Source organism: Capsicum annuum, chromosome 3 (assembly GCF_002878395.1).
Source record: "Capsicum annuum cultivar UCD-10X-F1 chromosome 3, UCD10Xv1.1, whole genome shotgun sequence".
NCBI lineage: Eukaryota > Viridiplantae > Streptophyta > Magnoliopsida > Solanales > Solanaceae > Capsicum > Capsicum annuum.
Window position 1 is genome coordinate 238,180,170 of NC_061113.1, and position 71,713 is coordinate 238,251,882.

At 33.7% G+C, this 71,713-nt stretch overlaps 1 protein-coding gene and 1 pseudogene across 3 annotated transcripts; one reads left to right on the top strand and one right to left on the bottom strand.

Moving 5' to 3' along the window:
- Nucleotides 1–21,694: 21,694 nt before the first annotated feature.
- Nucleotides 21,695–24,669, bottom strand: LOC107866053 (transcription factor bHLH137-like). Of its 3 annotated transcripts, none has more exons than XM_047407920.1 (8): nucleotides 24,064–24,669; nucleotides 23,807–23,962; nucleotides 23,471–23,536; nucleotides 23,243–23,311; nucleotides 23,057–23,146; nucleotides 22,767–22,931; nucleotides 22,294–22,426; nucleotides 21,695–22,152 (listed from the first exon to the last, which is right to left on the bottom strand). In XM_047407920.1, the coding sequence occupies exons 1-7, from the start codon at nucleotides 24,445–24,447 to the stop codon at nucleotides 22,334–22,336; spliced, it is 1,023 nt and encodes a 340-aa protein (XP_047263876.1). In that variant the 5' UTR covers nucleotides 24,448–24,669; the 3' UTR covers nucleotides 21,695–22,152; nucleotides 22,294–22,333.
- Nucleotides 24,670–55,401: 30,732 nt separating this feature from the next.
- LOC107864971 lies at nucleotides 55,402–60,560 on the top strand (annotated as a pseudogene).
- The last annotated feature ends 11,153 nt before the right edge of the window (nucleotides 60,561–71,713 follow it).

Genomic DNA, 71,713 nt, shown 5'->3' on the forward strand with positions numbered 1-71,713 from the left:
GGTAAGAACCACAAGGGTGCTTGCAGAGTTGGTAGCAATGTCTGTTTCAGATTTGGCAAGCCAGGACACAGAGTCAGAGATTGTCCCCAGTCAGGTTATCAAGGTCAGCAGAACCATTCCTCAGCTCAGCAGGGTGCAAATTCTAGTGCTACTAGTGGGCAACGCCCAAACAGACTCTATGCTCTCCAGTCCTGACAAGATCAGAAAAATTCTCCTGATGTGGTTACTGGTACGTTACAGATCTTTTATGTGCTTGTTTACGCTTTGCTAAATCCAAGAGATTCTTTGTCTTTTGTTATTCCCTATATATCAGCTAATTTCAAAATCAGTCTTGAAGTTCTAATACATCCATTTTCAATCTCTAACCCAGTGGGTAAAACCATCATAGCCCGCGGGTATACAAAAACTGCCCGATTATGATATTTAAGAAAATCACTTCAGCAAACTTATTTAAATTAGAGATGATTGATTTTGATGTCATTCTCGACATGGATTGGCTTTATTCCTGCTATGCCACAGTCGATAACAAAAATAAAATAGTCCAGTTTCAGCATCTGAATAAACTCGTCCTAGAGTGGAAGGGTAGTGTATTCGTTTTCAGAGGTCAGATTATTTTCTACCTTTAAGCACAGAAAATGATATCTAAAGAATATGTCTATCATCTTGTTCGAGTTAAGGCACTAGTTGTGAAACTCCCAGTCTTGATTCAGTTCTAGTCGTAAATGAATATTCAGATATCTTTTCAGAAGATCTTTCAGGGATTTATCCCAAAAGGGAAATAGACTTCGACATCGATATTCTTCCAGATACTCAGCCTATATCTATTCCGCCATACAGAATGGCACCAGCAGAACTCAGAGAACTGAAAGAACAGTTGAAGAATCTCTTAGATAAGGGATTCATCAGACCCAATGTGTCCCCGTGGGGTGCACCAGTCTTATTTGTGCGAAAGAAAGACGGTTCTCTCAGAATGTGCATAGACTACCGTCAACTCAATAAAGTCATGATAAAAAACAAGTATCCACTTCTCAGAATCGATGACTTATTTTACCAACTTCAGGGTGCCAGTTATTTCTCTAAGATAGACCTCAGATCTGGCTATCATCAGCTTAGAGTTAGAGAATGTGACATTCCAAAAACAGTTTTTCATACTCGGTATGATCACTTCGAATTTCTAGTCATGTCCTTTAATCTTACCAACACCCCAGTAGCTTTCATGGACTTGATGAACCGTGTATTCAAGCAGTACTTTGACATGTTTGTCATAGTCTTTATAGATGATATTCTAGTTTATTCTTGTAGTGAGCGTGATCATGCAGACCATATTAGAATTGTACTTCAAACTATCAGAAATCATCAGTTGTTCACCAAATTTAGTAAGTGCGAATTTTGGCTAAGGTTAGTAACATTCCTTGGACATATCGTTTTAGGTGATGGCATTAGAGTAGATCCTCAAAAGATCGAAGAGGTAAGAAACTGGCCCAAACCTGTCTCTCCATTAGATATCAGGAGTTTCTTGAGTTTGGCTGGCTATTACAGGTGGTTTGTTGAGGGATTTTCTTCTATTGCATCCCCTATGTCTAGATTAACTCAAAAGAAAGTTGAGTTTTAGTGGTCAGATCCTTGCGGGAAGAGTTTTCAGGAGTTAAAGACTCGACTCACCTCAACTTCAGTCCTAGTTCTTCTCGATGGTTCAAATGGTTTCATAGTGTATTATGATGCATCCAGAGTAGGTTGGGTTGTGTCCTCATGCAGCATAGAAAAGTCATAGCCTACGCCTCCATACAACTTAAACCCCATGAGAAGAATTAACCTACTCATGATCCTAAGTTAGCAGCCGTAGTATTTGCCTTAAAGATTTAGAGGCATTATCTATACGGAGTACATATACATGTGTTCACAGATCATAAGAGCCTTCAGTATGTATTTTATCAGAAAGATCTCAATCTTCATTAGAGAAAGTGATTAGAGCTCTTGAAGGATTATGACATGAGTGCCCTTTATCATTTGGACAAAGTCAATGTAGTGGCCGATACTCTCAGTAGACTGTCTATGGGTAGTGTTACTTATATTGAGTACAGTAAGAAGAAGTTAGCTCAAGAAGTCCATCATATTGACAGACTAGGCGTTCTCTTAGTCGATACACAAGAGGGTGATATATGGGTTCAGAGTAGTTCAGAATCATCTCTAGTTTTTGAGGTGAAATAAAAACAAGATAGAGATCCTAGTTTAGTCAAGTTGAAAGAGTCAGTTAAAGATCAGAAAGTGGAGGTTTTCTCCCAAGGGGGAGATGGTGTCTTACGTTGTCAGGTCATCTGTGTGTTCCAGCTGTAGATGACTTAAGGTAACAAATTCTTGCAGAAGCGCATGGTGCACGCTACTCTATTCATCCAGGGGCCATAAATATGTACCACAACTTGCGGAAGATCTATTGGTGGAGTGAGATGAAGAGGGATGTTGTAGAGTTTATGGCTAAGTACTGTGCATATCAGCAGGTTAAGATAGAGCATCAAAAGCCTAGCAAGTCCATGCAGGAGTTCAGTATTCCTTATTGAAAGTGGGAAAAAGTGAACATGGACTTCGTGATGGGTTTTTCTCATACTCGTCATTAGCATGATTCAGTTTGGGTTATTGTAGACTGAATGACCAAATCAACTCATTTTTTTTACAGTTCATACCTCTTATTTAGCCGAGGATTATGCAAACTCTACATCAAAGAGTTGGTCATATTGCATGGTGTTTCATTACCTATTATCTCAGACAAAGGTACCCAGTTCACCTTTCATTTCTAGAAAGCATTCCAAAAGGGTCCTGGTACCCAAAATTCATCTCAGTACAACCTTTTATCCTCAAACAGATGGTCAAGCAGAAAGGACTATTCAAACCCAGAAGATATGCTAAGGGCGTATGAAATTGATTTCAAGAGTAGTTGGGATGACCACTTGCCTTTGATTGAGTCTGTATATAACAATAACTATCATTAAGGTATTCGGATGACTCTATTCGAAGCTCTCTATGGTAGGAGGTGAAGATCTCCAATTGGTTGGTTTGAAGTTAGTGAGGCCTCAGTTATAGGTACTGACTTAGTATTTGATGCCTTAGAGAAAATCAGTTGATCAGAGAAAGACTCCGGGCTGCTCAGAGCCAATAGAAGTCTTATGCAGATGTGCGTAGAAAGGATCTTAAGTTCGAGATTAGTGACTATGTCTATCTAAAGATATCTTTCATGAAGGAAGTGAAGAGGTTCGGCAAGAAGGGAAATCTCAGTCCCCGATATGTCGGTCCCTTCAAAATTCTCAGTCACTTTGGCAAGGTAGCTTATGACCGAATTGCCTTCAGATCTAGCCTCAGTTCATCCAGTCTTCCATATCTCTTTGCTCAAGAAGTGCATAGGCAAACCAACAGTTATAGTCCCTATTCAGAGCATTGATGTTCAGAACAACCTCTTTTATGAAGAGATTCCAGTCAAAATCCTAGACTATCAGACTCATAGACTGAGAAACAAGGAAGTCCCTCTAGTCAAAGTTCTTTGGCAAAATCAGTCCGTTGAGGGAGCTTCTTGGGAAGCAGAAGCAGACATGCATACCAAGTATCCTCACCTCTTCCCCGCTAACTTAGATCTAGCTCAAGGTAACAGTTCTCCTTAAGCTTTTCAGTTTTCATGTCCAGATTTTATTTACAACTTGATATCAGGCTCATGCTCAGGATTCCATTTTTAAACTGGGTACTAAGTACCATTGTATATTCAATTATATGTTCATGCATCAGATTAGTCATGTATTCATGCATCAGACATGCATTCTCCTTATGAGAAGACTCAATTATTAAAAATTCCAGTCATGTAATCAGTTTCATCATGTATTCATGCATCAGATATGTGTGATCAGCTTATCAGTACTCTCAGTCATGCATGCATGTATCAGCTCAATCATGAAATCATGCATCAGATATGCATGCTCAGTATGAATCTCTGAAATATCAGTTATGTAATCATGTTTCAGTATTCATGTTCCGTATGTACTTTGACTTGTCATTTCTCCTCTCTCAGTTAGTCTCATTTGAGGACAAATGTTCCCAAGGGGGAAATATTATAATACCCCAAAGTTTTCTAACTATATTTTTTATCCCAAGAATGTCAAGTGTGAGCTTCTAAATTGAATGATGTTTATTTCATGGTTTTTTTTTTAAAATTTTAACTTTTTGTCATGTGGGAAATTCAATAAGCTTTCCATCGATATAAAATTCACCTAAATCCGATAATCGGGTAAGAAGTTATGACTATTTCAACTTCCTATCGTAAAACAGCGCCATATTAGTCAGTGGCGCGCCACACCACAGGAGAAAATGACAATTGTCAAATTGCAGTAGGGGTCCACGATAGTGGCGCATCGCGCCAAAATTCCAGGTTACAAATAAAGTGGCAATGCGATGACTCCGCGTCACGCCATCCCTCAATTTTCTAGTTGTCCAATTTCAGTGACATGGCGCGATAGCGCTGCGTCGCAACAGGAGTCCAATTTGGAAAAATTTAACTGAAATTAAAAGATGCGTCCAGGGTTAAAAGGTTTAATTCCACCCCTATTTGAACCCTTTAACACGAGATTCAGCTATTTGGAACCCAAAATATACTGGCTTCTCTCAATTTTCTCTCAAGAACAAGCTAGGGTTTCAATTGGGGATTCAATTTCAAGAAAGTCTCTCCGTTAATCTTCGCTAAATCAAGAACTAAGGTATGTCATGTGTTGATTCACGGGTCTCTCTCACTCATGAAGCTCAAGAATCTCTTTTTAAAATCAAAGATTTGTATATTTACGAATGATCATAATTTGATTGAATTAAAAAGTGATTTTCATGTTGTTTTTTTGGTTTCATTCTATGTTATAGACTATCAATTACAAGAATCGATTCTAGTATGTGAGGAATTACGCGGCATTCATGATAAACCCTTCAATTCACTAGTTAATTGATGTATCCTTGATTATTAGATGTGTTGATGATTGTATAACCATAGCATGCTCCCCCATGTTTGATTAAATGCCTATGTGAAGGAAAAGTGTCATACTAGTATGATAATATGAAATCTCCATGTACAAGTTATGTATGTCAAGTGTTTGATGAAATGTCTTAGCCAATGGATTATGTATTGTTGATGTTGGTCCTGTACTCAAGAAAGTCATGCTTTGTCAGTTTTCTTCTATCGAGTCCTGGGGGTACTTGTACCCAAAAATATAGTCGTGTGCCTAGCTTTAGTATCATGTTTCCAAAATATCCTCAATCAAGCCATGATCCATAGAACTCAGTCAATCATGTGACTCAGGAAAACTCAGTAATACAGTAATCTCAGTACTATTCCGTCAGTCAATGAAACTCAATAATTCAGACCAGTTCAGTAATCCATGTTTAGTGTCTATTCAGATGTGAGTAGAAATTAGCACCGAGTGAACCCAAGGATGGAAATACACACTGTCAGATGAGGGTGTGATTCTTAGAAGTCATTCTTGCGTTCCTGAACTATGTAGCCAGCATAGGTTGATACATCAACACGGTCAGATAAAGGTAGATGAGGTGGATAAGCACTGTTAGATGAGGGCCCCACCGTTCTATTTTGGGGACACTGTCAGGTGAGGGTCACTCACAACTTGTCCTTACCAGTGGCGCGATATTGACACCCTTCTAATTGGGGTTACAGATTGGACCCCAACTTATCCATAAGGGCGTATTAGGGGCATGTCGGTTAGATAACTACTTCCCACAGTTTCAGTTATAGAATCAAGACTATCAGATACAGTCATTCAGTCTCAGTAATAGAACTCAGATAGTTCTACAGAATTCATGACTGTCAGATACAGTCAACTCAGATACAGTATGGAACTCAGCTAGTTTCATCAGATTCAAGACTGTCAGATATAATCACTCATGTTATCAGTTACATCAGTCATCAGAATTCAGTTATCAATCATGTTAGTTATCAGTAAATTCATGTTATCACGATCTCAGATATAGTTACTAAGCGTTCATGCATGTATTCTCATATTCTTATTAGTTAGTTAGCCAGTATTGTTCATGCATATGAACCCTATGCATTCAGCCTACCTCACATGCATACCAGTATATTCAAAGTACTGACGCATTTGCGCTATGGTGTCTTATACCATAGGTTCCGAAGCACGAGCTCTAGAGCATCAGTAGATTCCAGATATCAGCAGTCAGTTAGCAGTGAGTCCTCATCCTTCGAGGATATGATTATTTCTTTATTATCTCATTAAGTAATTTATTAGTTGGAGTTTGTTGGGGACATGTCCCACCAACTCCTTATTCAGACATTTCTGTCAGTTAGAGGCTTTGCAGACTATCATGTTCAGATTATCATGTTTAGATAGTTTTGTTTTGGCTATTTACACCCCATCCTAGATGTTATGTTATATTTTTGAACCTTATGGCCTTTCAGTTCATGTTTCCGCATTTATACAGTATATCATGCAGTATACAGGTATAAATATCAGTCATGAGTTAGCTTGTGGTCCTTTGGGGTCATGTCCGAGTACTAGATTCGGGGCGTTACATGGCATTGTCGCAGTCTCATTTCATCAAAAAGGTACTTGATAAATTCAAGTATCTAGAATTCAGTATTGTCAAGACTCTATTGGACGTGAGCTTCGCACTTAAAGAATGAGTGTGAAAGTGACCCAAAGTTGGAATACACAAGAGTGTTGGGATGTTTAATGTATATCATGAATTGTACCCGACCAGACATAGCATGTCCTATTATAAAGTTGAGTTGGTATACTAGTAATCCCAACAAAACTCATTGGATGGCAATGAAAAGAGTTTTGGGGTATCTTAAATACATTCAAGGCTATGCTTTGCATTATAATAAATATCCCGCGGTAATTGAAGGATATAGTGATGCAAATTGGATCACCGAATCGAATGAAGTAAAATCCACAAGTGGATATGTATTTATTATCGGTGGAGGAGCGGTTTCTTAAAAATCATTCAAACAGACATGTATTGCTCGCTTCACAATGGAATCTGAATTTACCGCATTGGATAAAGCCAGCGAAGAAGAAGAATGACTCTGAAATTTCTTGGAAGATATTCCTTATTGGCCCAAACCAGTGGCACATGTATATATACATAGTGATAGCCAAGTGACAATAGGTAGGGCAGGGAGCATGATGTACAACGATAAATCTTGTCACATAAGATGGAGACATAATACCATTAGAGAACTTCTCTCTAGTGGAATTATCATAGTTGACTATATAAAGTCAAAGGATAAATGTGTTGGATCCACTTACAAAAGGCTGTCTAGAGAAAGAGTTGAAAGGACATTCAAGGAAATGGGTTTACGGCCTAGGACAAGTTAGTATGACGATAACTCTACCTAGCAGACTGGAGATACCAAGAGCCAGATTCAAAGAGATCAAACAAAGTTGTGTCTGGCAGGTTCAACATTGTCAATATCCAATCCATTCTCATGATGTAGACAATATTTAGTAAACAAGGATAAGACTTATGGAGTGAAGTCTTTTAATAATTATCTAAATTTTGCAGATTTGACCAAATAGTTTAATCTATAGGATTGAACGTTTAGAAATCACCTATGTGAGGACAAATTCAAAGTTGTTTCAAGGAGAATGTTAGTAAAAGCCTATTCTCTAAGCTCTTATGAGATCGGGACGTGTTCATGGCTGAAACGAACAAAACTGTGAGAACCATAAAGGTAAAAGGCTGGTTGTGTGACATATGTTGTCTAGGTGTACATTAAAGCTCGACGGTTCAAGGATATCTAATCTACCGATTGACTGAGTGCATCCGATGTATGTTCACTACGAAAATTTCAAAGGAAAATCCACTTATCTAAATGCAATTAGTCTTTGCTTGATGATCACATATTTGTCTGTAAAGTTTTACGAAAAAAGTAGTCATTCCCCATTCATGTGGGGGATTGTTGGGTTCTAGATCAAAAGTGTGGGGAAAGAATTGAGATAACACTCAAAAATGAAAAGTGTACTCAAAAGTGAAAAGTCTACTAACTCCCCCACATTGGTGGGAGAAGAAAACTTTCAAGTGTTTATATTATGAAACACTCACTCCACATGGTAAGTGAGGCAAGAACCAAAAGGTGCCTCGCACCGTCGTCCTCGTCGTTCGCTCGGCTTCGGATACGGCAAATGATCGATCAATGAGATCTATCTTTTTGGACAAAATTTATTTGAAGCATATGATTTTGCGGAAAATGCTGCAGAGATGCGAAAGAGATGCAACTCTTCGACGAAGTGACACACTGATTCCTGAAAAGAGGTGCTGATTTAATGAACAATCATGACTGTTTTAATGAACAGACATGACTTTTTCAGATGATACATCTTTCCGAATGAACCATTGCCTCTTTTCGGAAGAGGCACCTAATGGCTATATAAACCTGCATTTATCCACAGGTTTAGGCACAAAATTTTTTTGCAATAAAAACACTTCTTCTTTTCTGAAATACTCCGTGTGATCATCTAATCATTGAGTGAGTTCGACGAATCGAAGAATTTGAGGTACCACTATTGTTGGATTGAAAGTCATTTTATCCTAGGAGGAAAATTTCATAACCTTGGGTACTTGAGGGGAATTATTTCCTTAAGGACACTCCATGAATTCGGAGGACTTGACTTTAACATTTTGTTTCATCTTATTTTTGAAATTATAACACATTTCTTGGATAGATCATTTTTTATCTTGTGTTGAAGGTGTTGTATAACTTCATAGGTGCTCTTGTTTTTAGACTTGAACTTGTGTTGAAGTTATTGTGCCTAAATACAGATTCTTATACCAGAAAATATTGAATTTAACACAATCAAATTAAAACGATGAAAGTACAAAATTTCCAAATTGCTGAATGTATAACCAAGAAAGACGACATCCATATAAAAGCTATATGTATGTCCCAGTTAGATTAGATGGATCAAATGTGTATACATTCTGAATAATTATATCAAATCATTAGAGAACAAGATAATGATATGAATTAAAGCACAAGAAAAAGAAACCATCGAACACTGCTGCAATGAAGATCAAGAAGCCTCGAGTGCATGAAAAAGTTGACTACGTGGACAATAATTATGGGTGACCTGGTCATTCTAGAAATCCCATGGGATCGTTTGGTACACTGAATGGAATAAATGAGATTTTGTATCACGCCCTCCATCATCATATGAGATAATAATTTCATTATTTTAGTACAAATAGTGAGATAAGATAGCTCAAAAATTAGAAAACACCTAATACAAAATAAAGAAAAAAATTAATTTCAAACTTTATCTAGAAATTATTATTTTTACCGGATGTACCAAACTACCCTTATAATTGTTACGAACGCCACGTATACATCAACATGTGACTTTTGAATGCTGACATGTCATACTAAATATCCAAGAGTTTATATATCATTTGCCTTTTTTTAGTAAAAGAAGAAGAAGGCTGTGGTTGAAATTAAACAATATATTTTTTTTATAAAGTTTTAGTGCTTTTACTTATGACGAATTAAATGAAGCTATTGTGAACAGAAGACCTACTTGAGTTGAAAGGTTCCAACATTTTGATTGACTTTAGATAATAACAGCCATTACTTTTTCCTTCTAATAACCTAATCAATTAAGAAAATAATTTCCAGATCTGGAAAGTTACTAATTATTGAATTTCGTAGTAACTTTTGTTTTTATTCAATATTACTAGCTAACAACTCCCTAAAGTTTTGAACTAAAAAAAACTGAAAATTTTGAACTTAAAGTACACATTATATCAAATAGAGATTTTTTTCTACCACATTCAAGGGAAATTTATGCTATGTAAATTTATGCTATGTAAAAAGACTAGTCAGTTAGGTTGTTATAGTTTGTTAGAAAAGAGAGTGGTGTACAGCTGGTGCACAACTGTCAAGTTAGTGGAGTTGAATGTTAGTGGAGTCGGTTATTTTTCTCTATAAGTAGCAATTGCATCACTAACATTATAAAAAAAATCAGATCATTTTCAATCAATAAAGCTTGTTCATTCCTCTAAGAACCATATCAACGAACTTGGTCCAACAGCTCTAGGAATTTTATCATGGTATCAGAGCAGTGATCCACGAGCTGCTGCAGCTACACACCGGAGTATCGTCAACAATAGTGGACAATACCACCTCTTCACTCAATTCGCAGAACCCAGCAGGAATGGCAGTGCAAATTGATTTTCATCATCCTCTATATCTGCAAAATTCCGATACACCTGGATTGGTGTTAATTGGCATCAAGTTAACAGGACCTGAGAATTACACATTGTGGAGCAAATCGATGCGATTGGCCTTGCTAGGAAAAAACAAGCTAGGTTTCGTGGATGACAGTTGTACAAAAACTCAGTACAGTGGAGATTTGGGGAAACTCTGAGAACGATGTAATGCGATTGTTCTGAGTTGGATTGGAGTTACTGTTTCGCCGGATTTGGTTTCTAGCATAGTGTATGTATCTGATTCAAAAAAGGTTTGGGACGAATTCAAGGAAAGGTTTGATAAATTAAGTCTCACTAGAATATATCAGCTCTGGAATAATATAACTACTCTAACTCAAGGTACGGACTCAGTAACTGCTACTATTCCAAAATGCGAGATTATTGGGATGAGACAGATGCATTAGTACCAGGGGTAGGTTATAGTTGTGAAGGATCTAAGGCTTCCACTGAAATGCTGAGAAATCAAAGGTTGTTGCAATTTTTGATGGGGCTAAATGAGAGTTTTAGTCATGTTCGAAGTGATATTTTATCACGCACCCCTGTCTTGACGGTCAATCAGGCATATGCACTAGTAGTGCAAGAAGAAAGCCAAAGAGGCATGGGTACTGGTAGCAAACAAATGGATTCCATCACCTTAATGGCTGGAGGTGGCCACAGACACAAGGGATCAGCATTTAACCCGTCTAAACCTACTTCTACTTCAAATCAGACCACCTATAAAAAGCCATTTTTTCCTACAAGTTGTGCTCACTGTAGTTACAAAAATCATTTAACAGAGGATTGCTATAGAGTGGTAGGATATCCACCTGATTTCAAAAGCAAAAAGAAGGGCCAGTATAGTTCTACTAAAGCTTATGCCCGAGGTAATGCTGTGGATGCAGAAATTGGACCTGTTTCTTTAGGAGAAGGGAGGTACATATCTGAGGAACAATATCAACAATTCATCACAACAAGTTCCAGTAACACCCCAGGCAGCAACAACACTAACAATAACTCAGGTGATTTTCAGGCTAATATGACAGGTATACGTGTACATTTATCCAGTATTTTTTCACATGAGTGGATAATAGATTCTGGTGCATCTCACCATATCACACCATATAAAGAGTGCTTGTTTAATCCCTTAAAACTTGAGGGTTGTGAGAGAAACAAGGTCCAAGTACCTAAAGGTGGTAGATGTGAAGTTACACACAAAGGAACCACTGTCATACTGAGAGATCATAGGCTTAAGAATGTTCTATATGTTCCTGATTTCAAGTACAACTTGTTGTTAGTGTCAAAGATGACAAAAGATCTTTCCTACTCAGTATGATTTTACCCAGATTTTTGTGTTTTCCAGGACCTTACTCTGACAAGGTCTTGGGGATTGGTAGAGAAAATAATGGTTTATACTTGCTGAAGGATGATGCATCAAAACATCCTGTAGTAGGCTCAACAATTCATAAAGAAGTTGATGGTGCAATGTGGCATATGAAACTAGGCCATCCATCCATCAGTATTCCAAGTTGCATTCCTATTGTTCAGAATGAAAGAGAAACACATAAACTATGTGAGATATGCCCATTATCCAAGAAGACAAGGTTACAGTTTTCTGTTAGTAACTCACATTCTAATAGCATTTTTCAGTTGATACATGTTGATGTATGGGTCCTTTTAAGGTTACTACTTATGATAGAAAACATTACTTTGTTACCATTTTTGATGACTATAGTAGATGTACGTGGACATGTTTGGTTCAGTATAAGTCTAAAGTGATTGTTGTTTTGAAAGATTTTTTGTTGAAAGTAAAGAATCAGTTTGGTACTACTGTGAAGACATTAAGATCAGACAATGGTAGAGATTTTTTTAATTCTCAGTGTTCTGATTTACTTTCATCCTTGGGCATTATTCATCAAAGCTCTTGTCCATACACACCCCAACAAAATGGGGTGGTGGAGAGAAAACATAGACACATTCTTGAAGTAGCTAGAGCTCTTAAATTTTAGAGTTTCATCCCCAACAAGCTCTGGGGAGATTGTGTTATGACTGCAATATATCTTATAAATAAACTGCCTACACCAATTTTGCAAAGAAAGTCTCCTTATACAATTTTATATAAGAAACCTGTAGTATATGATCACTTAAGGGTCTTTGGTTGCTTATGTTTTGCATCTACTTTACCTAAAGGAGATAAGTTTGAACCAAGAGCCAAAAGAGCAGTTTTTATTGGTTCTTCTGAGACTCAAAAGGGATATAAGTTATTTGATCTTCAGCAGAACACATGTTGGGTTAGTAAAGATGTGGTATTCAGAAAAGACATCTTTCCTTTCAAGGGAATCACATATGAAGAAACCACTATTTTTTATATTCCACACTCTGTCAATGATCATCATCATCCTGACCCTACTCCAATACCCATGCTTGCATCACATGCCCCTGCATATGATGATTTTGATAGCTCTTCTGGTGTGCCAGAAGTTGTAGATAATATGCAACGTTTCACAGTTGAATCTGATGAAGTGCCACCAGTGGAACATTTATTTCCACCTGTTCCATAACCAGCAGAGTTGAGAAGGACAACAAGGAGTGCCAATCCACCAATATGGTTAAAGGATTATGTAACCACTAAATCTGGTGGTAAGTCTAGAAGTGTGACCCTTTATTCTATCTCAGATGTGTTGTTTTATGATAATGTCTCACCAGTATATCAAGCCTATCTGCAAGCCTTTTCAGCTCAAATTGAACCACGAAATTTTAAAGAAGCCGCAACAGATGAACACTGGATTAAGGCTATGCAGCTTGAAATTCAAGCCTTGGAGAAAAATCAGACTTGGGACCTGGTCCTTCTACCACCAGGGAAATATGCTATAAGTTCTAAATGGGTATACAAGATTAAATATAAGGCTGATGGGAGCATTGAAAGCTATAAGGCCAGATTAGTTACAAAGAGATACAATCAGCAGGAAGATTTGGATTATCATAATACCTTCTCACCATTTGCTAAAATGGTGACAGTTAGAGCTCTGATAAGCCTGGCAGCCTCCAAGAAGTGGGACATCTTCCAAATGGATGTAAATAATGCTTTCCTACCAGGAGATCTTTAAGCAGATTTATACATGGAATTGCCTCAAGGCTTTCAGAGACAAAGAAGTTAACTGGTATGCAAACTGAAAAAAAAATCATTATATGGACTCAAACAGGGTTCAAGACAGTGGAATATTAAGCTCACAAATGCATTAATTACTGGTGGCTATACACAAAGCAGCTATAATCACTCACTGTTTATTCAGAGATCAGGATATGATATTGTAGTGGTCTTGGTTTATGTTGATGATCTGCTTATCAGAGGGAGTAACTCTACTCTAATTCAGCATGCAAAAGACACACTGAACAAGGCATTCAAGGTGAAATACTTGTACCAGTTAAGATTCTTCTTGGGAATTGAAGTACTCAGGTCTGACAAAGGTGTCTTGCTTAACCAAAGGAAGTATGTGTTGGAACTGATCTCACAAATTGTCCTGAGTGGGTGCAAACCATCTCCAACACCATTAGAGGTCAATAAGAAATTAACTTCTGTAGAGTATGACCTCTAAGTTGGTCCATCTGATGATCCAAAAATAGATGACATACTTGGTTATCAAAAGCTGGTTGGCAAATTATTTTATCTCACTATTACAAGGCCTGACATTTGCTTTGTAGTACAAGCATTAAGCCAATTTATGCAAAGACCTAAACAGTCTCATATGGATGGTGCACTAAGGGTGGTGAGGTATCTGAAGGGTAATCTTGGACTTGGAATTCTACTTAAAGCAGATGAGATCACATCTATGACTACCTTTTATGATTCTGATTGGGCATCTTGTCCCAACACTAGAAGGTCAGTTTCAGGGTATATAGTCATAATGGGTGATTCTTTGGTTTCTTGGAAATCTAAGAAACAACATACAGTGAGCAGAAGCTGAGTATAGGAGATGGCAGGTGCAACTGCTGAAGTGATATGGCCGGCTGGTTTATTGGCAGAGCTTGGAGTGACCTTAAACATGCCTGTGAAGTTGTTTTGTGATAATAAAGCTGGACTACAAATTGCTGCTAATCCTATTTTTCATGAGAGAACTAAGCACATAGAAATCGATTGTTATTTTGTCAGAGAAAGAATCAAATCAGGTTTGCTGCAACCAGTTCATGTCCCCTCCAACATGCAACTAGCTGATCTAATGACTAAAGGACTTCCAGCAGCTCAAATCAGTTTCTTCTTTCCAAGCTGAGCGTCCTTGATGTTTTCCAGTCACCAGCTTGAGGGGGAGTAAAGAGACTAGTCAGTTAGGTTGTTATAGTTTTTTAGAAAAGAGAGTGGTGTACAGCTGGTGCACAGCTGTCAAGTTAGTGGAGTTGGAAGTTAGTGGAGTCGGTTATTTTTCTCTATAAGTAGCAATTGCATCACTAACATTGTAATAAGAATCATATCATTTTCAATCAATAAAGCTAGTTCATTCCTCTAAGAATCATATCAACGAACTTGGTCCAACAGCTCTAGGGATTTTATCACTATGAAACACCATTTTTCTATCCTATTTCCTACGCCTGTCATTTTTTTTAATTTTCAATTGATTCAATCAAAATAGCTGTAGGAATGGCCACCGAAAAATATTATTTTCAGTGGAAAAATAATTTTTTTTCCTTAGTGTATATATCCCAAATTTGAAGAAGCAGACATCTGACTGCTTTTTAAATTGTGATTAAATATTGAATGATGTAAAAATAATGGCTAAAACTTATACAGGGTCCTAAAATGGCTATATGGTGCCATTTGTACCCTCATGAGTATTTTGGCGGAGGGCCCATATATAGATTTGACTTACCTTTAGTTTGTCGTTTAATCAGTTTTTTTCTGTTTTATAATGTAGATTATTTAATCCAAAGTAGGTTACAAATGGTTTGGACATCAAACTTGTTTTTTTAAATTTTTGGAAGAAGTGATTATTTTATCATTGATTTAAAAAGTAGTTCTTTTGCACTAACAATGTGCTTTTATCAACTAATATTGATATTTTAGTACAAGAACAATGCCCTTATTCTGATTAATCAATTAATTAATTTTCACAACGTGCAGGATAGTGATAGTAGTAGTAATGAAACTAATACATAATGAAAAAATTGAATAGATTTTGTGAATAATTAAATCCAAGTATGTGATTAAACAATCATAAACACTTTCCTGGCTCAGAAATTCTTGAATGTACAGCATGATTTTGTACTAAATATTCATAGTTAAATTGGAGACTCAAGTTATTGTTTAAAAATATAGAAGCAGTTTCCATAGTATTTTGCTTCTAAGTATTTGTTCCAGTTACAGTGCAAAATGATTAGTCATGTTTTCAATAATATTTTGCGATAACTTTTTTACTTTTATTATTTGCTTTCTAAAATTTTATGTTCTTTCGTGAACAATGAAAAATTTACATTATAAAATATGATTTTCCCATCGAACTAACTCTCGGGGAAAACACATGGTGAGAAACAAAGTATATATTGTTGAAATACTGAAAAGTTTCCTAATTTTTCTATGTGAAAATACTATATTTTTTTTGCTGATTCAATCAAAATATATATTTACGAAATAATCACTGAATATTTTCAATGGGAAAATAGTGATTTTTAGTAGTATGTTCTACTTTGAACTATTTTTTTTTAAGTTGATAATCTATTATCTCTATATATATAGAAATAAGACACATATATTTTATTCTCCACAAATCGCAGTTTGTAAGAGTACGTCGATTATATATATATATATATATATATATATATATATATATATTGTTGTATAGAAGCAGTTACCTATCTCTCCAAAAAAAAAAAGGAAATATTTCCCAAAATGAAGTGACTGATTTTTCTTAGTTAGAAGGAAGAAAATGGAAAAAAAAAAAAAAAACTTGTGGTAATAAGATTGACAAAGCACCAACTATTTAAAGCATAATTTATTAAAGCCAAAAAAGTTAATTGCCGACATTGTAAATACAATCATTAAGATGACCACTAATTATATGCTCTAAAAGAACATGAGATATTGACCAAGGAATTAAAGATGTAAATTTTCAAAAAATTTCAATAAAGTAATTAGGACAAAATTATTTGGCAGGAAATGACTATGTGGAAAGTTTACTAATTATTATTGATGACCAACTAGAACCTGTCTCATTGGAACAAATTTTAGGATCACATAACCTCAAAGCTGCCAACTTATATTCCTTATCCTTATTATCTTTTCCTTAATTTTGCTTTTGCTTCCCTTTTTTTTTTCATTTGGATTTATCTCCTTTTGGTTTGTTCGCGAGCAGTGATGAAAAAAAAAATACTATATAAATGCTACGTGTCAATGCAGCGTAAGTTCAAGAAAACACGTTCTAAAAATTCATTATTAAAATTAGTTATGATAATCTAATGAATAGCTTATGTATGCCTTAAACTAACAAGAGTGTAAATAGAATTTACTTGGGACAGTATGCACCAAGAATATTATGTGAGGTAACATATTTTAATTATTTTTTGAAAAGTAATATTTTTTCATGTGTCTTTTGAAATAAGTACAAAATAATATATAGGTTGAAATGAACTGTGATTCAGAAAAAAAAATTTAGGAAAAAATAATTTAACCTATGAATTGAAATACATATAAGACCAAATCTCTTCATTCAATGGCTTTCGTTTAATAAAAATATCAAAATTTTGATATTGATTTTAGAGTGATACATATTGTACGACATTTAGGTTTGATATATCAAAATTTTGGTATTGACTTTAGAGTGATACATATTGTACGACATTTAGGTTTGATATATCAAAATTTTCGTATTGATTTTAGAGTGATACATATTGTATGACATTTAGGTTTGATATGTCTTAATAGAAGTTAATGAAATTGCAATTATATATGAAGATAAATCCCTACAACTAAACCAACCTTAATTAATTTGTCGACATAACTTCACATGATTTTTTTTGGTAAACAGTATTAAATGGAAATTGCATTAAATTAATTTGCTTAGTAAGAGGAACAACATTCATTCCAGCAGGTTCTATATGTCCACTTTTTAGCCAATTGGGACATATAAATGTAATATATAAAAAATTATTCTGAAGTCTACACTAAATTTGGTTGGGAGGGTAGGGATAACCTCTTTTTTGATTAGTCATGTCTTGTTCTTTTGGCAAAATTGATGGAATTTTTAATGGAAATTTGCCATGAGATTGAGGGACAGGATAGGCAAAGAAGCCAAGCAAGGTGTCAAATCTTAAATAAAAACTTCTTTGCTAACAGGCCAGTATTTAGTGAACAGACCATCAAAGAGATGCACTGAGAATGAGACGGATGCGATCTCTTCAATTTTAATAAGGAATCTCAAATTCGAGTTTTCAGAATCAAGAAATTCCTAGTAAGGGGACATTTCTTTTCTCACGAGGTTAATACGATGCGAATCTAAATTAATCGAGCCAACGAGTTCTAACTATCAAATAATTAAGTGAAACACTATTAGTAAATAGTGTGTGTGGGCTCTTTGCAAACCATAATTAATTAATAGCAAAATGTACAATGTTTAGATGTAATTGGAGTCCTCCCTTTGTATAGGACACTTGTTTTAGTTGTTTAAGATGATTAAAATTGACAAATCAAGGAAAGAAAGAGCTTAAAGTTAAATGAGGCTTATCATTGGATGAATATTGTAGCAAACTAAAGATTTGCAAATCTCTGATTGGCATAGGTAGTAATTAGTAAAGATAAAATCAATTGTGACTGTTCCAACATGTGGGTCTAAACTCCTGTATGTCTGCTTGAAACAAAATCATCACATGGAAATGTCTTTATAATTCATATATATATATATTTGAACCAGAAATACAATAACAATAATTACATATTCAGTGTAAATCCAATGAGTAGAGTCTGAAAAGGTTGAGGTATACATTAACTGTTTTCCTATCTTTATGAGGTAAACTGTTTGTTTGTGGTAGTCTCTAAGTGTAATTCGACAAGTGGAGTTTGAAAAGAATGAGGTGCACACAAATTTATTTTTATCTTTATGATATAAAAAGACCGTAATCCCTTAAGAAATAGTAACTTTTTAAAAGTGTTTTAAGATGGTTCCCTCTTTTACCTCCTCTCTTTTCATGGCTGCTTTAATTCCCTTAATTATTGCATATGGATCTGACCCTAATGATTGTTTAAGTGAATACTTTAACCACTATCATTTCATAATAATGAACTAAGTGAGCAACCTAAAAAGTTGCTCTACCTAGGTGCTTCTGGAATAATAATAACTGCCATACATGGAGATGCACTAATTAGTAGGGTTAAAGTCAGAGCATATGCTTTTATCCTCCAGATCAAGGTGGGATGCAGTCTTATCAATGTATTATTTAACTGCTTTCCCAAAATAAATAAGAAAAAAGTTATGAAATCTATCCAGTGGTGCCTCTCAATTTGTGTGACGATGTTTGATTACGCATAAAATGTAGAAAAAAAAACTTTAAAATTAGCCGCTTAACACAAATCATATATGTATATGAACTTTAAACTTATAGTCGTTAGTTATGCTTTGTTATAAATACAGTAACTTATTTGTACATGAATTTAACTTTTTTGTGTTGTACGTACTGTACAAATTTTTTTTACACCATCCCTCTCTAATGTTGTTACAATTTGAGTTTTTCATGATTTAATTTTTATCAAGATCATTAATGAAGTGTAGAGGACGTGTATTAGAGTAGAAGATTAATTAGTAGGTAGGAGTGCATATGGCTTATGATCCTTACTAGTTGTTGTGGTACTATCCTTGTAGCTTCCTGTTATTCGATTTCTGCTACTATCTATTGTTTTAGTGTAGTTCGTTTGTAGTGGTATGTTGTTGTAGTACTATTCTGATACTAGCTATTGTTTTTAGTGGCGGAGCCAAGAAGTTCATTAAGGGAGTTCAAAAGTGCACAGACGAACTAACCGAAGGAGGTTCAATATATACATAAAAAATAATTTTAACCGTATAATAGTATAATTTTAGGGGTTCGGATGAACCCCTGGATGTATGCCAGATCCACCACTGATTGCATGTTTTTGTTACTATCTATTCTCTCTTGTACTTTCATTACGTCCTTTTCTAGATTATTTCTTTCTTTAGTCGGGCCGTCGGGGTCAATCGGAGAAAACCTTTACCTCACCTCTGAGGTATTAATAGTAAGATTTTCGTACACTCTAACCTCTCCAGACACCACTGTGTGGGACTATATTGGGTAATGTTGTTGGAGTAGCTAGTATCATTAGTGAAGTGCTTCTTAACTCTTCAAACATTGTGAATCGTGTAAGTTGTAACAATATATATCGTGAACATTAGGGGAGATAATTAATTTCTTTTTGTAAAACATCAAAATTCTCCAAGCCATTGGTACCAGGAACTTCCAACATGACACAGGCAACTTCAATGCTATTTTGCATTAAATGGTTTGTCAATAATGGGCACAGATCGAATGATCAGGGAAATTGACTCTCTCCTCATCGCCAAATATAAAAGAAGGGAATGAAAAGTTGTCTTGGAAAATTCTTAATATCATCAATGAAAAATCCAAAAGCTAGTTTAAAAGTTTATAAGACAAATTCTTTCTGCCTGTAATCATGCTAACAGAAAAAATTACATGTTAAACATCTTAGAATTATTTATTTTATGTGGACTTAACATTAATTTTTTATTATGTTAAAGTAAAACGGGCTGATGTTATTAGTTGGTGGACAAGACACAGGCCGTGTATTCATGCGGATTTCATATGAGACTGTATCCATTTCATGTTATTGATGTGGGCTGGCAATAGTGTAGGCCTGTAGTAGACCAGTGAGCCCATAATGGGGGGTGAACGAGGTTAAGGCTTTTAAGCTATAAGGTTAGGTCCCCTCTCTTGTCTTTAATATAAGACACATTCCCATATGTTGTCAGCCGTCATAAGCAAAGGAGAGGACGACTCAGCCTAGTTCGTGTTCGATTACGTGTTGCAATGACGGACAAAGGTACGCACCTTTCTTCTCTCATATTCCATTACTTATAGGTGTTCTTGGTTTATGTGAATCTGTTGGTATGTTTCTATATTAATTTTAACACAACATTGATGGAATTTTATGGCATTAGGTGGTTTGATGGAATGTAAAAAAATTTGGTTTGAAGCAATTGGTGGGTTTAATTATGTTATTTTGGTATAGTATAACTGTATTTGTGATTTGATGAATCTTGTGGCATTTGGTGGTTTGATGGAATATAAAGAATTGTGGTTTGAAAGAAAAATTTTCTTACTTTATGACATCATGAACTTCTAATTTAACTTGTTTGACGTATTAAAATGCTTAAAAATGACTGACATGGTGCTATATGTGATTCCTTAAATTGATGAGGAAATTCATTTAAATTCAATCAAGTTGCATCATAAATGCATAGAAAATTATATTACTACATTGGACCAAATATGTCCTTATACTATGCGGGTAGGTCTAAATATGTCTTCCATTAAGTTATGTTCCGTGTGAAATAAGTGCATTTTTAACCCAATAAAAAAAAGACAAAGACATAATTGGATCAAATTATTAACGGATGATAAATATAATGAATTTCCCATATTTTAGAAATATTTAAACCTTTTTTCAGATAATTAATTGTGCCACTATATTATTGCAGTAAAAGGGCAGCACGGGGCACTAAGCTCCCACTATACATAGGAACTTGGAAAGAATTGGACGACAATGATCTATTATACGTAGTCTCATCTTACATTTCTACAAAACATTGTGACTGTTTTCAAAATTTAAACCCATCACCTCTCGGTAACATTTCAGAAACCTTGCCAGTAGTACTAGAAAAAACAGTAGTAATTTGACCAAGTCTATTCTCCGAGAGAAAGGGTGAACAGGTGAAAGGCACAGAAGGTCCGTTACCTAGAGGCTAGCCTATGATAAATGTTACCAACAAATCATAACACATAAAGATTCCATCGTACAAACCATAGATATGAAAACAACTAACACTCCTTATTTTATGATGATCAATCATGTCAATCCCAAAACTAACTCATTAAAGTACTACAAACATAAAAATATTCAATTGTAATCAGGGGAAGAGTTAGGGTACCGTAACGGCATTCATTAAAAATAATTATGTTGTATATATAAAATTAAAATTATTCTTATGAATATATGGTAGACGTTAAACTTTTTTTTTTGACTTTTTCATATGCTTTTTTCTTTGTTGTTTACATCTCCTTATAAGTGAAAAATTCTGTCTTGGCTAATGATCGTAATACCATAGAAATGACAAGATGGAATTGCTAGTGCTAAGCACCCTTCACTTTCATTCTCAAGACAGTGAGTTTGAGTCACTGAGGGGGCAAAAAGATGGGAGGGGTAAAAAAGAAAAAAGTAATACCAGAGAAATTAAAGACTAACACCACATTGATTAAAGCATTAATCATATTATCATAACTAGGTACACATGCTAATACAAGAAGAATTAAGAAAATGCAAAAAAGGAAAGGAGAAAAAGTACTAGTACATTTTTTTCTCTCTCTACATGATATTCTTCCTCTTAATTTCTAGCTAAACTAGGGTTTAAACCACCCACCAGTCCACCACTATCATCACATGGCTATAGGAACTTGTGCTTTCAATAAATTCAGGAATTATAAGTCAAATATTGGACACAGCCAGCAATCAAAAGGATCTCCAAAAAGATCTGCCTTTGCCTTCTGATGACTAATAAGTACTCTTTTGGCTTCCACTGATTTAAATAAAAATACTCCCAGCCTTGATAATAGGGTGATTTACTTTATAGTCCTCCATCCACATGTTATTATATACTAGAGGCTAGCTATAGTCAGGTTTAATGGATCTCCCTGCACAAATTAACAAAATAATTGTCAGCTCTAATAATTGTATTTAACCTCTAATGATTGAATTAAACATAAATTAGAATGCTGTGATATTTTTGTTTCACTTGAATTATTCCTAATTAAAAACAATGATGGATAGCTTACCAAATTGTTGTGTAGGGCAAGGCAGTGTCCTGGTGTTACATTAATGGAAAGAACAAAAGTTGTTGCTGAATCCTGACTGATTTATTATTTTTTGTCTTTGGTCTTCTGCACCCCATAAGAGCTGTCCAATTCCCTGAAAAAAAAAAATATATGTACTTTTTCATGTTAGAAAATTTCACATCATGTATATTAAGTAACTATTTTTACTATTTCTCAATCATATTCTACAGTTTTTTTCTATGTACCGACGGTTGATAAAAATATATTTTTGAAATCTTCGTTATAATATCGAATTAGTTGATAACCTGATAAGATAATGACTAAGTAACTAACCAAGTATCACACGTTATAATGTGTCATAAAAGTGTCCGATATCAATTCCATCATTAGTGTGTCTTATTAGGTGTTTGTCTATTTGGTGATTATGTATATAGTCTTATACATAATGACTATATTCAATGAATATGCAATACCTGATGAATGGAATTAGGGAAATGGGCTTGTTGAAACATAAGTGATGCTGAATTATCCAAAAAAGGATAGCCACTATTAGTGTTAGGAATAACTTCAGCTGCTTGTGATGTAGTAGTGCTAGCTTGCTGAATATTTGGTAGTTGTGTCTCCAAGCCACTCAAATTCTGAAAAAAGAAAAGAGCCCGATAAATTTCATGACCAAATAAATATTTGAAGATAATTTTTCAAAATCTACGGTTAAACGATAGCTTAACTGGACCAACTTTTTTGTATATATATATATATATACCTGGTCATCAGGCCTGACCATGAGTGCATCTAAGTCCATGCCAAAGTCATAGTACATTGGATTCAAAGAAGCAAGTTTCATTGACAGAAACTGAAACATGGGAAACACGTATTGTAATTAGTACTAATATTTTTAATTATACAATGTTAAATAAAGAGAATATATTATTAATTATCCTCTTTTTACCTCAACTTGATTTTGCAAAGATTGGACATAATTGATTATCTCATCCAACATAAGGGCCTTCCCAGTTACCTGATTTCATTCAAGTCACATGATAATTGTCAGAAGAATTTTTATAAAATAAAAGAAGATTTAAATACTATACTTTCTTGAAAAAGTGTCACTCTACTCATGTACATGGAAAGACAAATAAAAGACAAGAAAAATTACTGAATTAACTTTGTTATTCACCTTGTCACAACCAGGAACAAGAGATTGCAGCATTTTCATCCTTTCACTTATTTTCTCTCTCCTCACCTGAAATCATATCACAAGTTAAATAGTAAGAATACTGTTGCACATAAATAATGTAGTAGGACTAGTACAGTAGTAATAATTTTCCTAGAACACCGACTGTAATGACGAGCGGTAAATATTCTTTTATTCTTAATTATAAGTCACGAGTTCGAACACTGCTGTAAAATAATTTTTGATAAGAAGCATTTTAGAACAAATTCAAATTTAGTTGGATCATTATGAGTACCAAAAAAAAATAATGTTCATAGCACATTGGTAAAAATTAGTTACCCTTTCAGCAAGACTATGGCTGTCAGTTGCTTGGCCTCTTCTTGCTCTAACATGAATGTAGCCTGTTGGTGCCTCTTCATTAGCTTTTTTCTCATCTTTGGCTACTAATTTGCTATTGCTCTTGTTCTTTTTCCCATTATCACCTTGTGTTACATTCTAATAGGGAAAAGAAAAAAGAATAATTATTAATCCCAATTCTAAAAAATTGATTAAGAAGATGAAAATTTAGATGACAATAAATGGAGAATTCCAATTACCTTAGAATTTGCAGAAGTCATAGAAGAAGACCCTTCTCTGGATTTTCTTTTCTTGTCCATAGGACTAGTAACATTAGGCTTATTATTTCCACTTTCCATTTTATCAGTAACAGAAGAAGAGTCCATATCCAAGCTTATACTGCTACTACTTTTGTTAGTAACATTTGTGTTTTGGTCAAGGCAATAGCTATTTTCATTAACATTAACATTATTGGTAGGGAATTCTGGTTGGTAAAATTGAGAAAAACAATTTTGGACAACACAAGAATTGTTTGGTTCCTCAAAAAAGCCAGACATTTTTAGAGGTGAACTTGGCAAAAATACTGAATCAAGAAGAGAAGGGGTATTGTGTTGTTGTAATTGGTATGATGAAAAAGTAGACATCTTTTTCAAGTTTATGATTTGCTTTGGAATTCTAAATGGAAGGCTTCAAGAAAGTGATGGAAGAGAGAAATTGTAAACAGAGGAAATAGTCAAGAGGAACTGAAAAAATAATAATGGGTCTCAGAATGTCACAAAGGGTCAGGTTTATATAAAGATGAAGAGAGAGATAGGAAATAAACTTTTTTTTAGTTTAAAATTACTCCTACTAAAATTATTTTTCTTCAAGCTCATTTACATGCATTTGACTGGTCTTATCAAGCTTGGAGGGAAGGTGGGGCCTAGTTAATAATATGCTACTAGCTTAAGTCTATAGACAAAACTCTGTTTTTTTTTGTTTTTTTTTTGTTAAATTGAAATTTATGTCTAATGTATTACTTAAATAATTAAGTAGATAATGAGTGTGAAGTCGATTGGATAGAGGTAAGTATTTCTTTGTTCTTAATCAAAAGATTTTGGGTTTGAGTGTTGTTGGGTGGTCGCCTATTAAGAAGTGTTTTATCTCAATATGGGACTTTTTGATGTAAATTTAAATTTAGTTGGATCCTAATCAGAGGCGGACCAACATGTGTTAGTAGGGGTGCACGTGCACCCATTAACATCGAAAAAAATTATGTGTATATACCTTCAGAAATTGGGATATAATTAATAATGCACCCCAACATGAATGATAGTGCACTTAGGTAGTGCACATGGGTGAGCTGGCTGAAGTCATTGCTTCCATCCACACGACTAGGGATTGATCCCTGAGTCACACAATATTTTTGCTTTTATTTTCAATACTTGGCTTATTGCTAAATTTATAACATCAAAATTGTTGGATTGGGAATTCGAACCTGCGACCATTCCGTAAAATGAATCATCCTTATTTTTGCTTTTATTTTTAATACTTGGCTTATTGTTAAATTTATAACATCAAAATTGTTGGATTGAGAATTCGAACCCGTGATCATCCCGTAAAATGAATCATCCTGACCATTGATCTACCACAACCAATTATTCAATAACATTAAAAGTAAGCTTCATATTACTATAAGAAAGTAAAGTTATTAGCTTAGAACTCATATTTGTTCTATATATTTATCTTTTTAGTACTTTCATGTCTTTGGCGACCAATTGAATATGATAATATCCCTTAATTGACACTGAAAGTTTTTCTAACGTCTTAAGATAATATTGTGCACCACAATATTGTCAAAAGTAATAAGCGTAAAAAAACTTCACGATCTATTGTGTTTAAGTACAAAGGACAAATAAAGTGTGAGATTTAATGAAAAAAGGCATAAAGAGAGAAAAAATATAAATATATGTCTAGTCCAACACTAATAATATAAGCATAAATGACAAATATATGAACAATTTTTTTTTCTTTTGATAAAGTGAAATAGTCCGTCTCTTTAGAAAGCTTCATTAACAAGGGAAAGTATGTAGTAGAAATTAGAACCTAAGCTGCACATTAAGCGTGGCGAACGCTCAACACATTTTGAGTCTTGCTTCGAGGCTTATGCGCGCCTTTGACAACACCGGTGCATCCACAAGCTTCAAATCCTGGATTCGTCTCTGATCCTAATATAAGTATCGAAGACAGGCAGCGAATCGAAAAATGATAATGATGTCAGAACAACAGTAGTGGAGTATCATTAAAACAATGTGTACTTGTTTGGCGCTCCAAGAATTATAGAAGGTAGAGGCACACTGAAAAATAATTGAGGAAGGTGATTAGACGAGGTATGACAAACTTCAGTTTGGTGAAGAGATGACACTAGATAGAACATAGAAAGGCATAGAGGTTGAAGATTATGATAGAAAGATACTAGGTAGCCGACTGTTGTCGATTTTTTGTTGGAGAGGTAGGGGGCTAGTGTCGTCCCTCTTCTAAGTATTAGTAGTATTTTTCAATGTACATTAGGAGGATACTATTTATTGCTTTATTTGTTTTGTATCTTGTTTGTTTGCTGTCATATTTTTCTTGCAATTCTACTTCGAAAATGTTTTATTTAAGCCGAATGTCTATCGAAAATAATCTTTTTACCCCACAAAAATAGAAGTGAAATTTGCGTAATCCTATGCTCCCTAAATCCTACTCGTCAGATTATCATGGATATATTTTTTTTTCATGGTTATCAGAATTATCTTGGCTAAATTGTTGTTGTTACCTGTTGGTGTTAAATTTTCCTCAAACATGCAGGGCAACGATAAATTATAATGAAAATGTCAGTTGCTTTTTGGGGGGTCTTCGATTGAATGGCTCTTTTTCTCAGTGAATCAGAAATGCAAACACTGGGGATATGATTATTCAAGCCAGTTATATAAATGACAAGTCACAAGAGTTGGAACGTAATAAAAACATCCATTTATTGCTCTTAATAATATTCGTTGAACTTGTATTTCTCTTCTTAAATTATTGTACTAATCATAAATCCCTATACTTAATCTACTAATATTAATCCTAGCATTAGTTCGAAAAATAACTTACCTACTGACCTACATCTGTGTCTAAATTAAAACTGCATTATTGTCCCATAATTACTACATTGGCAACTTAGCTCATTCACTTTCTTTTACCAGTATATAGAGGTACCAAATAACTCTATACTAAAAAATACTGGAAAGAAAGATAAAAAAGAACGATAAAAAAGAACCACCTTTCTTTTTCTTTTTCTTTTTCTTTTTGGTCTCTATTGAGACTTAAAATCGTTTTTTTTTAATGAATTTGTATCCCTCTATTAGGAGTAACGTACAGTCAAGTCATACATTATACATATATGGTCTAACTTTGGATTAATAAGAAAGTCAAGAACAAAACAGATACATTAGTTGGTGAGGTTTTTTTTTCCAAGATGGTGTCCGTCTCATCAGTAGAGAAATAACTCTTAAAAGGGTATATTTGAGATCTGTTACTACGATAGGGGCATTATTGGGTCTATTTGCCAACAATGTGGGTAGGTCTGTCCTATTTCTAATAGTTTGGAACATTTTCGGACAAATCCAAAATAGTTCAGAGGTATTTTTCGTTCTTTGTTGTTGAAATAACATGTATATATCGGATGTGAGTAAACATTTACACATTTTTTAAGAGAAGCCATGGGATTGAATCTAAGCCAGACATAATAATAAGAGGGTAAAGAGAAGAAAATAATAATGAGAGAAAATAGTTCACAGAGCTCTCTTTTTTCGCAATTAAAACAAATTTAATATTCAAATTTGAGATATTCGCATTAACTAGTGTCTTGATCACCCTTATAAGGTAATATAAGAAAATGAACGTCCAAAATCATATAAAGAAAGCACAATTCATTCCGTCAATGAATCTATATATGTTGAATGTTTTTTGTCCTTGGTGACCTTAATATAGGAGTTTAAGGGCGTGTTTATCATCTGAACAACTCCTCTGGTCCATTCATTACAATTAATGTCCTTATAAGAATTTTAAAGATGTTCTATCCTCATTCTTCACCCAAATTGTAAATAGAACAGATAGTACCACAGATCCCAATTGAACATATAGTTGGGCTAACTGTTGTCTCAGTCCAGCCTGTTCTTGTTGCTCAATATTCATCAGTCTAAAAACGTGAAATAAATATTTGATCCAGCCCCTACCGAAAAGGAAAAATCCTACTCCTTACTGGGATAAACTTAACAACTAACGTTTGAAAATTACCTCAAAGGACTCATTTATTGGAAAGGTACAAGTTAAAATAGAAATTTACCTTTATAACTTAATTCATGCATTTGCAATTTTGCACACATAACATAATTATAATGTGTGTGTTGATATTTTGTATATAGAGGGAGCCAGCACATCATGTTGTTAGCAGCTAAGGATTTCCCTAATCAATATAAATCCTCTGGATTCTAAATTTCTCATTTGTGTTGGTTGATTAATTTCAGATCATGTTTATGTTGTTCCGGCGGGTACAATATCTGTATGTTTTCTATGCTAACTTCAAATTAAGTTCAAGAATAAGTTTTCAAAAACTACAATGAAGTTCAACATCTTCAAACACAAGGTCAAATGAATAATCAAATGAACGATCAAATAAAGTGTTTATCAACTATTAAGAAATGAAGATGAAGCAGAAATTTAAGAATTAAGTCCACCGACTTCATGGTGTGTCCTTAAGATATTTATTCCCCTCAAGTACCCGAGGTTATGGAACCTTTCCTCCCAGGATAAAATGATTCACTTTCTAAAAGCAGTACCTCAAACTTTCAGAAACTTTGAACACACTCAACAGTTTGATGATCATAAGAGAATTTTTAAGAAGAAAAAGAATGTTTTCAACTCTAAAAAATTGTCTTTACCTGAGGAAAATTCAGGTATTTCTAGTTATCAAGGTGTTGCTTCATGAAGAGAAACAATGGTTCAGAAAAGCGTACCCCTTCGTAAAGATGTAACTCTTTGGAATGTCACAACCCATTGGAAAGGTCATAATAACCGTTCAATTCGAAAAGGTGCCTATTCAAATTGCAATCTTTCTCTTAGTGTCTTTCCGAAAAAAATACCACCTTTTCATTTTTCATTCACACCTCTTAATAACCCAACAATCCCTCACATGAATTGGGAATGAATATCTTATCAAAATTTACGGAAAAGTATGTGATCAACAAGGAAAGATTGTTTGCATCTGGATAAGTGAGTTTCCCTTTAAACTTTTCGTAGTGAACATGCATCGGATGCACTCAGTCAATCGATAGATTTGATATCCTTGAACCTTCGAACTTTAATGTATACCTAGACAACACATGTCACACGACCAACCTTTTACCATTTATTGTTCTCACGATTTTATTTGTTTCAGCCATGAACACGTCCTGATTTCATGAGAGCCTAGAGAATAGGCCTTTACCAACATTCTCGTTGAAGCGGCTTCCACTTCACCCTTACATAGATGATTTATAAACGTTCAGTCTTATAGATTAAATTATTTGGTTAAATCTGCAAATTTAGATAACCATTAAAAAGCTTCACACCATAAGCCTTATCCTTGTTTCTTAAAAATAGTCTACATCATGAGAATGGGTTGAGTATATTGACAATGTTGAACTGTCAGTTAGGTAGAGTTACCGTCATGCTGACTTGTCCTAGGCCGTAAACCCATTCCTTTGATGTTCTCTCAAGTCCCTCTCTAGATAGGTCTTTTGTAAGTAGATCCAACACATCATCCTTTGACTTCACATAGTCAACACTGATAATTTAACTAGAGAGTAATTCTCTAACAGTATTATATCTCCGTCTTATATGATGAAATTTACTGTTATACATCATGCTCCCTGCCCTACCCATCGCCTCTTGGCTATGACAGTGTATACATACTGGTGCCAATAGTTTGGGTCAATAAGGAATATCTTCCAAAAAATTTGGGAGTCATTCAGCTTCTTCACCGGCTTAGCTTTATCTAATACGATAAATTCAGATTCCATTATAAAACTGACAATACATGTCTATTTGGACGATTTCCAAGAGACTGCTCATCCGCTTAAATTAAATGCATATCCACTCGTGAATTTTACTTCATTCGATTCGGTGATCTAATTTGCATCACAATATTCTTTAATTACCGTTGGATATTTATTATAATGCAAACTATAGTCTTGAGTGTATTTAAAATATTTCAAAACTCTTTCATTGTCATCTAATGAGTTTTATTAGAATTACTCATGTACCGACTCAATTTACTAATAGCACGTGCTATGTCTGTCCGTGTACAGTTCATGATATATATTAAATATCCCAACACTCTTGCGTAGTCCAACTATGAGTTATTTTCATCTTCATTCTTTTGAAGTGCAAAGCTCACGTCTAATGGAGTCTTGGCAATAGCGAAATTCAAATACTTGAATTTGTCAAGTACCTTTTCAATGTAATGAGACTCTGACAACGCTTCTTATTCCTAAAATCACATCCATAACTCCAAGGTCTTTATGTCAAACTTGCTCTCAAGCATTTGTTTTGTAGCATTTATGACAAAAATGTCTCTACTGATGATTAACATATCATCCACATACAGATAAACAATGATCTTGTGATTTGGAGTATCTTTAATGTAAACAAATTTATCACATTCATTTATTTTAAACCCATTTGCCAATATGGTTTGGTCAGACTTTGCATGCCATTGTTTGGGTGCTTGTTTTAGTCCATAAAGTGACTTAACAAGTTTGCACACCTTCTTTTATTTACTAGAAACCACAAAATCCTCCGGTTGTTTCATGTAAATTTTTCCTCCAGTTCTCTATTTAGAAATGTTGTTTTCACATTCATTTGATGAATTTTAAGATCATATACTGCCGCCAAAGCAACTAACATCCGAATTGACGTTATCCTTGTTACAGGCGAGTATGTATCAAAATATTCAAGGTCTTCCTTATGTTTGAAGCCTTTTAATATAAGTCTTGCCTTGTATTTGTCAATAGTACCATCCGCTTTCATTTTTCTTTTAAAGATCCATTTAAAACCTAAAGGTTTATTTCCTGGAGGAAGATCAACCAACTTCCAAGTATGGTTGCTCATGATAAAATCAATCTCACTATTAACTGCCTCTTTCTAAAAGAATGGGTCTGAAGACGACATCGTTTCTTTATATGTTTAAGGCTCATTTTCTAGGAGAAATGTTACAAAATTCGATTCATATGAAGTTGACGTTCTTTGGCGTGTACTACGTCTTGGATTCTCAGCATTATGTACATTCTCGCTTGGTTCATCTCGAGGTCGTTTAAACCCTCCATTAGATTGTTCATGTCTATTCTATACGGATAAATGTGTTCAAAGAGCTTAGCATTATCTGGTTCAATTACCGTATTTTCATTGATATCCGAATGTTCAGATTTATGAATAAAAAATCGACATACTTTACTACTTTTAACATACCCTATAAACACGCAGTCCATAGTCTTAGGTCCTATCTTCACCTTTTGACCAAACTCCCCAAGAACACAACAACATAAACACCAAAATCAGTCCACTAGTTCAAGAACTATGAACCCTTTTGATGACCTCTCTCGGATTCGCAAGAAGAATAAGAAGGGAAGTGATATAAAGAGTAAAACACACTAAAACAGCAACAACACTTGATGAACAAGATGCAATAACAACAACACATGGTTACAAGACGAGAACACAAACGGATTACACTAGATATAGACAAACGATTACAAGAAAGTAAAGATAGAGAGATAGACAAAGGCATGGTATAATATTAACAACCCAAAAGCTTATTCCACTTTTGGACCTTTAATATCACACACAACCTAAACCTATCTCTTACGTGACCTCAAGGGAACCGAAATTCTCAAGCAATCTCCGTTTCTAAGCAAATGATCAACACAAGGATTTCACCTTACTAAAGACTCTCAAAGAGGCTACAAAATATATTCTCCAAAATCCCCCAAAAATGACCAAATGAGATTCTATTTATACCTAGATTCTATTTATACCTAGGTTAACTTATTACAAATGACAAAAAAAAAACCTTGCAAAGGGCGGATGAACAGTGAACGCAGATGAATAGTGAACAGTTTTGGAGCTTGTGGGACCCCCGAGCTTGAGTCTTGACGCATTGGACCCGATTATGATCGTACCCGTATTATCCTCCCCTCCTTAGAAAGGATTTGTCCTCAAATCCGAACCTTGCAAAGCAATAAGAAGGACAAGCAAACAAAAGTTCCTCAAGTTATGAGGTTTAGGATTAGTGTAATCAATCATAGCATCTTGCCAAGGTGGCTCAAACTTCACATATACCCAAACATTCCTCTTACCCGAATACCCTACCACGGGAGAATCAAATAGTTTATCCACATAAGTGTGAAAAGAAACAAGGAACAAGCGTCGCTTACCAAGTGGAAAACATAGACTCTTCTTGGAACAACAATTAGACTTGAAAGTCGAGAGAGGAAAGCCATACATTCCATGCACATTAAAGCCATTTCAAAAGACATCCTCATCACCACACTTCAAATGATCACCGAAATCAAATGGGCAGAGTGTCCACGGGCACGGGTTGGGAATACACTTTATTACCCCAATACTACTACAATAATGATCAAATGTCCCCTCTATACTATCATGGTCAATAACAAAAACAACTAGATGGTCATCCTTAGTCATTCGGCTAACATGTTCAACATCATCATTTTCACACACAAGTTGGTCTTCATGACTTCCATAAGACAATGTACTATAACTTTCCACAATGGCTTTAATATTAGGTGAATCAACTAATGTATCCACAATTTCAAGTTGTTCATTATCATCACAAAATGAAGGCACATTCGGCTCACTTAAAGACAAACTACCATTCACACTTAGTTGGCTATTATCCTCATTCACTAGAGTGCAAAAGTTAGTTTGATTACCTTGTAGCTCATGTGGATCATGGCCACTCACGGGAATTTGATTAGGAAGGCTTGGATGCTCCATCAAGCTATCCTACTTCTTGCACAAAGAGCCTTCCGTCCCTTCTAATCTTCCTTCCATTCTGTACATTATTTGCCTATCTATGGCATCAAGCCTTGCCAGGATGGATTTAACCTAACTAGGCATTTCAGCTTCATTCGCCATTGTACCCATCAAGATCTAGTAAGGAAAAAACACGAAAACAACAAACACATTAAAGATTAGCAAAAATCAGTCCACAATTCGTCATAAAACAGTCCACAATGCGTCTCAAAATAGTCTACAATCCCTCACTTTCACACTTTGGATTTTTCACTCTATTGGCCTTACAAGTGTTGATAACTCGCTTATACTCCAATGAGGTTACTTGGTCCTAATTGTGGCTCGAGGTCGGAGTAGATTCTTATTTGAAACGACTCAAATAAGTAATGTACGAACTTGAACCAAAAAAGATACTACAATTCAAAAACAAGAAAAGCACACGACAAATAATGTTAACACGAAGAACGTACATAAAACTAACTTACAAGCTAGTAGGGTATTGCTAGGTTGTCAATTAGTGTCGAGCAAACAAACGAAACTAGCAAACAATAAAATGAAACTAAGAAATCTAAAATTTGAACTCAAAAATATTGTGTGAACAGTACTTTAGTGATGTGGCAGTCCACTATTGGCCTCGAGTTTTAGCAAAATTTTATTTCCCAATTTCAAGTCTTGATCAATATACAATTTTGAATTGGTGGATTTGGTTAATGGTGGGAAAAGTGGTCTTGGAGCCTTTTTGTTCAAATTTCAAAAGCAAAACTTGACTTCTTTGAACTTTCTCCTTGAAAAAAGGTCCTTAAATCAAGAAAAAGTAGATGAAAAGTCTTTGAAGTGATAGGGACAAGTCTTTCACTAACAACTACTACAAGCTTGTCTTTCACCTTTTTAGATCTAGTTTGCACTTTAAGGATTAACAAGATGAAGAACCTTAAGAACACAACAACAACTCCAAGAACAATAACAATTTCAGTTTCCAACTCCACTACAACAAGACCATCAAATCGGCCAAGGTTTAGGTAACAACAACATCTAACTCGGCCACACCTTGTTCACATCAACAACTTCAACAAGTTCAAGTTCAATCTTAGATTTGGACACTTTTTCGTGTTGATGAAAAAGAAACCAACACTAGAAACACTCTAAACAAAAAAAAGACTACAAATTCTAGACACACAAAAAACAAATCTTGGCCAAGATAACAACAACACATTTTTCAGCCAAGAACACAAAATGGACAGATTTGCACTTTTCTGGAAATTTTTTTCAGTTTTCAGCTTTTTTTTTTTTGAATTTTCATCCAAGAGAACCCAAGATTGGTAGTTTAGGAACACAACCAGCCTTTCTTTGATACCAAATGATACCAAAATCCCCAAGAACACAACAACACAAACACCAAAACCAGTCCACTAGTTCAAGAGCGATGGACCCTTTTGATGACCTCTCTTGGATTCGCAAGAAGAACAAGAAAGGAAGTGATATCAAGAGTAAAACACACTAAAACAGAAACAACACTTGATGAAAAAGATTGAATAACAACAACACACGGTTACAAGACGAGAACACAAACGGATTACACTAGATATAGACAAACGATTACAAGAAAGTAAAGATAGATAGATAGACAAAGGCATGATATAATATTAACAACTCAAAAGCTTATTCCACTTTTAGACCTTTAATATCACAGACAACCTAAACCTATCTCTTACGTGACCTCAAGGGAACCGGAATTCTCAAAAAATCTCCATTTCTAAGTAAATGATCAACACAAGTATTCCACCTTGTCCAAGGATTCCACCTTGCTAAAGACTCTCAAAGAGGCTACAAAATATATTCTCCAAAATCCCCCAAAAATGACCTAATGAGGTTCTATTTATACCTAGGTTAACTTATTACAAATGACAAAAAAAAAATCCTTGCAAAGGGCGGATGAACAATGAACGCGGATGAACAGTGAACAGTTTTGGAGCTTGTGGGACTTGTTCTCTACACTTCAAAGCTTGTTCCGTAGATGGGCAGTGATACCAGACAAGCCACGGAAGGCACGAAACACACTCCAAAACAGTCCACAAATCTTAAGGATATGAGGACCTTTTGGAGACCACTCTCGGATTCACTACAACAACAAGAATACAAGAATACAAAGGTGTTTTTGACACCAAAACAGCCACCAAAACGAGATGAACATAAGAAGATAGACAACAATATGATAAGAACAATGACAACAACAAACGGCTTGCACTAAACAAGAGGAAACACTACAAGATTCTAAGAAAAGAAAAGGGATAGATAGATAGACCAATGGTTGGTATAATCTTAAGAACCCAAGAGCCTATTCCACTCTTGGACTCTTAACACTACACACAACAAAAACCTATATCTTATCCACACTTTACTTGGATGCTTTATTGGATGGGTCCAATGCATTCTCACATACGTACATCCTCTTGGTCGTACCCGTATCATCCTCCCCTTCTTGAAAAAAATTCGACCTCAAATCTGTACCTCGCAAAATCAAGAGAAGACAACAAGCACACATCCTCAAGATCTGAGGGGTTAGGGTTAGCAAAATACACACATCATATTCCATGCTGGGGAAGGGGGTACAAACTTGGAGTATATCCATGGGTCCTTTGTGTTGAACATAAAAACCTTAGTACAAAAGACACAAAGGAAGTGGTCATCATCCACAAAAAGAGATAAGGAATAACTTTGTCTTACTTCATTAGCACCCATAACCAAACATTGCTTGTCGTCTTGACCAAGCATTAAGTGGGGAGTGTAGAGATTTCCACATTCCAAGAGGGTGCCGGGATCAAATAGAAAAATTAGCCAAGGGCCTAAGCCGAGGCTAGCACTTCCTTCCCCTAGAATGTCACTCCTACACTCACACACAAAAACATTTTCATACACATGGTCTCTATGAACAAAACTAATTGCAATGTTTTTACCACACAAGATGTTTTAGAGTCATGTGCATTATTAAGATCAAGTCTATAGAGATCATCACTAGAGAATTTTTAAGCATACTATTCACATGCTCAAGTAGTGAACTACATTTAAAAGTAAATTGATCATCATGCACACCAAGAGTACTCATTTCCGAGACTACACATTTCTTGCCCATAAGAGTACTCTCATCTTCCAAGAAAAGATTTTTATCTTTAGGAGGAATGTTGTCACACCATAGTGGGTTAGCATATCGGCTATAACCTTCAAGGCAAGTTATACCATAATTTTCACCACTAGGTTTATTAGGAGTGTTTATATAATCTTCAAACAAACATTAAACCTAAAGAGAGCATGTTCTATCTCACAGACAGATTTGGAACGAGCAAGTGCTTCGCTCTCTATAAGTTCACTATCAAGTACCAAAGATGTTTCAATCTCCTCTTTACCTTGGTGTGGGTTGGGGTAGCCCACCTCTTCATTCGGGAAGCTTTCGGAATAAGGTGTTTGGACAAGAGAAGTTGGATTTTGTGGGATAAGTTTAGGTAATAATTGGCGTAGCCTTTCCACGTGCCATTTCATTTCTTCAATATCATCATTGATGTGATCAAATGTGGCATCAAGATTAGTGGCAGCCATGGTACCTAAATCAAAGGAAAACAATAAACAACCAAACAAACTTGTTAGTTCAAAATGCCTCATCACACTCTCACTCTCGATTTTACCTCACACTTGGTTTCATAAGTGTTGAAAGTCAGCTTGTACTTCATGAGTGATTGAGGGTCGAGTCTACTCTTGTCCGAAATGGATTTTCGTTTGAGTTGACTCAAAGCAAATTTGTTTGCAGACTTGAACCAACAAGATACAATGAATTAACAAAAGAGAAAAGCACACAACAAACGTTTAACACGAATGAATGAACACAAAGACTAACTAACAATCTAGTACATGAGTACTAGTTTTCCAATTAGTATTGGAACCAACAAAATTAAAACTAAGAAACAACAAATGGAAACTACAAAATCTGAAATTTGAGCCAAAATTTGATGCGTGAACAGTAACTTGACGTGGCAGCCACGTATTGGTTGCGGTCTTTCTAACGAATTGTTAGCCACGTATTGGTTGCGGTCTTTCTAACGACTTGTTATTCTCAAATGTTCATGTCTTGGTCAAAAATTTAATTTGGCTTGGTGGAATTTTGTTTTAGGAGGAAAAAAATGAGTCTTGGAGTCTTTTTCCATTTTCAAGACTTTGACTTTACTTGTACTTCTCCTTAAAACATGGGTCCTTGAATCATGGAAAGTTGTTGGAAAGTGGTTGAGATGTGATTGACTAGTTGATGAGTGATGGTAAGTCTTTCAAGACTAACAAAGCTTCACCTTTTTCCCTTCACCTTTGTAGATCTAAGGTTCACTTTATTTTAACAAGCTATGAAGGTTGTGAAGAACTTCAAGAACAAAATTAACAATCACCAAGAACAACCAACAATAATCTCCAGGAACACAAAAAATTTCATACTGCCAACTTCCAATTTGTACAATACAATATCTTCAACACTTGGCCAAGAAAACTAAAACTTCAATAAAATGGTTATTAGGCCACCAATGAACAACAATATCACATGTCCAAGCTTATAACAACAACAAGATGAAGGCCACAAGGCGAAAACAGTCCACCGTAACAATGTTCAACAATAAATTGGCCAAGTCCAAGTTCACGACTACAACTTCAACAAATACAAGCTCAAACTTAGATTTAGACTCAAAGTGTTAGTGGAGAACAAAACTAACACTAGAAGCACTCAAGACAAGTAAAAATCTCGACCAAGACACAACAAGAACACAATTTTTGGCCAAGAACACAAAATTGACAGATTGTTATTTTTTCTGGAATTTTCAGATTTCAATTTTTTTATTTTATTTTTCAAGTGAGCTAGCCCAAGATTTGATTTGTAGGAACAAGATCAAGCCATGCTTTGATACCAAATGATACAGGACAAGCCACGGAAGGCACGAAATACACTCCAAAACAGTCCACAAATCTTAAGGATCTGAGGACCTTTTGGAGACCACTCCGGATTCACTACAACAACAAGAATACAAGAATACAAGGGTATTTTTGACACCAAAACAGACACCAAAACGTGATGAAAACAAGAAACTAGACAACAATACGATAAGAACAATAACAACAACAAACGGCTTGCACTAAACAAGAGGAAACACCACAAGATTATACTAAAAGAAAAGGAATAGATAGATAGACCAATGGTTGGTATAATCTTAAGAACCCAAGAGCATATTCTACTCTTGGACCCTTAACACTACACACAACAAAAACCTATCTCTTACGTTGGTACAAGAGTTACCTCGATCTCCCAAGTATCCAACGTTTACAAGCTTGAATCCAACCCGAGTGAATCCACACTCAATGTTGAAAATTCTAGTTACAAGTTTCGGTCATGGGAGCCTTTCTCATAAGAGAGAGAGTTTCAAGTGTTGCAACTTTAATATTCAACAAAAACTAATGACTAAAACCCTACATCATTCTATTTATAGTGTATTACAAATAATAGGTAAAATGACCAAAAGGTCCCTTTAATAAAATGTGACCAAGGGCGCCATTGGAGTGCAAGTTTAGGGTCGATTTTGGTGTGATCCAAGGTCTTCCCCACACTTCACTTGGATGCTTTATCGGATGGATCCAATGCATTCTCACATATGTGCATCCTCGTTGTCGTACCCGTATCAGGCAGCCCCTCAGCTCGAGTCTTGACGCATTGAACCCCGATCATAATTGTACCCGTATCATCTTTTTAGGCATAGCAACTTGGACTTTCGCGAGACACCCACACACTTTGAAATATTTCAAGTTGGGTTTCCTTACTTTCTATTGTTCATATGGAATTGATAGTGTCTTACTATGGGGCACTCTATTGAGTATTCGGTTAGCTGGAAGGATAGTTTTACCTCACAAGTTTTGGGGTAAACCTGAACTTATAAGTAAGACATTCATCATTTCCTTTAAGGTTCAATCCCTTCTTTCCACAATCTCATTAAATTGAGGTGAATACGAGACAGTAGTTTGATGGACAATTCCATTCTCTACACATATTTTCACAAATGGAGATTCATATTCTCCACTCCTATCACTTCTTATTATTTTGATCTTTTTCTCTAACAGATTTTTAACTTCTGTTTTATATTGCCTAAACGCATTTATTGCTTCATCTTTACTATTTAGCAAATAGACATAACATTACCTAATGCAATCGTTAATAAAATTTATAAAATATTTTTCCACCATGAGATAGTGTTGACTTCATATCACAAATGTCTGTGTGGATTAAGTATAAAGGATTGAAATTTATTTCAGTAAACTTATACGGATGTTTAGCATACTTTGATTTCACAAAAGTTTGATATTTTGATTTATTGCACTCAAAGTTTGACAAAACTTCTAAGTTAATCAGTTTTCGCAAAGTTTTATAATTGACATGTCCTAATCGTTCATGCCACAATTCATTAGACTCAAGCAAGTAATGTTGGGTTCAAAATCGAGAGGGCGTCATGCAGAAACTTTTAGTTTGCAAATCATGAGATGATAAATCAGACGATACAAAACTAAACTAAAACATGCTATTAATATGGTTTGGGCAAACAACCTACAAATTAAAAATAATATTAAAAAACTTAAAAACCTATTGGGAGAAAATCTCCCCCTAAACAAACTCTTTAAATGACTATATTGTGGATTCTATTGTGTTATATATGAGAAAGAGTCTTCTATTTATAAAGTTTCAAAACCTTTCCTCCAAGAAAGAGACTTGCCAAATATGAAAAAGTTTTATATTTTTCTTTAAGAAAAAGTAAAAGTAATTATGGTAACTTTTATTTTCCTTCCAAGAAAAAGTAAAACATAATTTTGGCAAGAAAATCAGGGCAAAAACCGTAACAATTCTCCCTTTTTTGGATTGATTTTCTGGAAAAATAATTTTTATCTTCCTTCTTCACACGATCTTCATATACCACTGTTGCTTACAATGATTAAAAATTTATATGAATTAAAAATAAAAGCACGAGTTGATATTATTGAAACCCTGCGTTATAAGTAAACAGGATTGAAAGTGGAGCCTTGTGCATTGGAAGCGAGCACAGGTTAAGAGTGGAGATCATGCGTTAAAAATAAATGCATGAGTTGAAAAGAGCCCAAGCGTTAAAGCAAGTATGAGTTGAAAATTGGAGCCCATAAACATGGGTTAAAAATTAATTTTAAATTTAAATATGGATTAGCAGAAGGATCGTTGAAAATTTGTTTGAAACTTTTTCTCCACATGTAGCTTGACAAAAATCTTAATTATCATCAAATTGGTTGTAAATTTATTTGAACCGCCTTGAACTTGTCTTCGACTTTATTTTACCAAACCACCGGATCTTTGAACCGTACGCTCTGATACCACTTGTTGGGTTTGAAATCAAGAGAGCGTCATGCGGAAGCTTTTAGTTTGCAAATCATGAGACGATAAATCAGACGACACAAAACTAAACTAAAAACATGCTATTAATATTGTTTGGTCAAACCACCTTCATATTAAAAATAACATTGAAAATTTTAAAGACCTATTAGGAGAAAATATCCTCCTAAACAAAACTTTTTAAATGACTACATTGTGGATTCTATTGTGTTATGTATGAGAAAGGGTCTTCTATTTATAGAGTTTCAAAACCTTTCCTCCAAGAAAGAGGTTTGCCAAATATAAAAAGTTTTATATTTTTCTGTAAGGAAAAGTAAAAGTAGTTATGGTAACTTTATTTTCCTTCCAAGAAAAAGTAAAACTTAATTTTAGTAAGAAAATCAGTGCAAAAACCCTAACAAGTAAGAGGAAATAGAACTTTTATTGATTTCAACATTCATTACATTCATCTTAAACAGGCCCTCGGTGAGGTAGCCTTTTCCTACATACACTTTGCCTTTGCTAGTTACAACCTTATTGGAAATAAATACACAGTTAAATCTATTTTTGGTCAGAAGTGATATGAAAATAAAGTTCTTTCTCAACTTCGGTACATAAAGAATGTTGTTGAGAGTCAACACTTTGCCTGAAGTCATTTTCAAGCAGATTTTTTTCGTCCCTTCAACCTTTACTGTTGTGGAGTTTGTCATATATATCTTCTCCTCATCTTGAGCTGGAGCGTATGAAGCAAACAACTCTTTGTTGCCACAGACATGATGGGTTGCACCGAAATCTATCCATCAATCTCTAGGATTTTCCATCAAGTTGCATTCTGAAAGTATGACACATAAATCATCTATTTCATTTTGGATTTAGCCATGTTGGCTTGATCCTTCTTCTTTCCTTTCTTAGGGGCCCGACAGTCTATGGATTTGTGGCCAGCCTTGCCACAATTAAAACACTTCCCCTTGAAATTCTTCTTTGGAGAATTGCTTTGTTGTCCAACTTTCTTTCCTTTCTTTGAGTTGTTAGAGTCATCTTCCACAATGTTAGCTCCACTAATTGCAAAATTTTCTTTCGACCTCTTCTCGACAACTTTGTTATCTTCCACAATGCACAACCTCACAATGAGGTCTTCGATGACATCTCCTTCCTTTTGTGTTTCAAGTAATTTTTGAGGTCTTTCCACAAAGGTGACAACTTCTCTATTTTGGCTTCTATTTGAAATGCCTCATTCACAATCAAACCTACATCAAAGGTCATGTGAGTATTAAGAACACACTTAATATGTTCAAATAACGTATTTACTATATCCATACCTTCAACAAGGAGATCATGGATGATTACTTACAATTCATGCACTTGAGATAAGATAGTCTTACTGTCAATCATCTTGTAGTCAAGAAACTTGCAATAAAGAACCTTTTAGTTCCTACATCCTCAGTTATATACTTTCGTTCTAGAGCATTCCACAACTCTTTCGAGGTCTTTATTCCGTTGTACACATTGTACAGATCATCTTGGAGGCCACTTAGGATATAATTCTTGCATAAGAAATCCGAGTGTTTTCATGCCTCCATAACAACAAACCGCTCCTTGTACAGTGTATCTTCAAGCAATACTGGAGCACTTTCAGAAATGAACCTCTGAAGACTTAATGTTGTCAAATAGAATAATATTTTTTGCTGCCAGCGTTTAAAGTCTACACCCGAAAATTTTTTGGGTTTCTCCGCAGGTGTCATTACGGGCGTAGCATTTTTGCGGCTTGTCCTAGCAACATTAGTTGCTGCTACACTTGTCAATCCATCATTTACTTGACTTTCAATAGTCATTTTTCTGTCACAAAAAGACAATCAACTTTAGTGTGTCAGAATACTAATTATAAAGTTTTAAAAACTTTAAACACCACTTGTTCTTAGTTTAACGATGAAGTTTTTGTCTTCAAATCACTTGTTAACTTCACACAGAGCAAAAAGTAATAAACTTTAATATCCAGAAACCAAACAATACAAATTATAAAAGTATTTTATTTATAAATGGTAAAAAAAAAATCACCAAACAAGCACAAAAAAATAATTTTTTTTCAATAAATTCCTTAAGATTGTTGTTCCGATGGGTACAAAATCTGTATGTTTTCTATACAAACTTCAAACTAAGTTCAAGAATAAGTTTTCAAGAACTACAATGAAGTTAACACCTTCAAACACAAGTTCAAATGAATAATCAAATGAACTATCAAATGAAGTGCTTATCAACTATTAAGAAATGAAGATGAAGCAAAAATTTAATAACCAAGTTCACTGACTTCACGGTGTGTCCTTAAGGAATTTATTCTCCTCAAGTACTCAAGCTTGTGGAATCTTTCCTCTCAGGATAAAATGGTTCACTTTCTGAAAGTAATGGTACCTCAAACTTTCAAAAACTTCGAATGCACAACAATTTGATGATCATAAGAGAGTTTTTAAGAAGAAGAAGAAGAATGTTTTCAACTCTAAAAGATTGTCTTTACCTGAGAAAAAATTCAGATATTTCTGGCCATCAAGGTGTTGCTTCATGAAGAGAAGCAATGGTTCAAAAAGGTGCACCCCTTCATAAAGATGTAACTCTTTGGAATGTCACAACCCGTTGGAAAAGTCATAACCATTTAATCCGAAAATGTGTCTATTCAAATTACATCCTTTCTCTTAGTGTCTTTCCGAAAAAAACACCACCTTTTTATTTTCCATTCACACCTCTTAATAACCCAGCAATTTATATGTAATCAAGTTTCCAACAATTAGTCAATGACAATATGTGCTATATAAAGTTCCAATTTTTGTCAATATCGTAACTCCTTTTGGTAGTTGGGTTGGGGGTGAGTTATGCAGATATTAAATTATGTATAAGTAATATCATATTTAGTAACACTTAGTTAGAAGGTAAGTTATACATGTATAGAGAATTAGTACAGTATTTGATTTGAAATTTAGAAATCTGCATAACTAATACATAAATTAGTGTACGCAAGACAATATGTGTAACTAATACATGAATAACTAGACCCTATTTAACTTATACCAACATAAAATAATACATAAATTTCATCATAACTTATATACATACATTACTAATACCTGCATATTAATTAATTAGCATTACTCTAACCAGCTACTTACTACCAAACAACCATTATGAGCTGGTGTACTAGTATTTTAGCACAAATTGTGCCAGTTGTCGAGATAATACTCAAAATACCTGGCCTATTAGAGATCAATTTCAGCTTGGGGACCATAATGGCTATCATATTCACAAGTATTTAGTTACTATTGAACGACACAACATATATATGGCAAAAACAAAATTCTATAAGCTATTCTATATTGGGATTATGTTTGCACATGAATTAATTGAGATTTTTAAAATATATAGTATTTGAAGTCACGTCAAATTCTATATTTTCAAGTTACAATTATGGGCTATTATATAAACACAAGCTTATTTCAAATATTTGGAATCTTTATACATTCATGGCCAGCCAAATGTCTCTTTAATTTCCAGCAGTTTTTGTATTTTACTTAGACTGCTTAAGTTGTTTTAATTTCCAGCTATTTGCAAGTGCCTAATAACTCTTGACTAATTAGGTCAAAGTTAATTTGGAGTGATTTCTGGAACTTTTGAATAATCAAGCATATTCGTGAAACACGTTTTTCACTTAATTACATCTCTGGCTGTCTTAACAGTTGTTGCTATAATCATTTTTAAGTTTAAAAAAATATACACCAGTGATCAAAATAATAGCCAGTGAATGAATATTTTTTGTATGTATGATATACACTCAAATATACATATTAATGTATATTTTTTTGAATATTTGGCTAGTGAATATAATTATTTTAGCCGCGGGTCAAATGTGAAATGTGCTAACTTACCCTTTTTTTTTTTTTTCGCCTACAGCTATAAACAGATTTTCCAAGTCTTATATATTGTTCGAACTTACCTAATTAAGCTTTTTTGTTTGAAGCTAATATTCCTTCAGTGTGTAGAAGTACTATATATTTATGAAATCATACCTAAATTATTTCCAATCAATTCAATGATGCCTTAACTTTTGCTTATAATCATATTTCAAAATTCAAATTCTACATTCAAGGAACAGTGATGGTCAACTGGAATCAAAGAAAAAAAAGGACCTCTCCTGGTCCTGCATTTCAAGAAAATAATTTTACTGATCAAATGTGATACTCGAAGTCAAAAAGCTAGACGCATAAGTATGTATTATATACATAGTATTTCAACACATTCATGAATCATTGTATTGTCCGTTTTATGACTTATAAGTAATTGACTATTTTTATTATCAATGGGAAACTTTTGAGCAACCCTATCATAATTCTAATTTGATGATTAATTAGGCACCGAGCCAAATTCTTCTTGGATGTTGGGAGTCTTACTGTTGTAATTTTTTTTTGGTTTCCATCCGGTGTCCGGTGTCCGGTGCCCGCATTGAAGCCCAGACTAATCTGGATCGCGCATTGCAGGGCCCATTAAGGTGGCAGCGCTCCCAACAGAGTTTTCTCCATACCCAGGGTCGAACCCTCGACCTCTGGTTAAGGATGGAGCAGCTCCATCCACTGCACCACAACCCATGTTGGTCTTACTGTTGTAATTGGTGGAAGGAAAGAAAATACTAGTGGTGAAAGAGCAATTGGAGGCTAAGGGTGGGGTAAAATGGGTTGGAATATTGAAATTGCATGATACATGGCGTTCACCTCATCAAAATGTCAGTGTCACGTGAGATTGGATGTTCATGCATCTTCAATAACTCTAACGAATGAGGGATATATTTGAACCATTTAGGTAACATCAAAGATATTTTTGAATTGATGATAGTATAACGAAGGATAAAATTAACTTTTTTTCCATAATTAAAAGACAAATTTAATCCTTTTTCCAATAATTGTTTAATATTTTGAACAGGTAGCTTTTGTAACTTGTGAAAAACGTTTTTGAGTTTTTGTTGAAAAATTTCAACAGCTTCTTGGCCCCGTTGCTAATTCCAGCCATTGTCCTTCACATATTAGACTGGCTATGAGGTGTCATTTGGGTTTTTTAATTAAATAAAAAAAATAGGGGGAAAATTATCTCATATAAAATCTAGCATTATTTAATATAATGTTTGATTACTTTTTTCATTTTCCGATCCATAAAAACGTAGCATCGTTAAAACAACATTTGATTCGTGATTTTCTTTTCCAGTACATAACTAAAACACATATAATTAAGTTATGCAACGACCTATATATTATAACTAAAACACATATAATTAAGTTATGCAACGACCATTACAAAAAAACTTGTAAATTGTGACCGATTTTATGTCAATTTGTGATGATTTTTGACCGTGACAAAAAGAATTGTGACGGTTTCGGAAAGTGTCACAATAAGCCTTGCCACGAGCAATATTGTGTCAGTTTTTCGAAACCTCCCTGACGTCCGCCACAAAATGAATTTTGAATTTGTGGGATTTTTTTAAGTTAATAAGTGACAACTTAGAATCCTCACAATATGATATTAATGTTTCAAAAAACAAATATTGCGGGAGTTTATAAACCCCCGCAATATGATCATAATGTCACAAAAAAATAATTGTGGTGTTCTATAAATCCCACAATAAAATACTAGTTTGTTTTCTTAGAAAATTATGTGGGAGTTTTCAATCACTACAATATGAAATTAGTACTTAAAAATTAATAATTGGTGGCAATTTAACTCCGCTACAATATTTTTGTTGCTTCCACCATCTTCTCCATCGTTATATATCTCCTCTGTCTATCATTAGACTAGTAATCAGGACAAAGAATGTGGAGTACATGCCATTTTTCCTGTCATTTGCCGTTATCGTATCCTGCTCTTACTGGTTTATCTATGCTCTGCTAGGAATGGATCCATTTATTGGCACGTGCAATTGATCTTGTATTTCATTTACTGACAAGAAAAGTTTAAACAAGATTACATTTGCTGCTGATGAGTCCGTACAGATGAGAAAAGTTCCATAGCAAATAACGTTAAGTCATACAATGATGAGAAGCAATCAAATTTTCATGAAGATAATCAACACTCCAACCATGACCAAGTGTACACAAGTTATAGAAGATCAAGTTCGTGGCCATTCAAAATTCAGTGATTTTTGTTCAAAATCTGTTCCTTTTGATTCCAAAATCATTTTGATGTGAGCTAATAATATTATAAAGACGTAACAGTGTGTAAGGAATGGTGGAATATCTTCATAGCTGAATTAAAAATTCATGATCAAAGATGAGCAAGAAAAAAAAGACGAGCCCAAATTAATAGAACGCATACCTCTTCTTGGCTTTCATTAACACATCTGAACTATGATTCTTGATCAGTAGTCATGTACAAAGAGTGCTGCTCCCTTCCCACCATGACCATCAAAGACCTGTCACCAAAACCATTTGCATCAGAGATCGAATAATATCAGATACTAGATAAGCTAAGAATTTGTAGAAAACTTGGCTTATTATCTTGAGTTCTCCTCCACTTCTCTTATGGAAATCCTATTCTATATAAAGGCGTAGAGTGATTCTAAATTAAAAACAAATATTAGACATTATGTGTGGTCCTAATGGGGAACTTATAAGATAAGTTTCTTATACCTGCAGGTCCAAGTGTGAGATCCTATGCCACACGGCCACACAGGTGAAGATTCTTAGTCCTATTGAGCTCAACAATAAAAATCTAATATTGCAGAAAGATACAAATGCACATACTAGTATATTGAGTAAATAGTCAAGTATAAATGGTCATGATGCTCAACGAGTTTAAAGAACTTACTCCATAGAAGGAGATAGATTCCTCACCACGAATAATATGACCAAAGTTCTTAGCTATGTCTGCAATACAGATGTGAGTATCTTCCATATCACGATGGCCTCCAATATCAGAGCACTCTCCAGACCTAAGAGTTGGGAGGAATTTATTGACGGGTATCTGCTTACGGTCTGCAATAATCGTATCCTCAGATATACTTTCCATCTGAAGAACAAAAGAAAGAACATAATTGTAAGGCAATGAAGAAGTTCATAGGCATGCCACAATCAGCTTAGATGTTATATTGTTGTTCAAGTGAACTTTATATTTAGAAAAGAAGCTAAAAAGAATTATGCTGTTGTATCTATAAATCCACTTTGGTCTATTTACACTTTGGTATGTTGTTGTATCTATAAATCCAGAAATTCTAAGAAAAGCACAGGCAAAAATTGACACACCTTGGACAAGACTTCCTGATTGATGAATCTGATTTGGCAGAGCCTCCATACATACGATGCATCATCGATCAATGAGACATTGCGGATGCATCCAATAACTCCTTTAGTTGGCATCAATTTCTTCAATTCCTTCAGTGGGAAATTCCCAACTGCGGAATCATCTGATATGGATGAGTAAAGAAATTGGATTAGCAATGTCACAGAAGATTCAGCCTTTATTCGAGAAATGTTCCCGACCAAATATGATTGAACTTCTTTCTGTACTTTCATTCTGGTCATAATTGTACCCTCATTATGTCCCAAACAAATATACATTTTTAAATTCCAACTTTATTCTTTCATTCAAGTGAGATTCTGGGAGTATACTGGGTATATTGTTGTTGTAAATGAGATAGTGAGAAAAATATAACAAATACGAAAAACAACGACATATAGTGGCAACTCGTACGTGCAGAGAATAATTTATATCTGCAAAATTTGTACCTTATTAGTCATGAAAATAGTATCTTATGGAACTCCGTATGGCCGAAAGGACATGAAAGTAACCATAACACAAGTATTCGTATGTTGACAGAGGATAAAGAGTCTAAGCCAACAAGCAGTACGTACAGGGGCGGACCTACATAGTGGCGAGGGGTTCACCCGAACACCCTCGACAAAAAATTACGTTGTATATATAAGGTAGAAAATCTATATTTATGTACATATATTAATTTTGAAACACCTGACACAAGATTGTTGGATAGCTCAGTGATACAATCTCCACTTCTTGGGTGCTACTTCAGGCTTGGTTGCGGGTTCGATCCCCACCAGGCTACTTTTATTTTAAAAGTAGACTGAAACCTACAGCTGGACGTCTACAGAACAAAAAAGAAGAAACCTATAGCTATTTTAAAAAGTAGACTGAAGCCTACAGCTATTTTAAAAAGTAGACTGAAACCTACAGCTGGACGCCTACAAAACAAAAAAGAAGAAGCCTACAGCTATTAAAAAAAAGACTACATACCTCACCTGCTATTTAAAAAAAAATAACTTTAAAATAAGTTAAAATATAAGTTTAAGTATAAGACTAAAAAAAAGACTACGTACCTCAATTGCTATATAAAAAAAATAACTTTAAAATAAGTTAAAATATAAGTTTAAGTATAAGCCTAAAAAAAAAACTTTAAAATATAAGTTTAAGTATTTTATATTTATAGACTATATACTATTATGTCCCATAAAATTATATTTTGTTGGCTTATTCACACATTTATATTTTTATTTTTTGAACCCCTGAAGAAAATTCCTGGATCCGCCACTGAGTACGTATATACTCAAAAAACTCATCTACTAGTATCAAAGTCATAGGTAGATCCAAGATTTGAAGTTGAATTCCTTCATCGACTTCAAGTTAATAGAGACAAAAAGAAATAATTAAGTTTACAATAGAATAATTATAGATATTTAGGAAATTTCTAAACATATATACGAAATCTGGGCAAAAGTTATTGAGTTCACAGGAACCCGTAATCGAAACTATGAATTTAAAATATTAAATGGTTGATCAGTTCAAGAGGAGCATAGGCAACATTGATCAAATGACCACAACAACTTATAATCCATTTATGCTGTAGGTGGGATAACTCATGATAGTTTTGCTTCTCTCCCAATAAAACTTCAAGAGTGTCCACAAATGAAATATGATCAAGGAGCTATGAAGTAATAAAAATAATTAGACTAATTATTGAATTACGATGCATAGTATGATAATGTAAAAGGAATTGCTAGACATTGAATCACAAAATGTGGCAACAGGGAACTCTCAAATTTTGATAAAAATGCTCCACCAAACTTTGTCAAATCAGTGATCGAAAAGTTAGCCTGAACGACAATAGTGTTGCCAGGAATGCTTCTTTCATCTGGACCAGACAAAGCAAAAAATACCATAAGGCACTAAAACCGCGAAACCACTACCTTAAACAAAATGTACAATCAAATTGTGCTGCTGATGTATTGCCGAGAAAATCTTATTAGAAATGAATAACTGCAAAGAACTATTAGTTATACTACTACTACTGTGATTACTACAATTAGAATAGGATCTATATATCTTTAACCAAGGACATAAAACATATGGAACAAAGGTAGAGAAATTGGACGGTACTAACCGTAACCATAATAACTCAATCGGTTGTTGGCTCTGGTCCGATGTGTGCACCTATTTCAACCAAAAGAGATAAGAAAAGAACAAACAGAAGAATCAACACTAGTAACAAATGACAGGTATTAAATAAATATACAGAAATTGATCAGTACTAACCTGGATAATTGCACTTTAGCAAGTGTTTGATAAAAGTGATTTTTCCTGTCGAGTATTGACCCAAAAGCATGACCATAGGCTTGGCATCAAAATCGCTCTCCGTCTGTGACAACAGACAAAAAGAAGCATTCACAAACACAAGTTTAACATCTATAAGGTTGTTGAAAGTACTACTATTAAGACATAAGCGATATGCTTTTTCATCCACTCACCAGAGTCGGAGATGCAAAATCAAGCGGTAAGTAAGTTTCACTGGCTTCAACTTTTCATTGTAGAGTCTCTTTAAACCATCAGTTACTATTGTAACAGCAGTGAGACAAGGCTGGATCTGAAGAAAAATCGAAACGAAACAATGTCAAAAATAAAAAGTGTGAAAAATACACATGACCAATTTGTGGTAAAGATACTACTACTACAATCAGGGACAAGGCTTTATGGAACTTTTGGGAAAGTTTTTCACCAAGAAAATGGGAGAACAGGGGATGGTGAGAAGATTGGGGGGGGGGGGGGGGGGGAATTTAGAGGGAAAAACAATACATAAAAGGAGGGAAAAACAACATCTATGTTTTCCTCATTTTTTTTTATTAAGTTTTAATTTTAATTTAATAGAAGCACATTTTAAAAATTGAAATAATTTATTTGATAACTTTTGGTGCCTCTTTTATCTTTGTATCCTATTATGTCATTGTTTATAATCTACGGTTAGTTATCATGTTTGTTTGCAAAGTGAACTCTTATTTTTGCCTCTGTCATCACTCAACCCATATTTATCTTCATTGCCATCCACTCCAATAGGACAATGAGGAAAATAATTGTTATATTGGGTTGAGAACCATGATATCTCAGATGCAAATCAAAATAGAGAAAAAAAATGTGGTGCTTTTTTTTTTTCCAATTAGTTGAGTTGAGATTCGGTTCATTTTGTGTAAACAATTTAACTTATCTATTATTGATTCTTATATGTGTTGAACCCCTAACGAACCAATATGATATCATTTGATTCGTTCTGGCTTAACGATTATTCATCAATTCGTTATCGAGTTGTTGGACAGTCAGTTTATTTGATATAAAAATTGAAACCAAAAAATTAAAGTAGCTTTTATATACTCCACTAGTGACTTCTCGTCTAATGGTCCGAACCCATCGAATGTCGTTGTCACTCCGAGCAGAGATTACAATTGGTAATCGATGGAGATGGTAGAATTGGGGTTGAGAGGCGAATGAAATGGATGTTTTGTGCTAAAGGTATATTTAGAGTGAAGTCGATATGTATGTTTTGATAATGATCATAAATGCATATTGTGATTAGTTGGTTGCAATAGTGTTTGGGATATTTGTACTGGATATAGTTCAATACGCTTAGTAGTGAGTTATGACTAATGACTCGCTCAATATTTATTGTGGACACGAGATGTCGGTCACACAAACCTTTGAGTATAGTATGCGACATAAATATCTATACATGGACAGAGAGTCATTACTGTGAGCAATTTATTAAGGGCAAAACGTTATTCAAAGTAACGAATTTCTCCTAAACACCATCAACCATCAACTTTTCTCCCAATATTTTTTTTTGTAATATAATAATATATATCGAATACGTTACTATGAAATATATTTATTTTAATAATGAAAATTTTCAAAAAAATTGAATTATTCTTAAAAATTGGTATTATAGAATAATTAATTGTGTAGGGTGAAACTATCAAAATATTATGCAATTATAATAGATCATATAAAATATTTATTTTATGACTGTTTGAAACTGCCACAATACAAATTATAAAAGTCACTGTTAATTAAGTATGCAAGCATTTTATGGAGGTTCTCTTAAAATCGTCAAAATAATATTAATAGCAGACGGATTTGTGACAACATTGAAAACCTCCTTTTTATGCTCATTATGGTGGTTATAAATCGTCACTACACCCAAAATAAATTGTCAGGATCATTCAAATTTTTTGTAGTGTGAAACCCTACACAACGAAATCGCCATAACAAGAAGAATTTTGGAGAAGTTGAAACACACGCCACAAATCAAAAGTTTAGTGGGGGCTTTTACAACGTCCAGAGTTAAACCGCCCAAAAAATAATTATTTTGCGGGAGTTAATATAAGCGCTACAAAATAAATGTGTAGTGGATGTTTCTTATAACCCCCATAAATAAACTGCCACAATTTACCTATTTTTTTTATAGTGGACCTATATATTATAACTAAAACACATATAATTAAGTTATGCAACGACCTATATATTATTTTATACATATGTAGAATGAGAATACAAATATTAATAATACATAAATTAAAATTACTAAAATGATAAAATTCGTGATCTTCACATGATAAACAATATTATGTTTAGGTAAATATTGACAATTAATTTAAATGCACACTATATATTAATTTTTTTATACAAAAAATCACATATTTAATAGTAATAAATAATCCATGTGTTACAATTTATGTATTTTTATTTTATGGGGTCTGATAAAGGAATTCGCAACCGTTATCCTTAATTGAGTGAACATAAAATAAACCCTATTTCAATATAATAGCTCTAAACACACAAGAGAAGTAATCGCACTAGGCAAGTCCTGTGCGATGAGCTCGACTGAGAAAATATGCATAAGGTTTCAAATATGAGACCCCTCATTTGGAAGATAACATGATCAATCAACTCGACCGCCCTTCAAGGTCATAATCCTTCCATTAGAATATCAATATTATTAATCCCAACATTATTTGATTCTCGTATTATAATTATATTTTTCATGTAGGGATATTTCGATCTAGTGAAATTACTTTTTAACTCTTACGCACAACTTATGCGCACATCAATTAAATTCATGAACTATGGCAACGTCAATCAATCAGCTATATACGACTAAGAAACCTTGGCCATATTAAAGATTGGTCAGTGACTTTTCTAGTGTATACTGAGAGCTGATGTTAACTAGTCCATTTTCTTTTTCCAGTAATTAACTATCTACTCACTGCATTTTGATCTCTTTTTTTTTATCTTCAGCATGTACCAAATGTTCCCTACCCCCAAAAACAAACCAAAAAGAAGAAGAAGAAGCATACGCGACATCTTACAAAAATTGGAGGTGCCTTGGAGGTGCAAGCAATTGGCAAAACGCAATGTATTTAATGTTATATATGTACATTATGTTTAGCTATTTGTAGTATATATCAAGATTCAAGGCATTATATTCATATATCAAATTAAAGGCGCATGCAGTAGTAGTACTAGAAGTAGTACATGCATACTCAGGTAAAAACTTACACGCACCCGGTGTATATATCAAGCCAATACATGCATGCCATATGTTTGAATTTAAAGTTCATGTTACTTAGCCATGATTAATCAACATGTATTTTACTTAATTTAATTACATAACCATGGTAAAAAATATTAATTTGATGTATACACCAGATGCGTTTAGGTTTTTACCTGCGTACTCATGCCAGCAAATTAAACTTCTCCCTTCTCTTTCCATTGAGAAAGAAAACATGTTTTCATTAATTGCAGATGTTTGCTGAGTAGTAGTACGTAGAAAAGTCACCAATGATAGATCAATTAATCAAATCATACATACACAAACATATGAAATACATGCCATCAGACTCTGAAGCATTATTGCCTTCGGTCGGGGCCTCCTATTCTGATTAGATAATTAATTAACATGCGTACGTTTTCATTTTTTGGTATTTACCAACGTCAACTTTGATGGTTTTTTTTACCTTTTCTTCTCTAGATATATAGATCATATTGTGCAATGGAACTACTTGTGGAGGTAGGGTAATCGATGGTAGCGGTAGTTGATTCAGAATTTTCATTAAGGAAATTCAAAAATATAATAGCTTCTCGATGAAGGCACGTTTCACTTGACTGTACGTTGACTCCCTTTGAGCATAGATTGCTCCACCATTGAACACAATAGCTTTGACCTACATTATGTATATGTGTTTAAAATTCCACTTCATATATGCAAATGATTTATGAAGGATCCATCTTCCTTGAATTTTTTTATCAACTTAGAATTCATAAATTTAAAATTGTAACTCTGTTACTTAAATATGGGAAGGATAAAGAAATTAATTAAGAAAATATATTTGTTTGTTATCGGGGTTTTGTCGAGGCCCTTTGCTAATATAATCATCGTTGGGAAGTATTACTTGATCAACCTACTACTCTTGGACACTGATCAGAGTTTTATTGTATTTCAGTTATTGACTCGTGCACCTTTGATTTAGAGTTTGATCGAGCTACAATACTCACTGTTCAATGTAATTTTTTATTAGTAAATACCAAATAAGCAATAACTTGAGAAAAAGATAAGGACAAGAAAATCAATGCACCAAATTGAAATAACAATAGGCATAACGCCACAACAAAATCTGTAAAGGAAATCTGCAATCACGCTAATTATCTACTGGTCCCCTAATATTACATATTTTTGGGACCTATGAAATCTAAATTCATGTCAACTTCATAAGAAGTTCACACTTTTTATTCTTTGAAATGCGGACAATGCGGACTCTAGGCATAAGACATCTCATTTTTTGTTGCTACTCAAGATAAAAAAAAAAAATTGAATCATGTCTAACATCTCAATAAAATTAGTGGGCTAAAGCTAGATTTAAATATGAGGTCTTAAAAATAGGAAAAAATATAAAAAGAAAAAAAATCACAACTTTACTTTATTTTATTACACACTATCTTAAATCCCCAAACTAATTACAAATATATCATATTTATAATTTCTCTCTCTATAATTCATATGCATAACTTTACCTTCTCCTTCCTTCCCCTTATCACACTTTTATTTCTTTAGAAGGTACCTACAATCAAGAAACCTCAATTTTTTAAATTTTGAATTTATTGTTCTCAAATATCTATTTCTAATTCATAAAAATCCTAAAAAAAACAAGAAAAAATTTCACAAAACCACAACTTAAGATATCTAAATTACTAAAAATTCCTTCACTTTGTAAAAATTTTAAATATTGTTATGAAATATAGAGTAAAAACAATAAGAATAAATAGAAAAAAAGAGGGAGAGACTTCTTTATTTCTCATGAGGGATGAGAGATCATAAGATTCTTGAGAATACAATGAATAAAAGTCCTCTATTTATAGGAGAAAATACTCATAGTTTCTCTCTAAAAGATATATATTTCATATCCTAATAAATATCAAATAGATCTTATCTATATTCTTGATAGACATTCACTATAATGTAAATATATTCATAACACTCCCCCTTGAATGTCTAATTGATAGATAATGTGCCTCGTTAAAACCTTACTAGAAAAAATCCAGTAAAAAAAAAATTAGTGAAGGAAAAAGAGTACACAAGATGCATATAGACTGTCTCATTAACAAACTTACAAGGAAAACCCAGTGGGACAAAACCTTGAAAGGAAAAAAGAGTACAACTTTTCCATCGTAAAATATTCATTTTACTTTTTAAATTAATAATAAAGTAGAGAAAAGGGGGACTTCTGGAGTTTTAATTCATTTCAGCCCCTCCCCCCACTCTCTTTCTACTCTCTCTCTCAAGAACCATGTTCGCGATTTCAAGCTCCTTTTGCTCGATTTGAACTAACTTTTGGCAATTCTGCATGTATTGAAGATCAAGCTGACACTGGTTTGCCGAATTGAAGCATTCGAAGGTATTTGCTTCCACTGTACACTCGATATCCGAATTAAAATTTATGTGTTCTTTAATTTTTTGAGTCCATTTTCAATTATTGTTCACTCTCTATCCAAATTAAAGCTTGAATTAGTTTTAAATTATCAATTTTTGTGAGAAACAGTTTGATTTGGGGTGTTTGTCCGTGATTTTACTTTACAATGGGTGAATCTTGTGATTTTACTTTACTTTACATGATTTTGGATGCATGCAACCTGTTGGATTTAGGGTTCATGAAAGCATTTGGGACTAGTGTTTATTTGGGGCTAGGATAGTTGACTGTTAGGGTTTAGAGAATTTCAAAATTTTAATGGCGCCTATGAAAATTTTACCTCCGCTATTGACTAATGTTGATGTAATATACATCAACATTAGTCAATAGCACAATATCTTGAATGAACTGTTTACTTTAACATAATCAACTATTCTACTGATTGAACCTTTGTCCTGAATTTGTCCTTAGGCAACATTTAAATGATGGGACGTTTCTCAGATCTTTATCCATTCTTTTTGTGAAAATTTTCATTCCAAATGTGCCTTAAGCTTTATCTTCTACTCCATTGGCTAACTACACTTTTCGATTTCTCTGTAATCTCTTAATATTCTGGTTGAATCATGTATATTCGTAGGTCTTTCCAACTTCCACAAATCATATACAATCTGAGGATAATAACAATTTGACCTTACATCTTCCTTGCATGGAGTGCTTTGAGCTTGTCAGTTTAAAAATCTCACCATTATAGGCATTTACATCCTCAATCACGACATCTTTTAGTTGCACAGGTTAATTGTTTAATATATAACACAACACTAAAAATATGAAGGCTATATCAAGCACTGTAATTGTAAATATCTATCAGATTAAATCTAGTTTCATATGCTTGCAAGTTTGTGTTTCTTCTGTGGATCCCACATTATTTCCAGCTGTCGTGGAAACAGGAGCCTTGATGGTACCAGTTTTTTTCATAATATTTCCATTCCATTCATAGACACCATAAGCAATATTGTGTATAGTCCAGCAGCATGATTACATAACCTCAAGTTCTGTTTCACTGAGAGGAGTAAGTTTCTTTTCATAGCTCATCATAAAGAAAAGCTATCTGGTGCAGGTTGAGATTGGAAACTATGACTCGTTCTATGTGAAAGGATTGGTGTTCACTCCTGTCATTATGTCAAATTGAGCAAAAGACCTAAGAAACTAGCAACAATTAGAAATTTAACCTGTTCGCATATGCATATGAATTTCTAGAGCCGGTTGATGTCAAGCAAAGTAGGATACTGTAATAAAATATACTATGATTTGATTGATTACTTGGACTTGCATGCACAAAAGGGCAATCCGACTTGAGAAAACCTTAGCATGATTCTACTTTTTTTTGGTATTCTAACTTCTTGGACAGAAACTATCCAAATAGATTTTGGTTCTGCATCTTGGTCGATGATGTTTATTACTTCTTACTGTGTTGGTAATGCTTTTCAGATTCTTAACCTAATGAGGGAGACAAAGAGGTTACTTCCATCAGTGATATTATCAGTCACCGTGCCACACACACTAAGCCTTCCTGATCAGGTTTCGTAGAGTGCTTCCCGATTTTTAGTAGTATGCGAAGTTCAAATTGAAGAAACTTCACTTTCTTATCAATCTTCATTTCATTTTCACAGGACAAGCTGGCCGAACAATTAGAATTGGAAGGTGTTGACATCATCCAAACGGAAGAAGGAAAATGCTCAACTCCATCAAAAGCTGGTGTTCTTAGATTAATTGAGAAGGTAACAACACATTTTTGGTCTATTACTAATAAGTATTAAGCTATCTGCTAAATCAGTTGATATTGTAAGCATAGTGATTTATCTACTAACTGAAAGTTAAAAAGGCAAGGAATTGAGACATTTTTGGGACTAAGCAAGTTCTGCTATTTTCTTGACTATCGATTATTTCTAGTATTAACTCATTTTATTGGCATTTATTTTGGTATATTTCATTTACATAGGCAACACCAACACTAGCAGCTGCTTATTCAATTTCTAGGCAGTCAATATCCCTGTGATGTGTTCATCTGGATTGAGTGCAGTCACAGCACCAATGGCAATCATAGCTGGAGCTACTGACGTAATATGCCTTACACTATCTTTTAATCTTTCGCAAATATTTTTCTTATATAGCAAGGCATCTCAAGTACCAAATCGCTGAAACTTGTGTGAATGTTGAACTTAAGGCGTTGGCTCATCCATTAACAAGCTCAACTATTAGGTGGCAATGATCGCAGAAGTCAAATCCATAGCTCATTCACTAAGATTGTCAACCAAGAAATAGAATTTATTTGAGGGCAGCAATTTGAGACTGTAATTCAAATTCTAATATAATATAGTAAGTTAAGACCTGAAGCAGTTAGGAATTATTATGAAACTAATAAAGATTTTCCTCTCAGTGTCATTTTCCATTAGTTAGTTGAATCATAAATGAGTAACTACAATATATCATTTTGTTCCTTCTTTTTAAGTTGTTCCATATTTGTTGTCTGATTTACTGATTATTATCTAACTTTCAAAAATTAAATTAGTCCTAGTTTTACTTCTCAAAATAATTTTTATTTCTATTACTTTGTCCAAAAGTGAAAATAACAGAATATGACCATTATCTTTGTGTAATAAAACATTGATCAATACATATTTTTAAATCTTTTCCTAACTATACAAAATCAAATACACAATATCAAAAATGAAAAATAATATAAAATTCTTGCATTAAGATTTTGCCCCTAGATCAACTTTTACAAACAGACAAATCAAAATCTGAATCTAAAAGCAAATCAACTAAACAACTTAAATTAGATAAATTATAAGACTTGATTGAATAAAAGGTTTGGTTAACTGGTTTTGATTAGGTATGATAGAAAATAGAGGTAGTCAATTTACAACTTACTCTATGGATGCATATGAATATTCAGGTGGGTGCTTGGTTAGAAATTTTCTAAGGATTTATTACATCAACATTAGTCAATAGCGGAGACAAATGTTGTATAGTGTTATTGGTGTTGGAATTGATGTTGTGTTCGTTGAAACCTTCTTTTAAATGCTTTAGTTCCATTACATTGTCTTTCAAAAGTGAAGTTGATCCTAATGGGATCAACTGAAAAGGTGTCTCAAAAGATATCAAAGATGATTATTTTGGAGAATTCAAGGTATGTTTTTTAAGATCATAATCGATAGAAATTTTTTGAGTTTGTAGCTAACACTTAATTATATTACTATAAACTGTATTTCAGAAGAATTTCTATTGGGATGCTTCCGTTAGTGAAGTTGTGGTGAAGCAACAATAAATGAAGAAGGTTGCATTATGCTACAAGAATATCATTTCCAATATAAAAAAGCATAGAGCTACAGTTTAACCAGAATTTGTAAATGACCATGTGTGGAAAAAGTGGATGAAACTTTGGCAAAGTGATCACTGTGTTAAGAAGTCCGAGATAAATTCAATGGATCGACGTGGTGGACGTGAAGTAGCTGCTGGGACACACAGAGGTGGCTCTATCACAATTGGAGAGCACCGAAAAAAACTTGTAAGTATATATTTCATGAACAGTTTTTTAACACTGATGAGTATTGGTGATTATTGATGAGTATTGATTGATTGTAATAATATTATGAGTATTGGTGATTGTTGATTGTGTGGTTTGCGTTTCTAGTCTGTGATGGAGATTATTTGATTTGTTGGTGGTGATTTATAGTGACGGTGGAGATGATTAATTTTGTTGATATTAGTGTGTGGTTATGATAGCCAGTGGTTGAGGTTGCCAGTGATGGTTGTTGTAACTAGCTAGAGGTAGAGAACTTAGTTTACATGCCAACTTAATTAATCTGTGATGCTCTGATCTGCTGCTATATTTTCTAAAAATTGTTGATTAGTTTTCTGCCGTGTCTTTGCCATTTTAGTAGCTATGATTGTGTCTATATAGTGCATAGCAAGCAGTTGGCCATGGTGCTATTTTGTTTGGATTGCTGCTATGCCCTTTTGGTTGCTGATATGCTAGGTTTTCCTCTTTGTTTTGGTCCTATATGTGATGCTATGGTCTACAGCTATGTACCTAAAATTTTTGTATTAGTTTTCTGCAGTTTCTTTGCCATTTTAGTATCTATGGTTGTGTCTAAAGTACATAGAAAGCAGCTAGCGGTGGTGCTATTTTGTTTGGGCTGATGCTATGCCCTTTTGGCTACTGCTATACTACTTTTTCCTCTCTTTTTGGGGGCTATATGTGTTTCTCTGGTCTGCTTCTATACATACCTGAAAATTGTTGATTAGTGACCAATCATATTAAGCTTTAGATGTATGCCAATTTCCACCATCTGAATCTAGCCGATGGATTGTGTCCTCTGTAATAACATTATATTAAAAACTTGTGGATGAATAAATATAATGTCTTAGGATACATCCTGTGCTATACCTTGCATTGGTGCATTAGATACATGCATTTTTGTCCTCCTATAGTCTTGTGTGATTATAAATAGAAGTTCTTTTGGAGATAAGAGGTAAGTTATAGTCCTATTAAGATAAGCTCATGTTTCCAGGTGCATAAATTTTCAATTCGAAATGTTTCACTTGGGCCTGTTGTTGTATTTCCTGCAAGCAGCTGGACAGGGTTTTTTTTTCTGTTGCTATGTGTCCTGTAAGTTCCTCTTTCTTTTTTCTCTTTGTTTTGCTTCTATGCCAAGAAGTTTGGTGACATTTTCTTGCTTAGAATGGGGCAAATAAATTTGATGACTGTGTCATGAATGGGGCAAAGAAACTTGGTATGTATATGGTGAGCATTAGAGAAAAATAAGAAGGATTATGACTCTATATTCTTTTGGTTTGCTGCTATGTACGTTGGTCTAATTCTAAACCTGAAAATTTTATATAGGCTCTTAAAATATATCGAGATTCAACTCCAAGTGAGTTACATTTGCACGTCCATACACATAATCATGATGAAAAATCTTTTGTTGGTGAGCGTTTCCGACTTCTACATGTAAGTGTAATAATTTACATCTAATAATATGATACTCTTCTCTTATTTTTCTTTTGTATTGACATGAACTTGAGTCTATATTAATAAATCCACTTGTTACAGAAAAAGTATGAAGAAATTGTATGGTAAAAATTACAGTGTGAATCTGAAATTGATCAATTCAAAACATATTATGAAGCTGCGGGAGGAGCAAAGAAGAAAAGATTATTTGGTCTTGGGTCTGAAGCTGGAAATTACTTTGGGAAAAAAGTTTGTGCCCGCAATGCTTCCTAATCATCATTACCACCTTCGGTTTCTTTACCTACAATAAATTTGTAGGAGTTTGTGAAGTAATTGATTTCGGCACTTACTACTCATTTTTTCTCGATAGTTATTGAGCGCGTTCGTGATATTAGGGTACAAAAAGGGGTCGTGCTTGATTCTCCTCCTACTAATGATGATGATGAAGACATTGATTCCTAGCTTCATAGTATTTGTAGTCCTGTAGTAACAAATACTAATTTCAATGGTTGTTGGTTTGACATTAGTTTATGTTTAATAAAATATTTAAATTGTGGGTTTTTGGACACAATTATTGTGCATTTTTCTATCTATATGAATGTTGGTTATTTTAATCATTCAATAATTTAAGTGTTTCAATTATTTTATTACAAAATTATTAGCAACAAAAAATTAGTGATTAACATTTATTGTTGCTACTGAAAAACTTTAGAGACGGATAAATTTAGTTGCTAAAGATGACCGGTATTAACGACAAATAATTAGTGAATAATTTTTGTCGTTGCTACTAAAAAATTTTAGTGATGGATAAATTTGGTCGCTATTTAGTTGATCAAACTATGTTGCAACGGATCAGCGATAAAATATTCAGTCGTAAATTTAGCCATGACAAAAATAAACTTTGGGAATAGCAACGCTATAGCAATGGAATAATCCGTCGGTGATATCAACAACCGAAATTCTTTGTCGCTAAGGGGTCACAAATTTGCAACAAAAATTATTTTTTTGTCGCTATGAGGCTAGCAACGAGCAATATAGCGACAGAAGTTGATCTATTGCTATTCCTTCGCTATTTTTATTTAGCGACGTATTTTCATATGATAGCAATGAAAAGTGCATGTCGCTAAACACAGTTTTTTTGTAGTGATCCCGATCTTGTGCACTATCTTCTTGAAAGTAGCAGTTGGAAGAGACTTGGTGGATAAATCAGTCACATTATCACTTGAATGAATCTGTTGTACATTAATATCACCATTTCTTTTGTAGCTCATGTATGTAGAAAATCTTTGATGAGGTATGCTTCGTTCTATCTCCTTTTATGAATCCTCCCTTAAGATGTGCTATGCATGCTGCATTATCTCCGTGTACATTTTCACATTTCAAACCACATTTTTCTTGAATGAGATGTATCATGGACCTCAACCATACACATTCTTGGCCTGCTTCATGAATAGTTATTATCTCAGCATGGTTCGATGAAGTGGCTATGATAAGCTGTTTTATATATCTCCAAGATATGACAGTATCCTCACTTATGAACACGTTGTATGTTTAAGACCGAGAATTATGCGGGTTATATAAGTACCCAACATCAGCATGAATAATAAGATCGAAACTTTAATCTTGCTAAAAAATTAACTGAAAAAGCTATATCAAGCCTTGTAGTATTTGCAAGATACATGAGTGCACCAATTGCACTAAGATATGGTACTTCATAACTAATTCAATTCGATATATTTCTCATGTCAGCAAACAATCTATTATTTTTGAAAACTCTTCAAGAGTTCCAATAATTTTCAAGTTATAAGCTTATACAATATAAAGATTATAAATAAGTTTTCCAGAAACTTTTGCTTGCTTCAAACATTTTGAATCCTTAAATGTTTTCATATAAATTTTGTCAAGTGACAATATTCAACATTTCATGTATGATATCTTCAAGTGTCTGGACTGCAAATCAAATAATTTTTATACTTACCAAGATGCATTCTTTCGTCACTTGCTAAATGTTTCTACGTCAGCATGCTTAAATAAAGGTAGAATTTAGATCCTCGTAATCTTTTACAATACTGCGTCAATATTGTATCAAAGATATCGTTAATGATATATCATTTTATATCAATTCACAATGCGACATAACATTTTGAGATCTCATTACTTCATTATTTTCAGGTACCTGAACCTCTCATAAGGTTTCATGAAGGATTATGTCGTAGGCTCTTCAAGAGCACATTGCTTCCTTATTATGATTATTTGCTCCTAATCCTTTTCAAGGATTATTTCATTTGAAACTGATTTATCTACCACGCTTTACGCATGCATAGAATTTGTCCTTCAAGGACACAAAATAGGAGCACTTGCAGCTTAAATATGAGATGCTTTCGACATTTGACTTGAATTATCTTTTGAATGAGGATCTGATGACAATTCCTAATATATTTTATAACTACTTATAGTCTCCCCCTTATGTTAGGAAAAGCAACATCCATCCTTCATCTTCTTTGAGGATTTCATCTTTGTGCATTATAGTATATTCATTAATCGTATACCGCACATCAAACTATTAGATGGACAATGTGTAGTTCCAGACTCAGAACCAACTTTGAGAGGAATTAATCATAATTTATTGGTCTAATGCATACAAGTGTTATTGTATGCAACAAATCATATTTCAAATCAACACATGAAGTTTTGTTCTCCTTAGTAATGGTTTAGCTATTTATCGAAGGTATTTAATACCAAACCATCATCGTCAAGATGAATTGCCTTGATTACACAGTCTGAAAGTTATGCTCGTAACTCAATTTTATTGAGCAAGCAACTTTATGAATGTCAAACTGCACGTTGACAATGAATGTACATGTGATCATCTTATTGATGCATCTTTTCAAAACATATCACATGATAGGTGAACGTGCCCTTATTCACCTTTTATACTTTTCAGATTTTGTGGGATCCAATGCTAAAATTAGTTGGTCCAACCAACTTATCATGAGAATAAACAACATTAAAAGTAATTTCTTCAATACATATCTAATTTTCAATATGATTTTTGGAATGTCGCAATCGTTCATGTCAATTTATGAACTTTTATTCTAGTAAACTCCAAGTTTACCATGATATGTGCTTTTTGTTTTAGTAAATTTCAGATTTACTATGACATGAATAAATTTCGAATTTACTACTTTAGAAGTAGATTTCAAAATAACTTTTATCAGTTATTCAGCCTCTTTCGAAGGTAAGTTGTGATACCATCACAATCAGGTATACGTTTGCATTAATAAGCTTCTCATTCCCCAAGAATGAAATATAATCGTGCCTTAAGCCTATCAAATTCTGATAGCTTATATCCTCTTTCATGATATTGCTACTTCAGGAGCACATCGAGGCATACATATCTTTCAAAGTATATCATATATTGCTACCACATTCACTTCAAGAATTGAGCAAATTGTCATCTTTTATACCTATCATATATTGCTACCACATTCACTTTATGAAATGGAGCATATTCAATAGATAAGTTTCATAACTTTTCATCAAAACACATTATTTGCCTATGGTGCATTGAGATTCAAATTCAACGTATTATCCATATAAAGATGTCTTAGGTATAAATCGATGAGACTTAAACCCAATATATTATCATCATGATGCATCGAGATTCTAACCCGATGTCTTACTTTTTATGCGATGAAATTAAATTCACCGTCCTATCTCTATTAATAACATAATCAACATGACTAAAGAAAATTCACTTTTGGTATCCTTAAATTTATTTTACAACCAACAAAGGATTAGAAAAGAATAAACAAACAAAATCACGAAACATAATGATCAACGAGAAAACCTATAACTTTAATCCATGAAGTGAGCAAATTATAGACATTGAGCACTAATATTTGTGCAAAAGAGTTACCGTCACTTAGCTTAATGTTGCAGCAATAGCATATAAATTACTCCAATATCAAGATAAGCATGCTATATATAGTTAATCAGTTATAGCCTAGTGACCAATTCACAAACTTTGGCATACAATTAATAATTTTAGTTATCCATATGTAGGTAGCATAGGGGATAGAGTTATATTGAAATGTATTACCTAGTTTATTAGAAAGACTACTAGCCCATCTAGTTATCATGCTGATAACGTGTTATGAAATATAAAGTAAAAATAATAAGTATAAATAGAGAGAATAGGGGGAGACTTCTTTTTTTCTCATGGGGCGTGAAAGATCATAAGATTCTTGAGAATACAATGGACAAAAAACCTCTATTTATTGGGAAAAATACTCTTAATTTCTCTCTAAAAGATATGTATTTCATATCCTAGTAGATATCAAATAGATCTTGATAGATCTTATCTATATTCTTGATACACATTCACTACAAAGTAAATACATTCATAACAAATATCCCTTATTTACCTTTTTTCTCTTAAAACTTTTAGATACATAACTTCTATCCTAAAAATTAGGATATATTTATTGACCCCTAAAAATTTGTCTTCTTTAAAGTATTATACAGTTAACTGATTCCAAGAAATTAGGTATTATTTTGATAGTTACACACTCATGTACGCAATGTTTTCAATGTATAAATAGTAATCATAATGTGGGAATGAATGTATGCACAATATTATTTAGGATTTTAACTATGAACCTCACTTCTCTCTCTCTGACTCACTTGTAAGATATTTGATTTTTCTTTCTGGAGATCGATTTTTCTTCTTATTTTTTCTTGGTGAGATTTTTCTTCTTCAACTATTTGCAAAGCTTCTGATTCTTCTTGATTGCAGAGAAAATTGTAAAGTTTTTTCCTTACTTATACAAATAATCATCTGTATCATTAGTGCCCGATGTTCTGGTGATGTTGCAATGAATCAAATCTTAAAAGTTGATGTTGTGTTATCTGGAGGCCAAGTTCCTCGAGGGCATATTGTTATTTCTGTAATTTTTTGTTAGATCTTCATTGAGAAATTTACGCCAGTTTAATTATTAAAAATATGTCAAATCTATAAGTGAGATACTTAATAGTCTTATGTATCTCTCTTAAATTCTATATATTGTAATGTATTTTGACACAAAAGTTGTATAGTATAATGTATCTTTATACTTTTTATTCTACTGATAGATTTGTATGTCAAGTTATGTATTAATTCTTCACTGATAAATAATCAATCAACAATCTTACTTATATATTGTAATGTATCCCACTGAAGTGTATGAAGTGTGTTGTCCAAGATATATGTATCTCAGTTGAACTATTCTAGTTGAATATTCAGGTGTCCCGTTAAGAAGTATTATAAGTATTGTACATATTGATTATCTATAAGAAGTATACTAGATGAAGTGTTGTACAAGAATTTAGTTATATCTATCACATATAAGTTGATTGCAAATATACACATGTGTCAAATACATATTTCAATACATCGAATACGTTTTTTCATCTTGTACCTATGTGTACATTGCACATTTAATTCATATATTCAGTGGCAAATCCAGGAATTTATTTCAGGGGGTTCAAAAAAATAAAAATATAAATGTGTGAATATAATTTCAAGGTATAGCAGTTGTACATGCGTCCTTTTTTTATTATAGTTGTATAGGACAGCTACTATAGCGGTTGTACAAAACAGATTTTAAAAAATGAAGCCTTCGCTGATAGTGGGAATCGAACCCACGATCGAGGGCTGAAGGAGCGACTCAAGAAGCGGACATAGAGTCACTGGGCTATCCAACAACCTTGTATTTAGGTGGTTCAAAATTAATATATATACATAAATATAGATTTTCTACGTTATATATACAACGTAATTTTTTGCCGAAGGGGTTCGGGTGAACCCCCTGGATACCACGTGGGTCTGCCCCTGCATATTTTATTGTTAGATTACTTAGTGTAACATGTATAAGAGTCATGCATATTAGTTTGAATGTAAGAGATACATATGAGAATATTATAATGTATTATGTATCTCTTATTATATGATTGCTAAATGTCAAGTCCAAAGATATCAAATATATCTTTCAATACATCATATATGTATTATCATCTTGTATCTTCGTGTACACTACACATCTAATTTTTCTATCTCTGATTAGATAACTTCAATATAACATGTATAAGAGGCATGCATATTAGTAGATACATATAAGATTGTTATAATACAGTATTTATCTCCTACAGACTTTAAAAAATGTATCACTTGTTATAGATACATGTATCTTTCATAATAAGATGTATCTCTTAATTGTTAAAGAGTACACATAAAATCACGATGTCCTAACCTATAAAAAACAAATATTTTTCTACTCAAACTTGTTATGTATCTCTTATTAATACATGTATGCATCTATACTATCACAATAGTATAACCATCAATAACAAATCCTTTAAAGAACACTGTTACATCCACAAGGTATTATGCAGCTCTCAAACTTCTACACAAAGAACTGCAGTAAAACTACTTAATTAGAACCATCAAAGACAATCAGAGTAATCACCTGTAAAGAAAAGAAAATTGTGATGGTAAATTACAAAAATCCCACATCATCCATTTCTTCATCTTCATCACCGTCGTCCTCCTCCCTCCATCCCATGAGTTCGAAATCTGCGTGGTGGTTCTGTAAAAAATATTCCTCAATGCCCGCATCAATCGCAAGACCCTCTGAAAATATACATTCAATTTTTTTATCGTTGTTCAATTTGTTGTACTTGAACTTTTCTCGATATGGAGAGTGACAGAAATATTCATTGAAAATGGTTGAAAAATGAATCATGAACCACGAGAAAAAGAGAAAAGAAAAGAAGAAAACGTCTGCAAGATGATTGTGGAAGTGAATTTGTTCAAAATTAAAATTAATAACAAAATACCATATTTTATGAGATTTTCTTTAGTTATGTGCCTGATTAGTTGAGTTAATGCTCATTTAATGATTTACTATCCATTACATTCCTTCATTTATGATAATCAATTAAATAACAAGATGTATCATTAACATGTATCTCATTTACTTAATATGTATCTGAAATCACAAGAAGAGGGATTTTATGAAATTTTTGAAAAAATTGAGATACAATGTAAATATGGATAAACATGTCGGAATTTATGTATTTTACAAAAAACAACCTTAAATCTTACCTGAAATCTCCCCCAAACCCCAAACCCCATCCCCCAATCAACCGTCATGATTGATTGTGTGTCAATGAATTCACAAACTTCTTACTACTATTATATTTAGGTGCTATAATAATTAATATTTTGAAGAAATTGACATTTTTGCTACAGGAAAAATTGTGAAGATGGAAGATAGAACAATTGTAGGGTAAAAATCACCATCTAAGATTAGTTCAAGTGGAGCACAAATTGAAAGTTGAATTTAAATTCATTCAAATAACTTCCTACATACGCTTTGAAAAAGGTGAAGTTATGTGTATTGATGGTACTAAACGTCGTCTTTGTCTTATACGTGGTAAGATGCACAAGAAAGTTTGGATCGATGCTGATGATATCATTCTTGTTGGAAGAAAAGAAGAAAGAGAAAGAAAAAAAAGGTATGTATACGTATGAAATTTGATATTGTCGAGAATTTTTATGTCACACCATATACATATGTAGAAATTTTTTGTTACTTCATCACATATACATAACATTATTATATACATGGCCCATATACATAACATTATTATCATCTAAGCAACTGCTCGTATTATCTATCTGTTAGTTATGGGGTTTGTCGAGGCCCTTTGCTAATCATCGTTGACAAGTATTACTTGATAAGACTACTACTCTTGGACACCAATTAGGGTGGGCTCATCGCAATTTTTAACGAGAGAGACATGTTCAACCTTGATGTAGAGTTTGAATGAGTCATGTCAATTCATACTAAACTTGACCTTGAAAAGATAAGAACAAGAAAATTAATAGGAGTGTAGCGTTGCACCAAGCTGAAATAATAATAAAATAACGATACAACAAAATTTGTAAAAGAAAATCTCCAATCACGCCAATTATCTACTGCTCCCCTAATGTTACTCATATTTTTGGACTTATGAAATCTAAATTCATGTCAACTTCATAAGAAGGTACATCTCATATTTACAAAATATATATTACTTCTTTTTTGTTGTTACTCATTGAAAGGAAAAGGGACAATAATGAGGTACATCTTAGAAGTTACATCTGAGATTTACAAAATATGTATTACTGTTTTTTGGTGTACCTATTCATTGAAGGAAAAGGGACAATTATGAGACTATAGTATAAGTAAAGGAAAAAGCCATTGTTTTCACCCCAAACTATAGTCAAAAAGTCGAATTCATACGCAAATTATATAAGTGATCTATTACACACCTTAATTATAAAAAAGTGATACTTTTTACACCCTATCAGACATTACACCACTTGCATGAGGTGTGGTGTTTTACACGCGTTGCCACGTCAGTACCACGTCAGCATAATCCCAAAAAAATAAGGAAAAAGGCATCGTTTTCACCCCAAACTATAGTCGAAAAGTCGAATCCACACCAAAACTATATAAGTGATCTATTACACACCTTAACTATACAAAAATGATACTTTTTACACCCTGTCAGGCATTACACCACTTGTGTGGTGTTTTACACGCGCTGCCACGTCAGCACCACATCAGCATAATCCAAAAAAATAATAAATTTATTATTATCATAATTTTTTTTTTATTTTTTTTCCTTCTTCTTCAATGTCTAAAACCTCCATTATTGTCAATGTCCAAAACCTCCATTACCTCTATTACACCATATTCACCACCATAAACTTTATCCCACCAACAAAATTACCATAACAATTAATTTCTTCTAACATTGTTCTTCATCCGTAACCCATCGTCTTTTCTTAAAAAAAAAAAAAAATTCTCAGTTATAATGGCCATTATTGTTTCAAAAAATGGTCACTCGACTATTGGCCTCTATGTTTTAAATGGTAATGACCAACACATTTTCATACTTTTTCTATTTGTTTTTCAGCTATAATTTTAAAAAAAAAAAAACTAATATGGTAGCAAGTTACATTTTTGGATGGATTAATAATTAACAGACAGAGAGGAGAAAGTCGACGATGAATCCGACTTTTCTGACGAGAATTCACAAAAAAAATCTTTGCTACAAAATTTTACATTTATTTTTTTTATAAAATTTGGTTTTGCCCATTTAAACATTAAATACAATTTGATTTTGTTCATTGTGAAATTGACATTGATTCGATGAAGGCGGAGGATGAATTGTGTTATTTGGGGATGGGGTTGGAATTTGGAGGTGGGATGATGAAGAAACTGTATTGGTTGGGGTGGGGGTGATGAAGAAGAAGATGGTTTAGGGTTGGGGTTGGAGTTTCGGGATGGGGGGTGATGAAGAAGATGATGGTTTGGGGGTGGGGATGGTGAAGAAGATGATTGTTTGGGGGTGGGGGTGGGGAGATGGATGTTGGGGTTGGGGGAGAAGTATTTTAATTTTTTTAATTTTTTTTGCATTAATTTTTAATTTAAACGCGCCAATTTTTATTTAAATAATTATGTATTTTCCACGTCAGATCTAGGGAGTAAAAAGTATCACTTTTTTATAGTTAAGGTGTGTAATAGGTCACTTATATAGTTTAGGTGTGGATTCGACTTTTCGACTATAGTTTGGGGTGGAAACGATGCCTTTTCCCTTAATATTTTTAGCCGTTTACTTTTGTTATTTAATAGGCTGGACACGCCTAAAATAAGTGTAACATACGCACCTTAGAATGGGGTCGCGGGGAGGTAATAATATCACTTTTATATAGTTAACGTGTGTAATAGATCACTTATATAGTTTAGGTGTGGCTTCGACTTTTCTTGTATAGTATGAGGTGAAAATGATGTCTTTTTGAGTCAATGTTGTCCTAATAAAATTAGTGGCTTAAAGCTAAATTTTGATTCGAGACCTTAAAAATATACATCTACATAATAAACAAAAAAAATTAATGTGATCTTTTTCTATTTTTTCATAATTATTATTTTTAGTATAATATTATATTTCACTTAATAATATTATTATTTATAACAGTAAGAATTGATTCAACTTAAAAAGACATAATCCTGTGTTCTCATACATCCTTGGATGCTATTGTAAAAATATAATTTATTTCAATAAATATTTGAGTAGTTTAATTTAAGTTTTAAAATACTTCTTTTGAATGATGATAGTTTTTAAAATTTATATATAGATTGTGAACCCTTTTTTTAAAATTATATTCAATATCATCAAAAGAAAAAATAAAATCATAAACTTCAATTAAAAAATTTTGAGGCCTCAGAACTTTGAGCACCTAAATCAAAAGTTTTACTAGCCTCACCTAAAGCTACCGTGATTATGTCTATTCTCCCTTTGATGCATGTAATGATAAATTGACGGAGAAGTTGGAATGAAATTCTGCAACATAGCGAGACAATGATGGGGAAAAAGTTATCAGCCATTTGATGTGGAATTACATCGAATTCAATAATTCCCTCGTTCAATCCTGCTAACTACTAATATGCTCTTGAGAAGTTCAAACAAGGAAATTCAAAAAGAAATGTTTTTTATGTCAAGAAAATTCAACTATTTATATATGCAAACCTCACTAAGACCCGCGACCCATCCATTTCCATTAATGGGATGGGATAGGCCGAGGAGTTTGTCCCGCTAACCCCAGACCCCTAAGGTCCCAGTCCCCCTTACCTGTTAAGGAATCTTTCCGTCCCATCCCGCTAAACAGCATTTTTTTTTTTAGCCAAGACGATTGCATTAAGGTAAATAAGGTGCTGGATGTTCTCAGCAAGAGTTAGCCCGGGTTAATTACAAAACAAAAACCAGACCTTATATCCGGGTTTAAATTATAATCATTAATCGATCTTGCAAAAAAAATTCCAGCCATGTCTGTCTACAATGGCTTCTGTGCACACATAGGCGGAACTTCAAAAAGGTTGCTCGTCATTGCAATTAGTTGCGATATGGAACATTGTATATTCACGAGGGACGGGAAAACAAAAAATCGAGTTATATATATGTTGTCAATTAAATACAAAAAATAATATTTAAACTATCATTTATCCAAAATAATATAGTTTACTCATAAGTCTCCTTAAAATTTGAATTTTCTACTTTTACAT

What these genes read in the sequence shown, in the direction of transcription:
- LOC107866053 (XM_047407920.1), bottom strand. Translation starts at nt 24,447, where the DNA reads ATGTCTACTTTTTCATCATACCAATTACAACAACACAATACCCCTTCT. An exon ending in GCCATAGTCTTGCTGAAAGG is followed by an intron (nt 23,537 to 23,806) that starts GTAACTAATTTT and finishes ATATGATTTCAG; the next exon opens with GTGAGGAGAGAGAAAATAAG. An exon ending in TTGTTCCTGGTTGTGACAAG is followed by an intron (nt 23,312 to 23,470) that starts GTGAATAACAAA and finishes GAATGAAATCAG; the next exon opens with GTAACTGGGAAGGCCCTTAT.